The following is a 72,089-nucleotide window of genomic DNA, read 5'->3' on the forward strand; positions in this document are numbered from 1 at the left end:
TGGGGGAGCTCCAATGTTTAGGCACACAGGGGCTCTCCAAACGCGACATGGTGTCCGCTAACAATTGGAGCTAATTTTCCATTCAAAAAGTCAAATGGTGCGCCTTCCCTTCCGAGCCCTGCCGAGTGCCCAAACAGTGGTTTACCCCCACATGTGAGGTATCGACGTACTCGGGAGAAATTGCCCAACAAATTTTATGATCCATTTTATCCTACTGCCCATGTGAAAATGAAAAAATTGAGGCGAAAAGAATTTTTTTGTGAAAAAAAAGTACTTTTTCATTTTTACAGATCAATTTGTGAAGCACCTGAGGGTTTAAAGTGCTCACTAGGCATCTAAATAAGTTCCTTGGGGGGTCTAGTTTCCAAAATGGGGTCACTTGTGGGGGAGCGCCAATGTTTAGGCACACAGGAGCTATCCAAATGCGACATGGTGTCCGCTAACGATGGAAATAATTTTTCATTCAAAAAGTCAAATGGCGCTCCTTCCCTTCCGAGCCTTACCATGTGCCCAAACAGTGGTTTACCCCCACATGTGAGGTATTGGTGTACTCAGGAGAAATTGCCCAACACATTTTAGGATCCATTTTATCCTGTTGCCCATGTGAAAATGAAAAAATTGAGGCTAAAAGAATTTTTTTGTGAAAAAAAAGTACTTTTTCATTTTTACGGATCAATTTGTGAAGCACCTGGGGGTTTAAAGTGCTCACTATGCATCTAGATAAGTTCCTTAGGGCGTCTAGTTTCCAAAATGGGGTCACTTGTGGGGGAGCTCCAATTTTTAGGCACACGGGGGCTCTCCAAACGGGACATGGTGTCCGCTAAAGAGTGGAGCCAATTTTTGATTCAAAAAGTCAAATGGCGCTCCTTCCCTTCCAAGCCCTGCCGTGCGCCCAAACAGTGGTTTACCCCCACATATGAGGTATCAGCGTACTCAGGACAAATTGGACAACAACTTTCGTGGTTCAGTTTCTCCTTTTACCATTGGGAAAATAAAAAAAATTGTCGCTAAAAGATAATTTTTGTGACTAAAAAGTTAAATGTTCATTTTTTCCTTCCATGTTGCTTCTGCTGCTGTGAAGCACCTGAAGGGTTAATACACTTCTTGAATGTGGTTTTGAGTACCTTGAGGGGTGCAGTTTTTAGAATGGTGTCACTTTTGGGTATTTTCAGCCATATAGACCCCTCAAACTGACTTCAAATATGAGGTGGTCCCTAAAAAAAATGGTGCATAGGCAGCATCTACAGTGGGGCAAAAAAGTATTTAGTCAGTCAGCAATAGTGCAAGTTCCACCACTTAAAAAGATGAGAGGCGTCTGTAATTTACATCATAGGTAGACCTCAACTATGGGAGACAAACTGAGAAAAAAAAATCCAGAAAATCACATTGTCTGTTTTTTTAATAATTTATTTGCATATTATGGTGGAAAATAAGTATTTGGTCAGAAACAAACAATCAAGATTTCTGGCTCTCACAGACCTGTAACTTCTTCTTTAAGAGTCTCCTCTTTCCTCCACTCATTACCTGTAGTAATGGCACCTGTTTAAACTTGTTATCAATATAAAAAGACACCTATGCACACCCTCAAACAGTCTGACTCCAAACTCCACTATGGTGAAGACCAAAGAGCTGTCAAAGGACACCAGAAACAAAATTGTAGCCCTGCACCAGGCTGGGAAGACTGAATCTGCAATAGCCAACCAGCTTGGAGTGAAGAAATCAACAGTGGGAGCAATAATTAGAAAATGGAAGACATACAAGACCACTGATAATCTCCCTCGATCTGGGGCTCCACGCAAAATCCCACCCCGTGGGGTCAGAATGATCACAAGAACGGTGAGCAAAAATCCCAGAAGCACGCGGGGGGACCTAGTGAATGAACTGCAGAGAGCTGGGACCAATGTAACAAGGCCTACCATAAGTAACACACTACGCCACCATGGACTCAGATCCTGCAGTGCCAGACGTGTCCCACTGCTTAAGCCAGTACATGTCCGGGCCCATCTGAAGTTTGCTAGAGAGCGTTTGGATGATCCAGAGGAGTTTTGGGAGAATGTCCTATGGTCTGATGAAACCAAACTGGAACTGTTTGGTAGAAACACAACTTGTCGTGTTTGGAGGAAAAAGAATACTGAGTTGCATCCATCAAACACCATACCTACTGTAAAGCATGGTGGTGGAAACATCATGCTTTGGGGCTGTTTCTCTGCAAAGGGGCCAGGACGACTGATCCGGGTACATGAAAGAATGAATGGGGCCATGTATCGTGAGATTTTGAGTGCAAACCTCCTTCCATCAGCAAGGGCATTGAAGATGAAACGTGGCTGGGTCTTTCAACATGACAATGATCCAAAGCACACCGCCAGGGCAACGAAGGAGTGGCTTCGTAAGAAGCATTTCAAGGTCCTGGAGTGGCCTAGCCAGTCTCCAGATCTCAACCCTATAGAAAACCTTTGGAGGGAGTTGAAAGTCCGTGTTGCCAAGCGAAAAGCCAAAAACATCACTGCTCTAGAGGAGATCTGCATGGCGGAATGGGCCAACATACCAACAACAGTGTGTGGCAACCTTGTGAAGACTTACAGAAAACGTTTGACCTCTGTCATTGCCAACAAAGGATATATTACAAAGTATTGAGATGAAATTTTGTTTCTGACCAAATACTTATTTTCCACCATAATATGCAAATAAAATGTTAAAAAAACAGACAATGTGATTTTCTGGATTTTTTTTTCTCAGTTTGTCTCCCATAGTTGAGGTCTACCTATAATGTAAATTACAGACGCCTCTCATCTTTTTAAGTGGTGGAACTTGCACTATTGCTGACTGACTAAATACTTTTTTGCCCCACTGTATAGTAAAAAGTTGCTCACACTTGTCAAACACTATGTTTGACAAGTGTGACCAACCTGCCAGTCAGTTTTCCAAGCGATGCTACAGATCGCTTGGAAAACTTTAGCATTCTGCAAGCTAATTACGCTTGCAAAATGCTAAGAAAAACAGGACAAAAACGCAAAAAAAAAAAAATGCGGATTTCTCGCAGAAAATTTCCGGTTTTCTTCAGGAAATTTCTGCAAGAAATCCTGACGTGTGCACATACCCTAAGGGTACCCTCACACAGTGGCACTTTGGTCGCTAGGACAGCACGATCCGTGACGTTCCAGCGATATAATTACGATCTCGCTGTGTCTGACACGCTACTGCGATCAGGGACCCCGCTGAGAATCGTACGTCGTAGCAGATTGTTTGAAACTTTGTTTCGTCACTGGATCTCCCGCTGGCATCGCTGAATCGGCGTGTGTGATGCCGATTCAGCGATGTCTTCACTGGTAACCAGGGTAAACATCGGGTTACTAAGCGCAGGGCCGCAGTGTAAATGTAAAAAAAAACAAACACTACATACTTACATTCCTGGTGTCTGGTCATGTCCCTCGCCTTCAGCTTCCCCCACTGACTGTGAGCACCGGCCAGCCGTAAAGTACAGCGGTGACGTCACCGCTGTGCTTTCCGGCTGTCCGGCGCTCACTGTCAGTGCAGAGAATCACAGCACCGGGGGACAGACATGGAATGTAAGTATGTAGTGCTTTTTTTTTTTACGTTTACGCTGGTAACCAGGGTAAACATCAGGTTACTAAGCGCGGCCCTGCGCTTAGTAACCCGATGTTTACCCTGGTTACCAGGGGACTTCGGGATCGTTGGTCACTGGAGAGCTGTCTGTGTGACAGCTCTACAGCAACCAAACAGCGACGCTGCAGCGATCGACATCGTTGTCGCATCGCTGCAGCGTCATTTTAGTGTGACGGTACCGTAAGTCACAAATCAATTAAATTAGATCTCTGCCCTATATCATGCTGTTCTCAGGTAGGATAGAAAAAAACTGGTGACAGATTTCCCTTAGGCTACTTTCACACTAGCGTCGGAATCTCCCCGTCGCAATGCGTCGGGCAGAGATTCCGACGCTAGCGTTTGACGCACTGCACAACGGGTGTAGCGGATGCATCTCTCCGGCACATCCGCTGCCCCATTGTGAGGTGCGGGGAGGTGGGGGCGGAGTTCCGGCCGTGCATGCGCGGTCGGAAAAAGCGGTCCGTCAGGAGCAAAAAACGTTACATTTAACGTTTTTTGCTCCCGGCGGTCCGCCACAACACGGCGCAACCGTCGCATGACGGTTGCGATGTGTGGCAAAGCGTCGCAATGCGTCGCTAATGTTAATCTTTGGGGCAAAAACGCATCCTGCAAACAACATTGCGACGTCTGGCAAAAAACGCCAGTGTGAAAGTAGCCTTAAATGCCACAGCTGTAGCTGATCATTGCCTTCCTCTAGGCTGGGGTTACACATTGACTTTGGCCAGGACACCTGTGGTGCGACCAAGGTTCGCTCAGTGCCGCTGTTACATCACAATGTCATACAAGTGAAAGGGGTCGCATTGCGACTGTGATAAGCAAGTTGACAGACGTCTAACCTGTCACTGCCAAAGTGGTCGTGTAGCCCCAGCCTAAAGGATGCTTCTGATCCGTTACAGCTATGGCATTTAAAGGAAAGCTGTCACCAGGTTTTAGGTACTCTACCCCACACTATAATCATGCCATAAAGCACATGTCCACCGAAATTAACCCCGAGAGCATGCCAGTGAGTGTGCATTAAAAAGTAGTCTGCAGAGATATCTGATCTCAATTTACCAGATCACAGCAGTACAACTGTGTGATATTTATAGAGATACAGATAACTAAAAAATTGGCTTTATTTTCTATCAAGAACAAATATGTTAATCTTCAATAAGAAACAACTTTTTTTAAACTAATCTTTGCATAATAACCCGTAATCCATGTAGAGAGACTAGGGTCACATGTGGAATGCCCTGGACATTCGTCCTGTAGTAACCGTAGGGCTCATGAGGATGGGTGAAGCGCACGAGGGGGGCGAAGGTTTGTTCAGACATAATTCTCCTTGTACACGTGGTCAAGTATAAACCCGACGTCTCTTCCAGGAGTGATTAAATCAGCTTATAAGATCTCAGGGTAAGACATTCCTTTTCTTACACAGTTTAACACTAAAATTCATGTTTGTCATAAATTGTGACTCCAGGGGATCATACATGAATGAATAGAGGCTGTATTATTCTCACTCTCAATCTATATTTCCTCCAATCCATTCATTACAGCATAGCAATCATCAAAGTGGTAAAAGCTTAAACTACAAGTTCAATTAACAAGTAACAATGAAAAAGGCAGTACAAAATGCTGAACTATGACTCCTCAGAAAAAAAGGGTGCTACGAAGTACAAATTAATATTCCTCCTAAATCTCTATTTATTTAGTGCCATAATCTAACCTATTCTCTAATATACGTGTATTAATAAATCCCTGTCCTTCCCTTACTACACTGTCAAACTATTTTTCTTTTTTTCTTTTCCAATTTGATGACAACTTCTTTGAGTATCCCAGTGCATGCTGGGATACTCATATGAAGAGTCATCAGGTAGAAAAGACTGTGATCACTGTGGCAGCTCCTGGTCCTTGCGTGATGTACACTGTGCCATATGCACAATGACAGCTCGCTCTCTGTTGCTGGCTCATAGCTGCAGTAGCAAGTCGGCAACAGTACATTATCAGAATACCCAGCATGCAGAGACCAGTGCCACATCCACAGTACGCCGAATATTTTGACAATGATCTTCTGTGTTTCTGGTTTGTTACTGCTGATCTGGGCTGGAAACACAGAGTGTGCTGTCATTGTGCGCATCGTACAATGCACATCTCGCAGGGACTAGCACAGTCCCTAAAATGAGAGTCACTGATGATGCCTTGTTTCAGGCATGAGACAGTTAGATAGTTAGGGAAGGATAAGGAATTTTTAATTCAAGTATATTAGAAAATAGTTTAGATTATGGCAGTAAATAGATAGGGATTTAGGAGGAAACTTACTTTGAACTTCCGACCACCCCTTTAACTAAATAAGGGAGCATTTCAGTATAAAGATCTAACTAAAAAATGCATAAAAGAAATCAAGCTAGCAAAGTTATCTACAGAGAAACAAATAGCCAGTGATATTAAAATGAATCACAAAAAGTTTTATAAATACATCAATGCCAAAAAGAAAAAAAACAGATGGTATCTGCCAATTAAAAGACAATAATAGCAGGACAATTATAGAGGACAAAGAAAAGGCTGAGATTTTAAACAGGCACTTTCATGTATGTTCACCAATGACCTGTTTGTTCCAGTGATTTTTCAACAAGGCAAAAATCAAAGTTCACCACCTGAGATAAGAAGTTTAACACAAAAAGAAGTACGCCTGCGTCTGAGCAAATTAAACATTGACAAATCCCCCAGCCCAGATGACATTCATCCACGGGTACTAAGGGAATTGAGCTCAATAATTGACAGACCACTGTATCTCATATTCTTAAGGCCCTTTCACATTAAGCGACGCTGCAGCGATACCGACAACGATCCGGATCGCTGCAGCGTCGCTGTTTGGTCGCTGGAGAGCTGTCACACAGACAGCTCTCCAGCGACCAACGATCCCGAAGTCCCCAGGTAACCAGGGTAAACATCGGGTTACAAAGCGCAGGGCCGCGCTTAGTAACCCGATGTTTACCCTGGTTACCAGCGTAAAAGTAAAAAAAAACAAACACTACATACTTACCTAACGCTGTCTGTCCCCGGCGCTCTGCTTCTCTGCACTCCTCCTGTACTGACTGTGAGCACAGCGGCCGGAAAGCAGAGCGGTGACGTCACCGCTCTGCTTTCCGGCTGACCGACGCTCACAGCCAGTACAGGAGGAGTGCAGAGCAGAGCGCCGGGGACAGACAGCGTTAGGTAAGTATGTAGTGTTTGTTTTTTTTTACTTTTACGCTGGTAACCAGGGTAAACATCGGGTTACTAAGCGCGGCCCTGCGCTTAGTTACCCGATGTTTACCCTGGTTACCAGTGAAGACATCGCTGGATCGGTGTCACACACGCCGATCCAGCGATGTCCACGGGAGATCCAGCGACGAAATAAAGTTCTGGACTTTGTTCAGCGACCAACAATCTCCCAGCAGGGGCCTGATCGTTGGTCGCTGTCACACAGAACGATATCCTTAACGATATCGTTGCTACGTCACAAAAAGCAACGATATCATTAACGATATCGTTATGTGTGAAGGTACCTTTAAACTCTCTTGTAACAATGGTGGTGCCACAGGATTGGAGGATGACTCACGTTGTACTGATATTTAAGAATGGTAAGAAGGTGGATCCAGGCAACTACCGTCCTGGGATGTCTGAAAATAGGAAAAGCAGTTTGTTGTCTACTTGTGGACCCGTCATAGAAGTGAATAGAGAGAACGACGCATGCCTTGTTCTGGGTCTCAGGTGACACAAGGATCCATAGAACTTATTCAAATTTCTGCAATTTTAAAAACAAACATAATTGATGTACAGTAGATAGATGACATGACAAAATTGGTTGCTTCTATTCCCATTTTGTGTGAAATGTTTACATATCACTGTTTTGTTCGGCTGACCTTTCTTTTCAGTTTTTTCCATATTAGTGTGAGTCAACATCTGAGCTTTCTACCTGGCAAATGAGCAGGTGCATCTAAAAATCCCCAGGCAAACGCAGCAAGCCCTATAATAGTCCTGGTGTAATCTCTCTGGATACATGCTGTCTCTGCAGATCTCTAGGTAACTACTTACTCCCGAACTGCAGACGTTCATGTCTACCTTAATGTAGAATTGTTGCAAAAATTAAAGCTGCATTTTTTATGGAATTACATTCCGAACTTGTGAATCTTCACATAACGCATACCGGCGCCGTGCATGTGACCCCAAGTATGTGATTTACATATATGAAGTCACATGCCGACTAGATGGGTATGGCCTCGCTCAATGCAAGTGTAATGAGCTAGGCTGGCCAAGTCTAGTTGGAATGTGGCTGGAAGTATGCAAATTACATATTTCCAGTCACGTGACCGACTGCTCCTGGAGTGGGAGAATCCTGACAGAGCGCAGTGCACAAGCTGTGAAGATTCACAAGTCTGCAGTCATATAGAGCGATTGCAGGCTTGTAGCCTCAGGGCAAACAACTCCCTTTAAGGATGTGCAGCCTGTGCATTATTGTACCTGAACCTGTTTCAGGAAAAGAAAAACTTGCAGGGCCACTGGAAACAGCTGAGGGTTGGAGATGCCAGGTGTCGCACCCGCACCGATCAGATATTGATGGCCTATCCTAAAAATTGACATTCAATAAAAAAGTAGTAGAGAAATCTAAATCCAATCAATACTTGGTGAGAACACGCTTTGTCTCCAAGGTAGCATAAATGCTCCAAACATTTTGTAAAACTAAACACAGATCTTCCATGAACATAGGTTGTAAGCCTTCGCGGGCAGGGTCCTCTCTCCTCCTGTACCAGTTATGACTTGTATTGTTCAAGATTATTGTACTTGTTTTTATTATGTATACCCCTCCTGACATGTAAAGCGCCATGGAATAAATGGCGCTATAATAATAAATAATAATAATAGGTAAATCATTGTGTCTCTTCATGTAATCCCAGACCCTATGTTACACATGTAGCTTTTGGTGAATTTTCTGGGCAGGCATAGTCATGTCCCTCCCCAGCTACACAGATGATGGGGACTTTGAGTTGCACAAACTTTGTGACATGTGAAGAAGTTTTACCCCAGGATTCTGTCAAAAGCACTTTCAGGAATCAGGTGCCAGAAATCTAAATATACAAAAAATATTCACTATTTTCTAGCTGGAGTGAAAAATAACTGACCTAGTAAATAATATCGTGGGAATAAGCTTGTGGTGAGGTATGTGAAACGCAACAACAACACAAAGTATCAACCAGCAAAGGTTTGGAAGGATCCTCCTAAGCGTAGTTCAGGGTCTCCTACTGTTGAGACCCTTTCTGATCAGGTGAAATTAATTAGACTCACTCCTGAATAATCTGTGTATTTGTTGTCAATAGATTTGTTTCTTTATTAATGGTGTTTTGGCCACGAGATGGCAGCGGTTTGTGGATGCATACGACTGTCACCTGTATGTCAGTTGGCACGCAGGGATGAAAACCAGTTTGACCCGGCCCCAGCGACAGTTGGAAATTTGAAGTGCGACTGAAAGTGTCAGGTGGCCATCTTGAGCAGGGCCTGCAGGAATGAGGAGTGGATAAGGTTGTGCTTGAGAGGGATGTGGTGAAAATCCCTCGTGACAGCACCCGCCTGAGTAAAGACCAGCGGCAGATTGAGGCTGAACTGAACCGAACCTGTCCGGATGCGAGGGAATTCCTGCTGTAAAAAACTGTTAAAGAACAGAAAGGACCCGGGACCTGTGAAGTGAAATGAGCCGCATCAAGCACAAGCCTTCTCGGTATTGTTCAGAGGCTGGAAAAGCTCTGTATCCATCTGCGTGTCCTAATTGTGCCGTTCGGAGCAGACCCGGCGGTAAAAAATGCTAAAAGCCCACTGCGACGCTGCAGTAAGTAAGCATGCACACAACACAATATATTTTAGCGCCAAGAGACACAGAGCCTTTAGATACTTAGTTAGTTAGTTAGGTATACTGGCTCCACGGACCACGTTTTCCTTTCAGAATGAACAGCCAGAAATCCTTGATTTGTCACTACGTTTTCATGCTTTTCAGTAACTTAGGATGCTGCTAGGCTACATATAGGTGTTTTCCTCTCTGTTCTGCTGAAGAGGAGTCTCTCTGTGGGACAATATAAGGCGGAGCAGTGATTCAGCTCCAATAGACTTTGCTCACTGCACCCTCGCTGATCTACAGGTGCATCTCACAAAATTAGAATATTGTCAAAAAGTTAATTTATTTCAGTTCTTCAATACAAAAAGTGACACTCATATATTATATAGAGTCATTACAAACAGAGTGATCCATTTCAAGTGTTTATTTCTGTTAACGTTGATGATTATGGCTTACAGCCAGCATCGGACTTGAGCACCTTGGGCCCACCAGAGAAAATCATTCTTGGGGCCCACTATGTAGCTACATAGAAATACATTCAAGACCATCAATTGTGCGGTAAAACACGCTAATATCAGGGCATAATATAAGGTAGTACATGTCTTAATTATGTAGCAGGGGTTGGGGTAGCCCCCTCATTGAATATAAAGTAGCCTCCCATAGAATATAATGCAGCCCCCCATAGAATATAATGCAGATCCCTCATAGAATATTATGTAGCCTCCCTCATGGAATATAATGCAGCCCCCCTCATAGGGTATAATACAGCACCCCACAAAATATAATGCAACCCCCTCATAAGGTATAATGCAGCCCCCCCATAGAATATAATGTAGCTCCCTCATATCTCATAATGCAGCCCCTCCACAGAATATAATGTAGCCCCTCAGGGTATAATGCAACCACCCATAGAATATACTGTAGCCCCTTCATAAGGCATAATGCAGCTCCCATCATATAGTATGATGTAGCCGCCTGAGAGAATAATGCAGCCCCCACATATAATATAATGCAGCCCCTCCACAGAATATAATGTAGCCCCCTCAGTGTATAATGCCAACCCCTCATAAGGCAGCCCCCCATAGAATATACTGTAGCCCCTCATAGGGCATAATGCAGCTCCCCTCATATAGTATGATGTAGCCCCCCTCAGAGAATAATGCAGCCCCCACAGAATTATAATGTAGCCCCCTCTTAGGGTATAATGCAGCCCCCTGAAAGGGTATAATGCAGCCCTCCACCATCATCATTGCCTCCAGCACCATCATCATTGCCCCACCACCATCATCATTGCCCCAACCACCATCATCATTGCCTCCAGCACCATCATCATTGCCCCACCACCATCATCATGGCCTCCAGCACCATCATCATGGCCCCCACCACCATCATCGTCTCCAGCACCATCATCATTGCCTCCAGCACCATCATCATTGCCCCCAGCACCATCATCATTGCCTCCAGCACCATCATCATTGCCCCCACCACCATCATCATGGCCTCCAGCACCATCATCATTGCCCCACCACCATCATCATTGCCTCCAGCACCATCATCATTGCCCCACCACAATCATCATGGCCTCCAGCACCATCATCATTGCCCCCACCACCATCATGATTGCCTCCAGCACCATCATCATTGCCTCCCCCCCACACACACAGCTGCACACATGGAGGCAGAGATGCACACACAGATACACAGTCAGCCGCACACAGAGACACTCACACAGGCGCACACACGCAGGCACACTCGCACACACACACACACAGCACCCACTTACCTCTCCGCACGTTCCCAGCAGCCGCAGCACATCCCGGCAACTTTCTGTCTGAATCAGCCGCGCTGAATGATAATGTCATCCAGCCACGCTGATTCTGCTCTGGTCCCAAGCTGCAGGGATCGCAATCAAGGATCGCCGCCCTTTAGGTGCCCACCTCCGGGGCCCGCCATTCAGCAGCAGCGGCGGGCAGTGTGTTATGAAAGGTAATTCAGTACCACAATGGACATAGAGGTCAGCGCACATACAGTGACCTGGCAATAACCCAAAAAACAAGAACGAGCTCTGAGACGTGGGAACTCTGTTGACCGCAATCCCTAATCCTCTCCAACCACACTAAAGGCAGCCGTGGATTGCGCCTAACGCTCCCTATGCAACTCGGCACGGCCTGAGAAACAAGCTAGCCTGAAGATAGAAAATAAGCCTACCTTGCCTCAGAGAAATACCCCAAAGGAAAAGGCAGCCCCCACATATAATGACTGTGAGTTAAGATGAAAAGACAAACGTAGAGATGAAATAGATTTAGCAAAGTGAGGCCCAACTTTCTGAACAGAGCGAGGATAGGAAAGGTAACTTTGCGGTCAACACAAAACCCTACAAAAACCACGCAAAGGGGGCAAAAAGACCCTCCGTACCGAACTAACGGCACGGAGGTACACCCTCTGCGTCCCAGAGCTTCCAGCAAGCAGTAAAAAACAAATTGACAAGCTGGACAGAAAAAAACAGCAAACAAATAGCAAAGAGGAACTTAGCTATGCAGAGCAGCAGGCCACAGGAACGATCCAGGAGGAAACAGGTCCAATACTAGAACATTGACTGGAGGCCAGGATCAAAGCACTAGGTGGAGTTAAATAGAGCAGCACCTAACGACTTCACCACATCACCTGAGGAAGGAAACTCAGAAGCCGCAGTACCACTTTCCTCCACCAACGGAAGCTCACAGAGAGAATCAGCCGAAGTACCACTTGTGACCACAGGAGGGAGCTCTGCCACAGAATTCACAACAGTACCCCCCCTTGAGGAGGGGTCACCGAACCCTCACCAGAGCTCCCAGGACGACCAGGATGAGCCATATGAAAGGCACGAACAAGATCGGGAGCATGGACATCAGAGGCAAAGACCCAGGAATTATCTTCCTGAGCATAACCCTTCCACTTAACCAGATACTGGAGTTTCCGCCTTGAAACACGAGAATCCAAAATCTTCTCCACAATATACTCCAACTCCCCCTCCACCAAAACCGGGGCAGGAGGATCAACAGATGGAAACGATAGGTGCCACGTATCTCCGCAACAATGACCTATGGAATACGTTATGTATGGAAAAAGAATCTGGAAGGGTCAGACGAAAAGACACAGGATTAAGAACCTCAGAAATCCTATACGGACCAATAAAACGAGGTTTAAACTTAGGAGAGGAAACCTTCATAGGAATATGACGAGAAGATAACCAAACCAAGTCCCCAACCCAAAGTCGGGGACCCACACAGCGTCCGCGATTAGCGAAACGTTGAGCCTTCTCCTGGGACAAAGTCAAATTGTCCACTACATGAGTCCAAATCTGCTGCAACCTGTCCACCACAGTATCCACACCAGGACAGTCCGAAGACTCAACCTGCCCTGAAGAGAAACGAGGATGGAACACAGAGTTGCAGAAAAACGGTGAAACCAAGGTAGCCGAGCTGGCCCGATTATTAAGGGCGAACTCAGCCAAAGGCAAAAAGGACACCCAGTCATCCTGATCAGCAGAAACAAAGCATCTCAGATATGTTTCCAAGGTCTGATTGGTTCGTTCGGTCTGGCCATTAGTCTGAGGATGGAAAGCCGAGGAAAAAGACAAGTCAATGCCCATCCTACCACAAAAGGCTCGCCAAAACCTCGAAACAAACTGGGAACCTCTGTCAGAAACGATATTCTCTGGAATGCCATGTAAACGAACCACATGCTGGAAAAACAATGGCACCAAATCAGAGGAGGAAGGCAATTTAGACAAGGGTACCAAATGGACCATCTTAGAGAAGCGATCACAGACCACCCAAATGACTGACATCTTTTGAGAGACGGGAAGATCTGAAATAAAATCCATAGAGATATGTGTTCAAGGCCTCTTCGGGACCGGCAAGGGCAAAAGCAACCCACTGGCACGAGAACAGCAGGGCTTAGCCCGAGCACAAATCCCACAGGACTGCACAAAAGTACGCACATCCCGCGACAGAGATGGCCACCAAAAGGATCTAGCCACTAACTCTCTGGTACCAAAGATTCCAGGATGACCAGCCAACACCGAACAATGAACCTCAGAGATAACTCTATTCGTCCACCTATCAGGGACAAACAGTTTCTCCGCTGGGTAACGATCAGGTTTATTAGCCTGAAATTTTTGCAGCACCCGCCGCAAATCAGGGGAGATGGCAGACACAATTACTCCCTCTTTGAGGATACCCGCCGGCTCAGATACACCCGGAGAGTCGGGCACAAAACTCCTAGACAGAGCATCCGCCTTCACATTTTTAGAGCCCGGAAGGTACGAAATCACAAAGTCAAAATGGGCAAAAAACAACGACCAACGAGCTTGTCTAGGATTCAACCGCTTGGCGGACTCGAGATAAGTCAAGTTCTTATGATCAGTCAAGACCACCACGCGATGCTTAGCTCCTTCAAGCCAATGACGCCACTCCTCGAGTACCCACTTCATGGCCAGCAACTATCGATTGCCCACATCATAATTTCGCTCAACAGGCGAAAACTTCCTGGAAAAGAAGGCGCATGGTTTCATCACCGAGCAATCAGAACTTCTCTGCGACAAAACAGCCCCTGCTCCAATCTCAGAAGCATCAACCTCGACCTGGAACGGAAGCGAAACATCTGGTTGACACAACACAAGGGCAGAAGAAAAATGACGCTTCAACTCTTGAAAAGCTTCCACCGCAGCAGAAGACCAATTGACCAAATCAGCACCTTTCTTGGTCAAATCGGTCAATGGTTTAGCAATACTAGAAAAATTGCAGATGAAGCGACGATAAAAATTAGCAAAGCCCAGGAACTTTTGCAGACTTTTCAGAGATGTCGGCTGAGTCCAATTATGGATGGCTTGGACCTTAACAGGGTCCATCTCGATAGTAGAAGGGGAAAAGATGAATCCCAAAAATGAAACCTTCTGAACACCAAATAGACACTTTGATCCCTTCTCAAACAAAGAATTAGCACGCAGGACCTGAAACACCGTTCTGACCTGCTTCACATGAGACTCCCAATCATCCGAGAAGATCAAAATGTCATCTAAGTACACAATCAGGAATTTATCCAGGTACTCTCGGAAGATGTCATGCATAAAGGACTGAAACACTGATGGAGCATTGGCAAGTCCGAATGGCATTACTAGATACTCAAAATGGCCCTCGGGCGTATTAAATGCAGTTTTCCACTCATCGCCTCGCTTAATACGCACAAGATTATACGCAACACGAAGATCTATCTTGGTGAACCAACTAGCCCCCTTAATCCGAGCAAACAAATCAGATAACAATGGCAAGGGGTACTGAAATTTAACCGTGATCTTATTTAGAAGGCGGTAATCTATACAAGGTCTCAGTGATCCATCCTTCTTGGCTACAAAAAAGAACCCTGCTCCTAATGGCGACGATGACGGGCGAATATGCCCCTTCTCCAAAGACTCCTTCACATAACTCCGCATAGCGGCGTGCTCAGGCACAGATAAATTAAACAGTCGACTTTGTGTCTGTGTTCTTGCCGTTCAACTCTGGTCAAAGTCCTATCGCACTGCATAGGCTCAGGTTTAAGCTCAGGTAATACCGCCAAATGGTGCACAGATTTACGCTTGCGCAAGCGTCGACCGATCTGAATGGCCAAACACATAGATTCATTCAAACCAGCAGGCATAGGAAATCCCACCATGACATCCTTAAGGGCTTCAGAGAGACCTTTTCTGAAAATAGCTGCGAGCGCACCTTCATTCCACTGAGTGAGTACGGACCACTTTCTAAATTTCTGACAATATACCTCTACAAAGCCAGCAAATTCTTCTCTGCCTGATCCACAGAATTAGGCTCATCGTACAGCAATCCGAGCGCCAGGAAAAATGCATCGATATTACTTAATGCAGGATCTCCTGACGCAAGAGAAAATGCCCAGTCCTGAGGGTCGCCACGCAAAAAAGAAATAACGATCCTAACTTGTTGAACTGGGTCACCAGAGGAGCGAGGTTTCAAAGCCAGAAATAGTTTACAATTATTTTTGAAACTCAGAAATTTAGTTCTATCTCCAAAAAACAAATCAGGAATAGGAATTCTCGGTTCTAACATAGAATTCTTACCCACAAAGTCTTGAATACTTTGTACTCTTGCCGTGAGCTGATCCACACATGAAGACAGACCTTTAATGTCCATTGCTACACCTGTGTCCTGAACCACCCAAATGTCTAGGGGGAAAAAAAAGGCAAAACACAGTGCAAAGAAAAAAAAATTGTCTCAGAACTTCTTTTTTCCCTCTATTGGGAATCATTAGTACTTTGGGCCTCCAGTACTGTTATGAAAGGTAATTCAGTACCACAATGGACATAGAGGTCAGCGCACATACAGTGACCTGGCAATAACCCAAAAAACAAGAACGAGCTCTGAGACGTGGGAACTCTGTTGACCGCAATCCCTAATCCTCTCCAACCACACTAAAGGCAGCCGTGGATTGCGCCTAACGCTCCCTATGCAACTCGGCACGGCCTGAGAAACTAGCTAGCCTGAAGATAGAAAATAAGCCTACCTTGCCTCAGAGAAATACCCCAAAGGAAAAGGCAGCCCCCACATATAATGACTGTGAGTTAAGATGAAAAGACAAACGTAGAGATGAAATAGATTTAGCAAAGTGAGGCCCAACTTTCTGAACAGAGCGAGGATAGGAAAGGTAACTTTGCGGTCAACACAAAACCCTACAAAAACCACGCAAAGGGGGCAAAAAGACCCTCCGTACCGAACTAACGGCACGGAGGTACACCCTCTGCGTCCCAGAGCTTCCAGCAAGCAGTAAAAAACAAATTGACAAGCTGGACAGAAAAAAACAGCAAACAAATAGCAAAGAGGAACTTAGCTATGCAGAGCAGCAGGCCACAGGAACGATCCAGGAGGAAACAGGTCCAATACTAGAACATTGACTGGAGGCCAGGATCAAAGCACTAGGTGGAGTTAAATAGAGCAGCACCTAACGACTTCACCACATCACCTGAGGAAGGAAACTCAGAAGCCGCAGTACCACTTTCCTCCACCAACGGAAGCTCACAGAGAGAACCAGCCGAAGTACCACTTGTGACCACAGGAGGGAGCTCTGCCACAGAATTTTGTCCGTTACTTTGATCTGCTCTTTGTCATCTTATTCTGTCATGGCATTTGTGGATTCAGGCGCTGCTCTGAATTTGATGGACTTGGAGTATGCCAGGCGTGTGGGTTTTTCTTGGAGCCCTTGCAGTGTCCTATTCCATTGAGAGGAATTGATGCTACGCCTTTGGCCAAGAATAAGCCTCAGTACTGGACCCAGCTGACCATGTGCATGGCTTCTGCACATCAGGAGCATATTCGCTTTCTGGTGTTGCATAATCTGCATGATGTGGTCGTGTTGGGGTTGCCATGGCTACAGGTCCATAATCCAGTATTAGATTGGAAATCCATGTCTGTGTCCAGCTGGGGTTGTCAGGGGATACATGGTGATGTCCCATTCCTGTCTATTTCATCATCCACCCCTTCTGAGGTCCCAGAGTTCTTGTCTGATTACCGGGATGTATTTGATGAGCCCAAGTCCGATGCCCTACCTCCGCATAGGGATTGTGATTGTGCTATCAATTTGATTCCTGGTAGTAAATTTCCAAAAGGTCGACTGTTTAATTTATCTGTACCTGAGCACGCCGCTATACGGAGTTACGTGGAGTCCTTGGAGAAGGGGCATATTCGCCCGTCATCGTCGCCATTGGGAGCGGGGTTCCTTTTTGTGGCCAAGAAGGATGGTTCGCTGAGACCTTGTATAGATTACCGCCTTCTAAATAAGATCACAGTCAAATTTCAGTACCCCTTGCCGCTGTTATCTGATTTGTTTGCTCGGATTAAGGGGGCTAGTTGGTTCACCAAGATAGATCTTCGTGGTGCATATAATCTTGTGCGTATTAAGCGAGGCGATGAATGGAAAACTGCATTTAATACGCCCGAGGGCCATTTTGAATACCTAGTTATGCCTTTCGGACTTGCCAATGCTCCATTAGTGTTTCAGTCCTTTATGCATGACATCTTCTGAGAGTACCTGGATAAATTCCTGATTGTGTACTTGGATGATATTTTGGTCTTCTCGGATGATTGGGAGTCTCATGTGAAGCAGGTCAGAACGGTGTTCCAGGTCCTGCGTGATAATTCTTTGTTTGTGAAGGTATCAAAGTGTCTCTTTGGTGTTCAGAAGGTTTCATTTTTGGGGTTCATTTTTTCCCCTTCTACTATCGAGATGGATCCTGTTAAGGTCCAGGCCATCCATGCTTGGACTCAGCCGACATCTCTGAAGAGTCTGCAAAAGTTCCTGGGCTTTGCTAATTTTTATCGTCGCTTCATCTGCAATTTTTCTAGTATTGCTAAACCATTGACCGATTTGACAAAGAAGGGTGCTGATGTGGTCAATTGGTCTTCTGCTGCTGTGGAAGCTTTTCAAGAGTTGAAGCGTCGTTTTTCTTCTGCCCCTGTGTTATGTCAGCCAGATGTTTCGCTTCCGTTCCAGGTCGAGGTTGATGCTTCTGAAATTGGAGCGGGGGCTGTTTTGTCGCAGAGAAGTTCTGATTGCTCGGTGATGAAACCATGCGCCTTCTTTTCCAGGAAGTTTTCGCCTGCTGAGCGAAATTATGATGTTGGCAATCGAGAGTTGCTGGCCATGAAGTGGGCATTCGAGGAGTGGCGTCATTGGCTTGAAGGAGCTAAGCATCGCGTGGTGGTCTTGACTGATCATAAGAACTTGACTTATCTCGAGTCTGCCAAACGGTTGAATCCTAGACAGGCTCGCTGGTCGCTGTTTTTCTCCCGTTTTGACTTTGTGGTTTCGTACCTTCCGGGCTCTAAAAATGTGAAGGCGGATGCCCTGTCTAGGAGTTTTGTGCCCGACTCTCCGGGTTTATCTGAGCCGGCGGGTATTCTCAAAGAGGGAGTAATTGTGTCTGCCATCTCCCCTGATTTGCGGCGGGTGCTGCAAAAATTTCAGGCTAATAAACCTGATCGTTGCCCAGCGGAGAAACTGTTTGTCCCTGATAGGTGGACGAATAGAGTTATCTCTGAGGTTCATTGTTCGGTGTTGGCTGGTCATCCTGGAATCTTTGGTACCAGAGAGTTAGTGGCTAGATCCTTTTGGTGGCCATCTCTGTCACGGGATGTGCGTTCTTTTGTGCAGTCCTGTGGGATTTGTGCTCGGGCTAAGCCCTGCTGTTCTCGTGCCAGTGGGTTGCTTTTGCCCTTGCCGGTCCCGAAGAGGCCTTGGACACATATCTCTATGGATTTTATTTCAGATCTTCCCGTCTCTCAAAAAATGTCAGTCATTTGGGTGGTTTGTGATCGCTTCTCTAAGATGGTCCATTTGGTACCCTTGTCTAAATTACCTTCCTCCTCTGATTTGGTGCCATTGTTCTTCCAGCATGTGGTTCGTTTACATGGCATTCCGGAGAATATCGTTTCTGACAGAGGTTCCTAGTTTGTTTCGAGGTTTTGGCGAGCCTTTTGTGCTAGGATGGGTATTGACTTGTCTTTTTCCTCGGCTTTCCATCCTCAGACTAATGGCCAGACCGAACGAACCAATCAGACCTTGGAAACATATCTGAGATGCTTTGTTTCTGCTGATCAGGATGACTGGGTGTCCTTTTTGCCTTTGGCTGAGTTCGCCCTTAATAATCGGGCCAGCTCGGCTACCTTGGTTTCGCCGTTTTTCTGCAACTCTGGGTTCCATCCTCGTTTCTCTTCAGGGCAGGTTGAGTCTTCGGACTGTCCTGGTGTGGATACTGTGGTGGAAAGGTTGCAGCAGATCTGGACTCATGTAGTGGACAATTTGACCTTGTCCCAGGAGAAGGCTCAACGTTTTGCTAATCGCAGACGCTGTGTGGGTCCCCGACTTCGTGTTGGGGATTTGGTTTGGTTGTCATCTCGTCATATTCCTATGAAGGTTTCCTCTCCTAAATTTAAGCCTCGTTGCATTGGTCCATATAGGATTTCTGAGGTTCTTAATCCTGTGTCTTTTCGTTTGACCCTTCCAGATTCTTTTTCCATCCATAACGTATTCCATAGGTCATTGTTGCGGAGATACGTGGCACCTATGGTTCCATCTGTTGATCCTCCTGCCCCAGTTTTGGTGGAGGGGGAGTTGGAGTATATTGTGGAGAAGATTTTGGATTCTCGTGTTTCGAGACGGAAACTCCAGTATCTGGTTAAGTGGAAGGGTTATGCTCAGGAAGATAATTCCTGGGTCTTTGCCTCTGATGTCCATGCTCCCGATCTTGTTCGTGCCTTTCATATGGCTCATCCTGGTCGTCCTGGGGGCTCTGGTGAGGGTTCGGTGACCCCTCCTCAAGGGGGGGGTACTGTTGTGAATTCTGTGGCAGAGCTCCCTCCTGTGGTCACAAGTGGTACTTCGGCTGATTCTGTCTGTGAGCTTCCGTTGGTGGAGGAGAGTGGTACTGCGGCTTCTGAGTTTCCTTCCTCAGGTGATGTGGTGAAGTCGTTAGGTGCTGCTCTATTTAACTCCACCTGGTGCTCTGATCCTGGCTTCCAGTCAATGTTCTAGTATTGGACTTGCTTCCTCCTGGATCGTTCCTGTGGCCTGCTGCTCTGCATAGCTAAGTTTCGCTTGTGTTATTTTTGTTTGCTGTTTTTTCTGTCCTGCTTGCTTATTTGGTTTTTCTTGCTTGCTGGAAGCTCTGGGACGCAGAGGGTGTACCTCCGTGCCGTTAGTCAGTACGGAGGGTCTTTTTGCCCCCTTTGCGTGGTTGTTTGTAGGGTTTTGTGTTGACCGCAAAGTTACCTTTCCTATCCTCGCTCTGTTCAGAAAGTCGGGCCTCACTTTGCTTAATCTATTTCATCTCTACGTTTGTCTTTTCATCTTAACTCACAGTCATTATATGTGGGGGGCTGCCTTTTCCTTTGGGGTATTTCTCTGAGGCAAGGTAGGCTTATTTTCTATCTTCAGGCTAGCTAGTTTCTCAGGCTGTGCCGAGTTGCATAGGGAGCGTTAGGCGCATTCCACGGCTGCCTCTAGTGTGGTTGGAGAGGATTAGGAATTGCGGTCAGCAGAGTTCCCACGTCTCAGAGCTCTATGTTTTTGGGTTATTGTCAGATCACTGTATGTGCTCTGACTACTATGTCCATTGTGGTACTGAATTACCTAATCATAACAGCTCCTGTCCATCTGCTGCTCTCTGGCACCAGGGGCCCCATAGCAGCTGGGTGTGCCACTATTAGCGACACTCCACTGGCTGGGGGGGCCCTGGAGCAGTGGAATCCTCCATTTCTCTGCTGGGCCAGTCCGACCCTGCTTACAGCCAATGAAAACCCAAAAGTCACTATCTCAGTAAATTAGAATACTTTATAACTCCAGCTTGAAAAAATGATTTTAGCATCCGAAATGTTGGCGTACCAAAATGTATGTTCAGTAAATGCACTCAGTACTTGGGCTCCTTTTGCCTCTTACTGCATCAATGCTGCGTGGCATGGCGGCGATCAGCCTGTGTCACTGCTGAGGTGTTATGGAAGCCCAGGTTGCTTTGATAGCAGCCTTCAGCTCGTCTGCATTGTTGGGTCTGGTGTCTTCTCTTCCTCTTTACAATACCCCATAGATTCTCTATGGGGTTAAGGTCAGGCGAGTTTGCTGGCCAATCAAGCACAGTGATACTGTTGTTTGTAATCCAGGTATTGGTACTTTTGGCAGTGTGGACAGGTGCCAAGTCCTGCTGGAGAATGAAATTTCCATCTCCAAAAAGCTTGTCGGCAGAGGGAAGCATGAAGTGCTCTAAAATTTCCTGGTAGACGGCTGCGCTGACTTTGGTCTTGATAAAACACCGTGGACCTACACCAGCAAATATCATGGCTCTCAATCAATTTTTTTTTCCTAACTTCTGTTTTTTTTCACCCCTAAAATAATAATAATAAAAATTGGGCATGTCGGGTATCATTAGAGAACTCAAAATTAAGGTAGGGTATCGCCGTAACTGCATTGATGCGGAGAATCATATTACAAGGTCAATTTTAATGCAAAATTCCCCAGAAAAACAATGTCAGAATAGTTTTTTTTTTCAATTTCTCCCCACTTGGAATTTTTTTCCCATTTTGCAGTATAATGGGTGGTAAAATTAATGGCAGCTTTCAAAAGTACAACTCATCACACATAAAAACAAGCCTTTATATGGCTATGTGGACAGAAAAATAAAATAGTTATGGCTCTGGGAAGAAGGGGAGGAAAAAACGAAAACACAAAAAAGGAAATTGTTCTCAGCGTGAAGGAGTAAATTTCTTTGGTCAAAGTGTCACCAGGGTTTGGTCAGTGTCAGTTTTTACAATCAGACTTTTGTCTGAGATTCTTTCATGAGAAAAAGAAAAACGTTTCTTTTTAATCTTTTCTTATGTAGCAGTCCGTGAAAAACGTACAGAACTCAGATGACATACAGATGCTGCTCGATTTTTGTGAATGGCCCCAATCACTGTTGTAAGTATAATACAGCTTCTAGAACCAGCCCTCAAAAGAATTGTCATCAGGGGGTGGTGATAAAATGATTGGGTTACACTAGTGCTGCCCCCTGATGACCATTCGTTTGAGGGCAATGCTAGAAGTTATGGGGTGGCACTGATGTTACTCACTAGATTAGATAGATTGGGAGAAGTGTAGGCTATTTTATGTTAACGTTAATTACAAATGTGGTTAGAGTGTCAAAATATATATTTAAAAAAGACATTTTACATACCAGGCCATTGTATAATAAGACTATAGTGTACTCCCACCAACCTGACTTGATATTAATAAATTGGTTATATTGCATCACTTTGTGCTCCTACCAAAATCTAAGGATTTATTGTTGAAAAGATCTGACACTGATCATGGGATGTAAAGAATTGATATTTGGAAGGATCCAAATACCCTTATGTTATGTCACTTAATCAGTGATGCAATAAGGATAGCGTGCCACTTGGGGCATGAAGAACTGAAAGTATGTGTAACACTGCTCACATTCAGTGATGTTAACTATGGTACCTATGCAGATTTGTCACAGTAATTACAGCTATTGATAGACAGACATCTTCAGGATAGCGTAAAGGAATGTCTCAAAACTAGTCCCTAGCCTGAAGATAAACTGTTTTTCATGCTGTCAGGGGACAGCCATGGGACCCCACCACCACCCCACCACCGCTACCAATTTGTCATGAACCAGGACTTCACTGCCTCCAATCATCAGGAAAATCACACAATTGACTGATGATTGACGGACAAAGACCATGGATGCTTTCTTTATTAGGCTAGTTATTTTGCGCTTTCCAGTGAACCTATAGTATATATACACCTGATTCCAATGCATATGAATGTATATACTGTATGTATATATTGTCACCCTTAAGCCCTGCAATAACCCAAGAAAAACTAGCTGCCTCCACCAATTCTTTATACAGGCCGTTTGGACACCCGTGACTAGTATCAAATGACCTCACAAGGCTTCAGGGATGCAGTTTACAGAGCTAGAAGAACAAAGCTATTACCTTTTAAAAATGTAAAACAAAAAGTAGGCAGTGTTTACAAAGGTATACAAAAGATGCTACAAAAGGGGACAAAACAATACAGTATATACAATCTCATTGTCATGCTGTGACGGTCTTCAAACTGTCCCTGGAACTAGGATCCTAACTAAAGTACAGGCTGGAGCAGGCGCCCATCCACCATGCGGCGCTAAGTGGAGGCCGACATGACAGGTGTTGGGGAAAAGGGGGGTGGGAATGAGTCACTTTAGGGAGGTGGGTTTATTGTAATGAGGGGGGGTTTATAGGGCTAATGGGGGTGGAGCAGGGCACTTTCCCACTCAGAAGCACAGCGAATAGTCCCGCCCGCCCGCCCGCCCTGTTTTGTTATTTTCTTCATGAGTTTTTAGTTCATTTCGGGTCATAGTGGCTAGCGGTTGGGAGGGGTCCTTGAAGTTGGTGCTAAATTGCACTGGGGGTCCGTGGGTATATGGATTCCTCAGTTGGTCTTATGTGGTGGTTATTTGGTCTGGTGATTTTGAGGGGATTTGGCCCAGCGGTGGCTTGATCCTCAGGGGTTCAGTGGACGATGGCACCCTTCGGGGTGATTTGGTGCTCCCGAGCCAGGGGGTAACAGCTGGGAGTAAGTTACGGTTGGTTCGTCCACTGTTTGTTACGGTTTGTTTAATCACCAGATTTCAAGCTTCAAGGACCCACCCCCGATTTATTTATTTGTTTATTTATGTAATGTTAATTTTGTTTGTTTAATAAAGGCTGCTGTGGCCAAATTTATCCAACAATGGTTTTGGTGTCGTTTATGGGTTTAAAGGGGGGGGGGAATCTTCGGGTCCGGGGGGCTGGAAAAAGGTTAGGCACCCTACGAGGATTGACCATACCAATGTCATGCTGTAATAGAAATACAGATGGTCAGGTGGTTCCCCTGTGCCCCTGGAAGAAACTACGGGCGAGACACTCGGGGCTCAGGGGAACCACCTGACCACCTGTATTTCTATTCCGCAGCAGTGCCCACTGTTACAGCTACATTATTCAGGTAATTTGTTTTTATACTATTGTCAACATGGCATTTGAGATCTGTTTACCTGTATGCAGCCTGGGGCTTTCATCTAGGTACAGTATATTTATTAGAAGATGCCTTAGGGTACCGTCACACTGAAACGACGCTGCAGCGTTACGACAACGATCGCTGCAGCATCGCTGTGTGGTCGCTGGAGAGCTGTCACACAGACAGCTCTCCAGCGACCAACGATCCCGAAGTCCCTTGGTAACCAGGGTAAAAATCGGGTTACTAAGCGCAGGGCTGCGCTTAGTAACCCGATGTTTACCCTGGTTACCAGCGTAAACGTAAAAAAAACAAACATTACATACTTACATTCCGTGTCTGTCCTCCGGCGCTCTGCTTTCCTCTGCACTGTCAGCGCCGGTCAGCCGGAAAGCAGAGCGGTGACGTCACCGCTGTGCTTTCTGGCTGGCCGGCGCTGACACAGGATGCAGGAGGAGTGCAGAGAAGCAGAGCACCGGGGACAGACAGCTGAAGGTAAGTATGTAGTGTTTTGTTTTTTTTTTACGTTTACGCTGGTAAAAAGGGTAAACATCGGGTTACTAAGCGCGGCCCTGCGCTTAGTAACCCGATGTTTACCCTGGTTACCAGTGAAGACATCGCTGAATCGGCATCACACACGCCGATTCAGCGATGTCAGCAGGAGATCCAGCGACGAAATAAAGTTTCAGACGATCTGCTACGACGTACGATTCTCAGCGGGGTCCCTGATCGCAGTAGCGTGTCAGACACAGCGAGATCGTAACGATATCGCTGGAACGTCACGGATCGTGCCGTCCTAGCGATCAAAGTGCCACTGTGTGACGGTACCCTTAGGCACTTTATCACAGTATCAATTATACCTAAGCTTAAGCCATTTATTTGGATTATAAGTAGTGATGAGCGAATATACTCGCTACTCGAGATTTCTCGAGCATGCTCGGGTGTCCTGAGTATTTTTTAGTGCTTGGAGTTTTAGTTTTTCTTGCCGCAGCTGAATGATTTACATCTGTTAGCCAGCATAAGTACATGAGGGGGTTGCCTGGTTGATACGGAATCCCCACATGTACTTATGCTGGCTAAAAGATGTAAATCATTCAGCTGCGCTAGATGTATCAGCGGTACTGCACCATTCGCCATTGCTACTTAGCGCCTCAACGCGTTTCGCCTGTTTAGGCTCATCAGGAGGCCTGATACCAAGATATCTATCACTGTATATGACACATGATATCTTGGTATCAGGCCTCCTGATGAACCTAAACAGGCAAAACGCGTTGAGGTGCTAAGTAGCAATGGTGAATGGTGCAGTACCGCTGATACATCTAGAGATGAGTATTTATATATACCACATATTGTGACTTTGTATGTAGGGTGTCTGTGATATCAGGATCAGATTCACCTACTGGGGACGTGTATTACGGATATATGTACCAGGCTGAAGGAAAGAGTAATCCCCTATGACATTATATATATATGTGGTTTGTATAGGTGGTCTGGGTATGGCTGCTCCATGGTAGTCAGGTACTAACAATCATATCGGAGTAGCCCTGTCCACCGATAGAGCGGCATCATCCAACTTGTTGTCACCATTTCTCGCCATGTGTTCATACTTTGCTTTTATATTTAGTGGGGATCTAGTTCTTCCCTAGCACAGTTGGCTCCCTGTCTAGTGATAGAGGATCCTCAAGTTTGTGGGTAGAGGCTCTCACTAGCGGCTGTAGGGTGTATCAGGGCCTCTAGGGTCAGCCATCGTGGAGCGGGGGCGCCACAACGTTTCCCCTAGGGTGTCAACCTCCGCAGCCAGGAAGGGGCAATTATAGGTACTGGAGCTAGGGTCGTCTAGTATTCCCCATTAGGCTTATGGGTATGTTTTGTTTGAGCACTTGTCTTTTTGAGTTTTTGTCACTATAGTTTGCCTTGGTTTTAATAATAAAAAGTGTTTTTATAGTTAGGGCATTTATTTATGATTTTTTTTGTAGCTCCCCTACTTTACTTTACAATTGTTTTTGAGAAAACTACGATATTTGGAGACATGTCAAAAGTTTATAGAATAAATGAAAAATTTACATTTCACTAAAAAATATATCCATAAAGAGAAAAATCAGACAAACTGAACATTTTGCAGTGGTCTCTTAATTTTTACAAGAGCTGTATATATATACAGAGTGTCTGTAAAGTCATGGTGCACTTTTGACCAGTCACTGGAAAGCAACAAAAAACGATAGAAATGTGAAATCTGCTCCAAATAAAAGAAAAACTCTCCCAGTTTCATACCTTATCATATCGTTTTTCTTTACTTAGCTGCTTTTTTCTTGCCATAATACAAATTCTAACAGTCTATTCAGTAGGACTATCAGCTGTGTATTCACCAGACTTCTGCACAACACAACTGATGGTCCCAACACCAGTTATAAGGCAACAAATCCCACTTTTTAAACCTGACAGGGCACACCTGTGAAGTGGAAGCCATTCCCAATGACTACCTCTTTAAGCTCATCAAGAGAATGCCAAGAGTGTGCAAAGCAGTCATCAAAGCAAAAGGTGGCTACTTTGAAGAACCTAGAATATAAGACATATTTTCAGTTGTTTCACACTTTTTTGTTAAGTATATAATTCCACATGTGTTAATTCATAGTTTTGATGCCTTCAGTGTGAATGTACAGTTTTCATAGTCATGAAAATACAGAAAAATCTTTAAATGAGAAGGTGTGTCGAAACTTTTGGTCTGTACTGTATATATATATATATATCCACATGACATTATTCACATGATGTCAATAGTGTGTTCAGGGGCAAGAACGTGACAGTACAGTCCACCACCCTTACATACGTGCAATGTGTAAGAGAACTGTCATGACTCATTTTTGGAGTCATGGCAGCCCTGGTTCTGCTTTAATTTAAACATGGTTTTTACTTTTGGCCAGCAATGGTTAATGTCAGCTTCCTTGCTGGCCGTTGCTGTGTTGTTGGTCAGCTGATGTGGGTGTTGACCACTCCCACCATCCTTTAAAGGGAACCTGTCGCCCCCAAAATCGAAGGTCCGATGGGCGTCACGGTCCGGTCTTTCAGGATACATTGGGGGCTTATCTACAGCATTACATAATGCTGTAGATAAGCCCCTGATGCTGGTGGGCTTAGCTCACCCTCGATTTTGGGGGTGACAGGTTCCCTTTAAATAGTCACCTGATGCATCAGCTGACTGTTGGTGATAGAGTTTTTCTCTGGAGACCAGCTGTTAGGGCTAGCGGAACGCACCAAATAATTAGACAGATAGAGTATGGTGCGTTCGCAGCCCGGGGTCCACCGTGCAGAGATGGAACCTGCTGCCAAGTAATGACGGACTATATGGCAGTACAAAGTGAATACACACATGGGCTAATCTCACCCTGTGTGAAGGAAGCGAACCCTGTTACTTCACAGGGCCGTGGTACCGCACCAAGAGCGCAAGCAACGACTCTCAGAACTCAATCCCAAGACACAGGATTTGAGTACATAGACCTCATGCGCTCGACACCGCTACTGAGGTGTCAGAGTGACAGCAATAGAAGCACGAGAGTGCATGCAGTGCCGCACTGGCGAACGCCTCTAACCACCCAGGCTTGGGTCAGGAAAGTGCTGTGAAAGCACAAGGCGCCGCACTGGCGGTCACAGCAATAAGACGCTGTATTGTGTGTTTACGTGCTGATGGCTAAGTCGGGCGCTAGATAGCAAACATACACCTTCCGCGAACAGTCATCCAATAGGGAGGGTTATTTAAAGAGCGACTTTCACTCACAACACACACACATTTACAAATGTACACTAGCGCATGGCCGTGCGGTCATGCGCAGCTTATATAGTTGCAGCACGTTCAGGACCTTCCAATAAAGGACCAATGGGAAGCTGCTACCAAAGTTTTGCCCTTTCAGGACCTTCCTGGAGGACCAATGGGATGTGCTGCAGTACCTGAGCATGTGACCCTCGATCTCCAATGGGAGCTCTTGCCCTGGGCACGCTCAGAAAGAGAAAAGCAGGACATAGCCCCAAAAGCATCTGCTCGCCGCTGCCCAACACTGACTTCAATGGCAGAAGCAGGAAAAGCAGCAGTAACTCTTTGTACAGAGTGAGACTGAACAAGACGCTGGGACCGACGTCTCTGCTGAGCAGACTCCACTGCGGCTGGATAAGAATGGGAGACCGCAGCGGAGATGGCTCGTGATTCCCCTTGTGCAGAAGCGGGAACTCGACACCTAACATTACCGTCCCTCCTAGGACCCCCCCCCTCCTTGGGCCTCGCTACGCTCGAAGGCAGCAATGAGCTGTGGGGCCCAAATGTTTTCAGCAGGCTCCCAGGACCTGTCCTCTGGGCCATAACCCTTCCAATCCACCAGATAGAACTTTTTGCCACGTATCACCTTGCACCCCAAAATAGGGTTCACCTCGTAATCGTCCGTAGACGAACCCGATGTCCCGGCAGATGACTCGGAAAACCGGGACATGTATACGGGTTTCAAGAGGGACACATGAAAGGTGTCGGTGATACCCAAGCGTGGAGGAAGGGCCAGACGGTAGACCACAGGGTTAACCTGTTCAAGGACCTTGAAGGGACCCAAGTAGCGAGGTGCAAACTTAGTGGACTCTACATGCAGCCTGATGTTACGGGCGGAGAGCCACACTAAGTCACCAGGAGCAAAGGTCGGAGCGGGACGCCGATGAGCATCGGCGGAGGACCTCATTCTCTCCTTGGAGGCCCGAATGGCATCCTGAGTGCGGTCCCAAATGTCCCCTGCCTCCACAGCCCAGTCTGCCACCCTGGAGTCAGCAGAAGACACAGGCATGGGCACAGGGACACGCGGATGCTGGCCGTAATTTAGGAGGAATGGAGTCTGACCGGTGGAGTCGGCTACGGCGTTGTTAAGCGCAAACTCTGCCCACGGTAGCAAGGATGCCCAGTCATTCTGCCTGGCAGAAACAAAATGTCGTAAATATGTGACCAAGGTCTGGTTGGCCCTCTCTACCAACCCATTCGTCTCGGGATGATATGCCGAAGAGAGATTCAACTCAATACTGAGTAGATGACAAAGCTCTCTCCAGAATCGAGACGCAAACTGGGGACCCCGGTCACTAACAATTTTGTCTGGCATACCGTGTAGGCGAAAGATATGTTTGATGAACAAGACAGCCAACGCCCGTGCAGTAGGTAGCCGTGGAAGAGGCACCAAGTGCACCATTTTGGAAAAATGGTCGGTGATCACCCAGATAATGGTGCAGTTACGAGACTTGGGTAAGCCCACCACAAAGTCCATCCCAACCATCTCCCAGGGCCTGTCCGCCACCAGCAGAGGGTAAAGCAAACCAGCTGGCCGTTGCCGAGGGGACTTGTTCTTGGCGCAAGAGACACACGCCCGAACATATTCTGCGACATCACGAGCCATATGCGGCCACCAGTATGTCCTCGCCAGTAACTCAGATGTCCTTTTGGAACCAAAATGTCCACCCACCCTGGACGAGTGTGCCCAAGAGAGAACCTCCGGTCGCAAACTGGATGGTACAAAAGTCTTGCCCGGAGGCACAGACTCTAGCGAAACCGGGGCCACAGTTCTCAAGCTCTCGGTGGGGACAATAAGCCGAGGCTCCTCTTCCTCCTCCGCAGATGACACAACGGAGCGAGAGAGAGCGTCGGCCTGAATGTTCTTCTCCCCAGAAAGAAAATGGAGGGTGAAATGAAACCAGGAGAAGAATAAGGACCATCTGGCCTGGCGAGAATTCAACCGCTGGGCTGTCTGCAGGTACACCAAATTTTTATGGTCTGTGAAGACTTGGAAGGGAAAACGTGCTCCCTCCAAGAGATGTCTCCACTCCGAGAAAGCCAACTTCATGGCTAGCAACTCCCTGTCCCCGATGGAATAATTCCTCTCTGCTGGTGAGAAGGTCTTAGAAAAGAAGAAGCAAGGATGCTTCCGACATTGAGCATCCTTTTGGAAGAGGACTGCTCCAGCACCAACAGAAGAGGCATCCACCTCCATGATAAATGGCTTATCAACATCGGGGCGATGTAGGATGGGAGCGCTAGCGAAGTGTGACTTTATGGAGTTAAAGGCCTTGGAGACCTCCTCAGACCACAATTTGGGATTTGCCCCCTTTTTGGTGAGGGCAACCAAGGGAGCTACCAAAGTTGAGAAGTGCGGAATGAACTGGCGATAATAATTAATGAACCCCATAAAGCGCTGCACCGCTTTAAGAGAATGGGGTTCCTGCCAGTCCATCACAGCCTGTAGTTTGGCAGGATCCATAGCCAATCCCTGGGCAGAGATGATGTAGCCTAGGAAAGGTAAGGACTCCTGCTCGAACATACACTTCTCCAACTTGGCATAGAGGGAGTTTGCCCGTAGGAGGTCGAAGACTTTGCAAACATCTCTCCGGTGGGAGTCAATATCTGGAGAGTAGATGAGAATATCATCCAGATAGACTACGAAAGCATATCCCGGAAGATGTCGTTCACAAAGTCTTGGAAAACGGCTGGGGCATTACAGAGCCCGAAGGGCATCACCAGATATTCATAGTGCCCATCCCTGGTGTTAAAAGCCGTCTTCCATTCGTCCCCCTCACGGATGCGAACCAGGTTGTAAGCACCCCGCAGATCTAATTTAGTAAATACCCTTGCTCCCCGAAGCCTATCGAAGAGCTCAGATATCAAGGGCAAAGGATACTTATTCTTAACGGTGATGGCGTTAAGACCCCTGTAGTCTATGCATGGACGCAATTCCCCATTCTTCTTCTGCACGAAGAAGAACCCTGCCCCAGCAGGTGACACTGACTTCCTAATGAATCCTCTTGCGAGATTTTCCTGGATGTACTGTGACATTGCCTCCGTCTCCGGGAGAGATAACGGATAGACTCGACCCCGGGGAGGCTCAGCACCAGGCAAGAGATCAATAGGACAGTCATAGGGGCGATGGGGCGGAAGGATCTCCGCCGCCTTTTTGGAGAACACGTCTGCATAAGACCAATACTGCTTGGGGAGAGAGGATAGATCTGCGGGTACCTCTGTAGTAGCAACCTGAACGCACTGCCTCTGACACCTACCCCCACAAGATTCGCCCCATCCCAGAATTCTGCCTGAGGACCACTCGATATGAGGAGAGTGGTACCGTAGCCAAGGTATTCCCAACAGGACCTCATCAATTCCCTCAGGAATGACGAGCAGAGATATAATCTCCTGATGAGATGGCGACATGGACAGAGTAAAAGGGATGGTCTGGTGTGTTATCTGTGAGGGCAGTGTCGACCCATTCACCACTCGTACCGTTACTGGTTGAGCTAGCATAACCAGGGGTATTGCGTGACGTTGGGCGAAGGCAGAAGACATAAAATTGCCCTCCGCCCCAGAATCCACGCAGAGGTCTACCGAGTGGGAGAATGAGCCTATAATAATTGTCCCCTTAAAGGACAATTTAGAGGCAAACGTCGCCGTGTCTAGTGTACCTCCACCTACTACCACTAGACGCTGACGTTTCCTCGACCGCTTGAGGACATCTGGTGGCTAGATGTCCTGACTGCTGGCAAACATGACAGACCTTGAGTGCACAAGCGGTCCGGGACTTAGATCCCGCTTGTGACACTTCCATGGCCTCATGTGACTCAGGAACCAGGACCGGAGATTCCAGAGGTTTGGCGAAGGTAGGAGCCAGCCGAAACCTCTGCCTACACTGGGCTCGCTCTAACCTCCGCTCGTTAAAACGGAGGTCAATTTGAGTGGAGACAGTTATTAACTCCTCCAGTGTGGCAGGAATCTCCCTAGTGGCCAGAGCGTCCTTAACGTGATCAGCCAGGCCCCTCCAAAATATGGGGATAAGGGCTTTATCCGACCAGTCCAGCTCAGAAGCTAAAGTGTGGAATTGGACGGCAAAATGACTGACCAAGGACTCACCCTGAGTTAATGCCAGCAGTTGGAGCGCAGTATCATGGGTGACTTGAGGTCCTAAAAAGACCTGTTTCAGAGTGCTCAGGAACAGCGGAGCACTCTGCACCACATGATCGCCACGCTCCCACAGCGGCGTAGCCCATTCCAACGCCCTGTCCGACAAGAGAGACACTATAAATCCCACCATAGCCCGCTCTGTGGGAAAACGTGCAGCCAGGAGCTCGAGGTGAATAGAGCACTGACTCACGAATCCCCTACAAAATTTGCTATCACCAGAAAATTTTTCTGGCAGCGGGAGGCGAGATAATGTCGGAACAGGGGTGGCAATGGACAAGGTTGCTGCAGCCACGCTAGCAGCCTGTACAGCAACTGCGGTAACATCCACAGCTGAGGTTGAGCTCTCGAGAGCCGCCAACCTACGCTCCAGCTGCTGGATATACCGCAAGGATTGCTGTTTGTCCGTCATTACTAGCCAGACCCTGGCGCTAGTGTAATGTTAGGGCTAGCGGAACGCACCAAATAATAAGACAGATAGAGTATGGTGCGTTCGCAGCCCGGGGTCCACCGTGCAGAGATGGAACCTGCTGCCAAGTAATGACGGACTATATGGCAGTACAAAGTGAATACACACATGGGCTAATCTCACCCTGTGTGAAGGAAGCGAACCCTGTTACGTCACAGGGCCGTGGTACCGCACCAAGAGCGCAAGCAACGACTCTCAGAACTCAATCCCAAGACACAGGATTTGAGTACATAGACCTCATGCGCTCGACACCGCTACTGAGGTGTCAGAGTGACAGCAATAGAAGCACGAGAGTGCATGCAGTGCCGCACTGGCGAACGCCACTAACCACCCAGGCTTGGGTCAGGAAAGCGCTGTGAAAGCACAAGGCGCCGCACTGGCGGTCACAGCAATAAGACGCTGTATTGTGTGTTTACGTGCTGATGGCTAAGTCGGGCGCTAGATAGCAAACATACACCTTCTGCGAACAGTCATCCAATAGGGAGGGTTATTTAAAGAGCGACTTTCACTCACAACACACACACATTTACAAATGTACACTAGCGCATGGCCGTGCGGTCATGCGCAGCTTATATAGTTGCAGCACGTTCAGGACCTTCCAATAAAGGACCAATGGGAAGCTGCTACCAAAGTTTTGCCCTTTCAGGACCTTCCTGGAGGACCAATGGGATGTGCTGCAGTACCTGAGCATGTGACCCTCGATCTCCAATGGGAGATCTTGCCCTGGGCATGCTCAGAAAGAGAAAAGCAGGACTTAGCCCCAAAAGCATCTGCTCGCCGCTGCCCAACACTGACTTCAATGGCAGAAGCAGGAAAAGCAGCAGTAACTCTTTGTACAGAGTGAGACTGAGCAAGACGCTGGGACCGACGTCTCTGCTGAGCAGACTCCACTGCGGCTGGATAAGAATGGGAGACCGCAGCGGAGATGGCTCGAGATTCCCCTTGTGCAGAAGCGGGAACTCGACACCTAACACCAGCCATGGAGTTGTGAGCTCTCTGGTGCCATATGTGCATCAGCTGCTTGAACTCCTGGTTCCGTATCATCTTCTATGTGAAGCATGCAGCAGAAGCTTGAGCTAAGATTTTTGTTGCACCTCTCCTTGTCTGTCTCGTGCTTGTCAATACACTACCCCCGTGTTTACACCATCTGCAGTGGTGAAGCTAGCATTCTTGCCTGCCAGTGCACTAGCCAGGGAATAGTGAGGTGACAGCTAGGGACAAGTCACGTGACGGCAGTGGAGGGAAGGACCCACATAGGGCATTAGAGGAGTTTAGGGATAGGCACAGGCTGTGTGCGGGAATCCCTCATTCCCTAATATTAGGGCCTTAATCCCCCTTTTTCCATCCTGTTGTTAATGTTGTGCCATCCACTGGACCGAACCCTGTTAAGTTGTAACAAGGACGTTCACACGGTGGCCATTTCACAGACATAGTCCAGGAAAAAAGTATCTGTGTAGGAACAGATATGAAGTTAATTAGTGTTCAAGGAGAGTGGGGAATACTGGTCAAAAACGCAATCAAGCTTAGATAAAAAAAAAATGGTAAAACAGAAGGGTAAAAGGAAAAAAGATTATAGAATGTGATAGGCCTATATGGATTTGGAAGTAATTTGATTGTCCAGTGTAACACATTCCAGAGAACTTTTGAATCAGGAGAAAAGCTTTGGAGATTGCTGTGGGAGGTTTGTAATATGGAGGATATTAGTTTGAAATATTTGGCAGAACATAGAGCGTGGGTCGAGTGATGGAGTTGTGAGGTGCTGCTGCTCTGTTATTGATGAGTTCAGACTGCAATGTGAACGGGCTACCCATGCAGTGACTGGCACCGGTAGAAGCACTGATGGACACACACCTGAAGCTGGCTGCTGCAATCAGGGTAGATTGAGGATGTGAGATTTCACTGAGTGGAATATGTCTGATTATTCAGACTTTGTATAAATAACTTATGTATAAGACACTACAGAAGTTATATGGAGAATCGTTCTAGTTGCACAACCAAAGTCTCACACACATGCTACACGTCACTGGTGAGGCGAGTAAGTAGTGTTACAAGCCCTATCATTTCTTATAGTATGCTGAAAAATCCAATCCCATGGGGTTGTTTCTGCAGCATGTATAGATTTCTGCAATCCTCATTCAGATGAACAGGACTGTAAATATACCATAATATTCCCATAAATAGCTATATATATCTTTTCATGCTACAGTATGGAGAATACTCTGGTCTGATTTATTAGAAAACATTTATCTTCAAGGCGGGGGGTAATTATTGTAGGTGTAAGGGTTGCAGTCACACTCATGATTCTTGGAGTCAAAAGTGCCCAAAAAATCATTTTTCCCATATGAAATGACCCATCCTATTAAAGTTGGTGCCTTTTGGAGAGTTTGCACTTCAACCCACAAGCTTTAAAGGGGTTATGCATGGTTGGGGTACAAGTATACAGTCACTTTAATGACTGCCGACTTGGTCATCCTCGCAGTGCATGCATTGTGAGGATTCTCCAGTGCCGACAGCAGGAGCAGGCAGTAATGTGACGGCTAGTATACGATTTGCAATTTTCCATCAACATTCTAACTAGACCTATCCGGTCTCTCTCTATGCACTTTCATTAAGCAAGACCATATACGTCTCGTTGGCATGTGAACACAAGTATCCAAATCGCACATTGCAGTTACATGACCACCTGCTCCCTTTGCCGGCACCGGAGAATCACCACAGTGTGCAGTGCGCGCGCTGTGAGGATTCACAAGTCTGCAGTCCAATAGAGTGACTGCAGACTTGTACTGTAAGGCCTGGTCAACTTCTGAAGTTACTACTTGTAAGTTCCAACAAAATCTTTTTTTCTGTGCAGACAAACTGTCTTGTGTGTATGAAGAAGGGAGTTACCTATGTTCTACGATGGTAAGGTAGTGCACAAATCTTGTAATTGAATGTGTCCTCCTGGATTGTGTTTCTATTGTGTACATGTGAGTATTGTGCCAAACAACCCAACACTATTCAATTATGTATGGAAAGGAAGGAAATCATTTGTGTTAGGGTGTATGCTGTAATTAGGAATCATTTATGAATGTTTTCCTTCAATAATACCTATATTCTCAGCATCAGTTTTATAAAAATGAATCATTTTGTCCATTTTCTTCTCTTTGGCTCTATTATGAAATACAGTATATTCTAGTTATATGCATGCAGTAAATTGAACGGCTATGGGAAGTTAAGCATATTCCGAAATGTGCAGAAAACAGGAAATTATTAACTATCTTTCAAATGTTTCTTAATAGTATTAAAATGAGTGAAGACTATTGGGGAAGACGTTTCTATTCCTTTTTCTCGTACATGATTCTTCGTATTTGAATTGGTAGATAAAAAGCACCCTGTAAACCCTGATCACATCAGTATTTTTTAATTCTATTTTTCTGTGCTTTTTCTTTCACCATTATGGAAACCACAGTAATGCCATCATGCAATAAATCTGTCTTCATTATGAATTCCATTGTTCTTTTCCTAGAATAGAGCAGAGAACCAGAAGTTAGAAACAGGTGTGAACAAAGTCTTAGAAGTGTGAAATATGAAACACCAATTGCAGATTTTGGACTACCCATTTATATTTTATTTATTTTGTGGTCCTTTAGAGGCAACCTGTCAGCGGCATTGCGCACAGTAACCTCTAAAGTGTCAGGTCAGCGCCGTTATACTGATTAAAATGATACCATGGTTGATAAAATCCGTTCTATGGCTGTTGTATAATCCTTATTTTCAGTTTACTTCTGGGCGGCCTGTGGGGGTCTTCATGTGGTGCTCTTATTAGGTATTCATAACGCAGCCTGCTGACAGGTCATTGATCCCTCACTGACCTGCCCTCTAATTTACATAATGAATATTATGTATATCTTATTATCCTGAAATTCATAAAAAATCTTTGGAAAATGGCACCGCCGACTCCTGCACAGTAGCCGCTATCGATGTTTGCCAATAGCTGTTGCTGCGCATGTGACGGCGGCGCCATCTTGGAGGAGGAAATGTTTTTTTTCTCTAGCAAGATGGCGCCGCCGGCAACTGCGCAATAGACAGTACCGATAATCTCTGTTAGGCTAGTTTCACATTTGCGTTTAAAAACGCAGCGTTTAAAACGCATCCGCAGGTGGTGAAAACGCGTACAAACACTGCGTTATTTAGACGCATGCGTTTTCGTATGCGGTAAAAAAATGCTACGTTTTTACGCATTTACATGCGTTTTTTCCTGCGTTTGCGTTTTTGAAACGCATGATGAGAAATTTCACAAGAGAAAAATCAAGATCCAGACACCACCAATGGGACTACAGAGGGCGTGTGACATGACTCTGTGGACCAAAATATGGAAAAATTGTAGCTCTCAAAATGTGGTAACGCAAAAAATATTTTTTGGAATAAAAAGCGTCTTTAGTGTGTGACAGCTGCCAATCATAAAAATCAACTAGAAAACCCACTATAAATAGAAATGGCTAGGGTTAGGGTTAGGGTTTGGATCCCTAGGGTTAGGGTTAGGGTTTGGATCCCTAGGGTTAGGGTTTGGATCCCTAGGGTTAGGGTTAGGGGTAGGGTTAGGGCTAGGGTTAGGGTTTGGATCCCTAGGGTTAGGGTTAGGGTTTGGATCCCTTTATCACCTTGATGGTGGGAGGTGGCTTATCAGTGTGTACACTTGTTTTTCTCTATTGAAACGCATGCGTTTAAAAATGCAACCAAACGCATGTGCTTAAAAACGCATGCGTTTACATAGACAGCAATACGTTTTTTGCGGCAAAAAAAGCCTCTAGAAATTACTACATGTTGCATTTCCGCAACAAAACGCAAGCATAGAAACGACGCATGCGTTGTCAAACGCGGCCAAACGCGTACAAAAAAAAGCATGCGTTTTTAATGCTAAATATAGGGGGAAAAAAAACATGCGTTTATATGCGATAAAACGCAGCGGTAAAAATCGCAAATGTGACTGTGGAATTGATGGAGCTATATAAGCAAACAAAAAAATAATGCTCTCTCTTTCTATCTACTGTTAACACTATGAGAGAGCATTATTTTTTATTGTTTTCTTTTATCTCTAACTTACATTGGCTCTTTACCTCCTATACCCCCTACCCCTCGTCCTGGCCCTGCACATGCATAGAAATATATCCTTACTAATGCCAGCTCCAGAGATTACCGCACACAAGCCATTGTAATGAAGGAGGTTTCTGTAATTGCTGCTTGTCTTTAGAATGTTCTCCAGTCGTTCATTACTTAGGATTCTGCGTTGATCCGGCATTGACACATTGACATTGTGATGACTTTAGAGTTTGATTTCTATGCTTTAATGAGAGCTACTTAAGCTTTGCATTCCCGTAGCGATTAGCGCGCCAGACAGAGATGCTCGCAGTGGGAAAGGAATGTAAGGCCAGAGACGGCTGGGAAAGGAAACACAGACCCCCTTTACCATCACAGATGTAGCAGTAAGGAAAATGGGGAGCACATCATTATACTAATTCATGAAAAGGCTGGAGCGCTGATCAAAGCCGCGGCACTGACAGCCCAGTGTGCTCCTCTATTGTAGTCATCTCGGTGCCAGGACAAGTTAGAATTAGATTTGGCTTTAAAGACCATTTAAAAATGCTTCTGACCTGTGTACTGACCACAAAATACACTGAACTGAACCTATTGATGATGGGTTTATGAAATGATTATAAGAGCGACAGGAAGAATCCTACATCGCATTAGTTTCTTTTCTTGCAGATGCTTTTCACTCTTATATATTGAAAAGATTAAAGGGTTTGTCCAGCTAAAATAATTTAGAAATAATCTTTAAAGATTATTCGCAAGATAGTAAATTATCTCTTAAGGTACCTTCACACATAACGATATTGTTAACGATATCGTTGCTATTTGTGACGTAGCAACGATATCGTTAATGAAATCGTTATGTGTGACAGCGACCAACGATCAGGCCCCTGCTGGGAGATCGTTGGTCGCTGAATTAAAGGCCCCTTCACATTTAGCGACGCTGCAGCGATACCGACAACGATCCGGATCGCTGCAGCGTCGCTGTTTGGTCGCTGGAGAGCTGTCACACAGACCGCTCTCCAGCGACCAACGATGCCGGTAACCAGGGTAAACATCGGGTTACTAAGCGCAGGACCGCGCTTAGTAACCCGATGTTTACCCTGGTTACCATGCTAAAAGTAAAAAAAAAACAAACAGTACATACTTACCTACAGCCGTCTGTCCTCCAGCGCTGCGCTCTGCTTCTCTGCTCTCCTCCTGTACTGTCTGGGAGCCGGAAAGCAGAGCGGTGACGTCACCGCTCTGCTTTCCGGCTCACAGCCAGTACAGGAGGAGAGCAGAGCGCAGCGCTGGAGGACAGACAGCGGTAGGCAAGTATGTACTGTTTGTTTTTTTTTACTTTTAGGATGGTAACCAGGGTAAACATCGGGTTACTAAGCGCGGCCCTGCGCTTAGTTACCCGATGTTTACCCTGGTTACCAGTGAAGACATCGCTGGATCGGTGTCACACACGCCGATCCAGCGATGTCTCCAGGGAGTCCAGCGACGAAATAAAGTTCTGGACTTTATTCAGCGACCAACGATCTCCCAGCAGGGGCCTGATCGTTGGTCGCTGTCACACAGAACGATTTCATTAACGATATCGTTGCTACGTCACAAATAGCAACGATATCGTTAACAATATCGTTATGTGTGAAGGTACCTAAAGTCCAGAACTTTATTTCGTCGCTGGACTCCCTGGAGACATCGCTGGATCGGCGTGTGTGACACCGATCCAGCGATGTCTTCACTGGTAACCAGGGTAAACATCGGGTAACTAAGCGCAGGGCCGCGCTTAGTAACCCGATGTTTACCCTGGTTACCATCCTAAAAGTAAAAAAAAACAAACAGTACATACTTGCCTACCGCTGTCTGTCCTCCAGCGCTGTGCTCTGCACTCCTCCTGTACTGGCTGTGAGCCGGAAAGCAGAGCGGTGACGTCACCGCTCTGCTTTCCGGCTCCCAGACAGTACAGGAGGAGAGCAGAGAAGCAGAGCGCAGCGCTGGAGGACAGACGGCTGTAGGTAAGTATGTACTGTTTGTTTTTTTTTTACTTTTAGCATGGTAACCAGGGTAAACATCGGGTTACTAAGCGCGGTCCTGCGCTTAGTAACCCGATGTTTACCCTGGTTACCGGCATCGTTGGTCGCTGGAGAGCGGTCTGTGTGACAGCTCTCCAGCGACCAAACAGCGACGCTGCAGCGATCCGGATCGTTGTCGGTATCGCTGCAGCGTCGCTAAATGTGAAGGGGCCTTTAACCATAGCATTCATACAATAGGGGATGACTTACTGATCGCTGGAGTTCAACCGCTGGGGCATCCAACGATCCCAATGAAGGAACTCTGCAGAATCCCATCTTCAGTGGAGTAGAGATGTGTATGTTTGACCTTCACTGCAATTGTTGTCTATGGTATTGCCAAACTACAGCACTCTGCTATTTCTGGCCGTCCCATAGACAATGAGTGGAGTTGATGTAGACAATGTGCTCCACCACTCCATATAGGAAGTGCCTGAAAAGCTTCACATGCCCAGACACAGAGCCCCATACTTGGAGTCGGACCCCTAGTGATCAATAAGATATTCTCTATCCTATGGAAAGTGGATACTTTACTATCCTGGGAATAACTCTTTAAATAGTAGGTCAATAGCTGAGCCAGTCCCCTTGTCGTTCATGGCTGATGCATAAACAGAAAAGTGAGATGGCTTAACTACTGAAATAAGCCGTCAACCAGTCCCCATCACAGACAGCTCTGGTGATGTGCCAAGACTGGAAACGCTGTCCTGCTTCAAGCATAGAAGAGGGAGTGACCCTGCCCAGACCCAGAAGTGACTACCAGAATATTGGGGCCACTAACGTCACTGTACTATTTTAGTACGGTCACATTCAACTGTCAATATTACTTTAAGGGAGCACACAAGGACAAATAGTCCATATCCCTTTTCGCACATCCTTTATTTTGTGGACCGCAAAAAAATGTGGAAACATTCCAAGTTTGGATTGATTCGTGGATAAAACTCACAAATGTCAATGAATGGGTCTGACGTGAACAAACAGTTCATAGACACCATTAGTGTTACATCGGTGTGCCGTCCAATCCAAACACAGACGTGTGAATTTGGCGTAAATTCTATGTCTCTTTATTAATCTCATTTATGTATTTCTTTATGTTCTTTTTGGCTGCCTGGACAACCTCTATACAATCTGTTATACCATGAAGTAAATCGGCAGTTTTTCGGTATACCACAATCTGTTGTTTGGTTATACGATTTGCAGCAAAGTGTAGGTATTTTATGGCGGGAATATGTGGGCTTTTTAAGGGAATATTTGGATAGTATTTATATTACTACATGTTATTAAATGTGCTACTTGTATGATTTACCAATTTATAGTAGTATTACAGGGGTTTTTCTTATTTAGGCATTACTAGATAGCATACAAATGTCTACCCGAAGGTGATATCCACAAATATAAACTCAAGTTCTCTATTGGTGCTTGTGGGATACTTCTGGAAATCCTCTATGCCTAATGGGGTTGTTTAAAAAACCCATATCCAAGTACACTAGTTGTGGATTTCTAGTAGAGAGTTCTCAGTTCAAGCCTCTCATCTATTAGCTGAAGTGAAAAGCGGATTCTATAGCTGGCCATACATATGAGTGTGGGCAATGAGGAAAAAGCCATTGCCAGGAACCCCTGACAGAGGCTTATCTCCCCTGAAAACAAAATGATCAGGCGTTGAAATTCAAAATGCCACATCCCTCTCTCCCCTGACATGATCTGTTGGGGTAGAGTCAGTAACCCACCATACAGATAGTCGGTATGTTCTGCCTACATCATTGTATTCAGCCTTAATTTCATTAATGTGCATGGTGACCTTAAAGGGATTTTCTGGCCTTAGGCAACAAGTCTGCAATTGCTCTATGTCACTACAGACTTGTGAATCCTCATATTGCATGCCATTAATGGGCAGTCATGTGACCGCAAAAATTCAGTCGGCATACTTCCTGCCACATTTCAACAAGATGTGTCCAGGCTCTCTCAATGCAAAAGTACTCCGTGCCCATCTAGTTGGCATGTGACCTCAAGTACGCAAATCACATACTTGCTGTCTCGCGCCGTCTTTGTAGAATCCTCACATCACTCAAGGATTCACATAGCATGACTGCAGACTTGTATCTTTAGGCCTGAGAACACCTTTAAGATTTGGAGCAGCTTTCACCTTCATGTGATACACAGCCAACCCACTGATTTCAATGTGTACCATTAACCCTTTATTTTCAATGCAGGGTTGAAACTATGTACTCGATGCTCAAGCACAATCTGAGTTGTTTTTTATTTTGAATTTTACATAAAAAAACTAAGGCTTGATTCATAACATGTTATGTATCTTTGTAATAAAAATCCATACCAAGTGCCATATAGTGACATAAGCACTATAGAGCTGTAGGACAGAAATGACTAAAATGTTGTGGCTATCCTAATGACTCACATATAATATTGTGCCAGACACAAAACAATTTCTATAAATAAAAAAAAAAAAAAAAAAATATCACCCTGCATCATGGATCTATTCCGCTACAACAGGAGTAGGTAACCTTTTGTCTGCCAAGGGCCATTTGGATATTTATACCATCCTTCGGGAGCTGTACAAATGGTGCACTAACTCCACCCACAAAGTATGTCTTGACATCGGCACTGGTGTCAGGACATAATATTTTATTGCATGTGCCTCAGTGTTCAACAATTTCTTGTGCGTGCTCTCAGAGCAAGAAGAAATTAATGGTCTGGTGGCTCTCAAAATACAGCTGCCGACCCAAGCATGGCTGTTCCCGGGAACTTGCCCAGGGGCTGAATAAAAGGTCATCGAGGGCCATTTCCGCGAGCCCCAGGTTTCCCACCTCTGCCCTACAACGTTGTTAGAGCACTGTACAATGGCACAGAGTGGAAGCTGTAGGGATTCCAAATACTGACTTTCAGGATCGTTGTAGTTATAAAGGTGTTTACTTACCCAAAGGTTGGATGCTCAATCATATGCATGAACCCTTCCGGTAAATAAACACTACTCAACATCTAAAAGGATCCTATTGTTTTTAATAAGAATTTGTTTTGCATCTAAAGTGACTAAAATGGAGAGTTAGCTTTCATCGCATGCAAACCTCGCATGCAAAAAGCTGCGGTCATTGATTTTAATAAAATGCTGGGAGAAGGATCTGGTTGGGATGTTCTCATCTGGCCAGCCTGACTTTAAAGTGAGTCTGTCACCTCATATTTCATATATAAACTGCGGCCACTGCCATCAGGGGCTTATCTACAGCATTCTGTAATGCTGTAGATAAGCCCCTGATTTAACAAGTTAAGGTACCTTCACACTGAACAATTTAACAACGATCCGTGACGTTGCAGTGTCCTGGATAGCGATATCATTGTGTTTGACACGCAGCAGCGATCTGGATCCTGCTGTGACATCGTTGGTCGGAGCAGAAAGGCCAGAACTTTATTTCGTCGCTGGATCTCCCGCAGACATCGCTGAATTGGCGTGTGTGACGCCGATTCTGCGATGTCTTCACTGGTAATCAGGGTAAACATCAGGTTACTAAGCGCAGGGCCGCGCTTAGTAACCCGATGTTTACCCTGGTTACCAGTGTAAATGTAAAAAAAAAAAAACACTACATACTTACATTCCGGTGTCTGTTCCCCGGCGCTCTGCTTAACTGCACTGTCAGCGCCGGCCGGCCGTAAAGCACAGCGGTGACGGCACCGCTTTGCTTTACGGCCAGCCGGCGCTCACAGTCAGTGCAGGAAAGCAGAGCGCCGGGGGACAGACACCGGAATGTAAGTATGTAGTGTTTGTTTTCTTTTACATTTACACTGGTAACCAGGGTAAACATCGGGTTACTAAGCGCGGCCCTGCGCTTAGTAACCCGATGTTTACCCTGGTTACCAGGGGACTTCGCATAGTTGGTCGCTGGAGAGCTGTCTATGTGACAGCTCTCCAGCGACCACACAGCGACGCTGCAGCGATCGGCATCGTTGCCTAGATCGCTGCAGCGTCGCTAAATGTGACGGTACCTTTAGATTATACTCACCCTGGGGCAGTCCCGGTTCAGTTCGGTACGATGGGCATCGCAGTCCGGGTTTCGGCGCCTCCCATCTTCATGTGATGATGTCACCTTCTGTTGAGGGCAGCGTAAAGTACTGCAGTGCGCAGGCGCCAGGCCTCTTTGACCTTTCCCGGTGCCTACGCACTGCAGTACTTTGCTCTGTCTCTGCCCTCAACAGGGCAGATAAAGTACGCCTGCACAGGAGCCGCGGCATGAAGCAAAGAAGAGGACGTCATCATATGAAGATGGGAGGCGCCGGACCAGGACTGCGAAGCCCATCGGACCAGACTGCCCCTGTGTGAGTATAATTTAACTTGTTTCTCTTATCTTTCAGGTTGCATCGGGGGGCTTATCTACAGCATTACAGAATGCTGTAGATAAGCCCCTGATAGCGGTGGCCGCAGTTTATATACGAAATATGAGGTGACAGATTCCCTTTAAAAACAAAGGTAATGGAGTTCACTGCCTGAAAGAAGTAAACTCTTAATGATACATGAGGCAGACAGCCATAATTACTCACGTATAAGAGTAACCCAGATTAAACCCCCTGAACCCACACATTTTGACTGAACCAAATACACATCACCCTAAAGTGCTATGGTAGTGTAGGATCCGCTCATTGGGAGTCTGGGTAGCACAACAAGTGTAGACTTTTAAATGTGGGTAATTTGAAGCCATCTTAATAAGGTCTTGGGAATTACACAGCAACTTTGACCCTGCAAACCATTTATATGACTGTGTGGCCCTTTAAAAGATAAGCCAGTCAATCCCTTTATGACCCCACAATGCTTCTCTAGCAGCGAGAAATTGTGATATTAAGTTCAGTCTGGAAGTGCATTGGGGTGTGACGATGCACTTACAGCTCCTCGGCCTCACACTCTATTCCCTACCGGGCAGCACACTCACTCCCTGGGCTGACTGACAGGTCAGTGGCTGTGTACCAGAGCAAACTACCTGTCAAGCAGCTAAGGGAGGATGCTGCTGGTCAGAGAATACAGTGCAGACTGAGAAGCTGTAAGCGCATCGTCACATCCCAATGTACTACTAGACAGAATTTCAAAACATAATTGTGTTAATGAGTACTACTTAAGCTTTGCATTCCTGTAGTGGCAACATTTTTTGTCTGTAGTATTGCTTTTTTGTCTGTAGTATTGCATTCACTAAAGGGAGTCTGACAACACAAAATGACATAGTAACATAGTAACATAGTTAGTAAGGCCGAAAAAAGACATTTGTCCATCCAGTTCAGCCTATATTCCATCATAATAAATCCCCAGATTTACGTCCTTCTACAGAACCTAATTGTATGATACAATATTGTTCTGCTCCAGGAAGACATCCAGGCCTCTCTTGAACCCCTCGACTGAGTTCGCCATCACCACCTCCTCAGGCAAGCAATTCCAGATTCTCACTGCCCTAACAGTAAAGAATCCTCTTCTATGTTGGTGGAAAAACCTTTTCTCCTCCAGACGCAAAGAATGCCCCCTTGTGCCCGTCACCTTCCTTGGTATAAACAAATCATCAGCGAGATATTTGTATTGTCCCCTTATATACTTATACATGGTTATTAGATCGCCCCTCAGTCGTCTTTTTTCTAGACTAAATAATCCTAATTTCGCTAATCTATCTAGGTATTGTAGTTCTCCCATCCCCTTTATTAATTTTGTTGCCCTCCTTTGTACTCTCTCTAGTTCCATTATATCCTTCCTGAGCACCGGTGCCCAAAACTGGACACAGTACTCCATGTGCGATCTAACTAGGGATTTGTACAGAGGCAGTATAATGCTCTCATCATGTGTATCCAGACCTCTTTTAATGCACCCCATGGTCCTGTTTGCCTTGGCTGTTCATGACTGTTCAAACCAAAGACAGGAATTGGTGCACTTTTGAGATGGTCAAGTAGTTCAATACACTTTCTACCTATGAGTTTTCTATCTATCTCCATCCACCTCTTTCTTAATTGACAGCATTGAAGGACAAATAGGTGGGAAAGTGCACTGAACTTTTTGGCCATGACAAGGGTGCACCGAGCCCCTCTGCTTGGTGTGAACAGTCATTTAGTGCTACCAGAAAGCAGCTTTGTTTTTGTGATTACGGACAGCCCCTTTAAGGCAGTTTTTACCACAGTGCTATTAAACCTGCTGGTAACGATAACATCAGTGAGTTAAATACTGATTTGGCTGCGTTCCACAGAAGAGACCAGCATTTATTTTTACAGATCAGTTTCTGACATTTTCTACTCTCTGACAAAGCAAAGCTGATTATTCAGCATACTGTACTACTACCAGTGTTACCGGGTGGAATCGCACTCGGCCTAGTCGCTCCATTCACAAACCAGCCGTGTCATCACCCACAAAACTCTCTCATTTGATGAAGCAGTCAGCAAATAGCCAAAAATGTAAAGATAATTCTGTGCTATTTCAAGACACAAAACACTTAAAATTGACATGACAAAATACGCCTTGGAACGGTTAGCGGACATGACAGTGAACGTGTGTCCTGTTGGCAAATTCTCTTGTGTTCTCCCACAAGTTAAACTTCCTTGAACACAAAGCGATTGAGGGCCAGTCCCGACAGTGGAGCGGCTTAACACCCCCCTCAGCTACACAGGGTTTGGCACCTTTACGCCCAGTAAATCTATTGTTCAGCTCATGGCCTGGAAGTAATGCTCATTAGGTTTGTGATTGTGGTATTTGTATTGTTTAAAAAGTGGGGGAAAGGTGATGTTGTCATTGAGATTTAATGTAGCTTACTGTTTTCAAAGAGCTTTTGATATTTGGAGAAGAATTATCAGAAAATAGACATTCCTCTCTATATTACCTTCCATAATACATTTTGTAAAGTAAAGTATTTAATTAGAATGGGAATGGATAAAAAAAGAAACATATTTCCAGAAATGATCTGTATCCCTCAACCTGAGCTGTTGGACTGATCGGTTTGGTTGCCTTAGGCACTTTATGTGGTCACAATGCCTACTGGAGAGTGAGACTAAAGGTACCGTTACACTAAACGACTTACCAACGATCACGACCAGCGATACGACCTGGCCGTGATCGTTGGTAAGTCGTTGTGTGGTCGCTGGGGAGCTGTCACACAGACAGCTCTCTCCAGCGACCAACGATCAGGGGAAAGACTTCGGCATCGTCGAAACTGTCTTCAACGATGCCGAAGTCCCCGGGTAACCAGGGTAAACATCGGGTTACTAAGTGCAGGGCCGCGCTTAGTAACCCGATATTTACCCTGGTTTCCATTGTAAAAGTTAAAAAAAAAAAACAGTACATACTCACATTCCGATGTCTGTCACGTCCCCCGGCGTCCACAGGGTTAAAACTGCTTTCGACAGGAGCGCTGCTAATGCCCCCGCTGCTGCCGAGAGCTTTCCCTGCACTGTGTCAGCGCCGGCCGTAAAGCAGCGGTTTTTAAAGGTAAAAAAATAACAGGAGTGTTTCTTTAACTTAAACTTAATAGGTCTGGTATGATTAAGCCACTCATGCTTTCCATACTGAGCGACATTTGTTGCCACTTATTCATACTGAGACGCCATGCTGCCCCTTCTCAATACTGAGCCCCCATGCTAATCCTTCTTCATACTGAGCCCCAATGCTACCCATTCTCCATATTGAGCCTTCAACGCTGCACCTTCACTTTACAGGGTCCCCAACATTGCTCATTCTCCATACTGAGCCCTCCCAAACTACCTCGTCTACATACTGAACTCCCCATATCATTAGTTCTTCCATAACGAGTCTGTAGAAAGATGGACCAGAATAGAAGTCTCTCTTGCATGTCCGGGCCGCAACTGTCAGGACTGTCACCATTGTTGCCGGGGGAAGCACTTTCTGACCGGGATAGACCTTTGCACCTGACTGCTGGGGGCGGGTGTGATATAAAGGGGACTGCGAGCGCGGAAACAGGGCTTTTGGCGGGAACCCAACGCGTGCAACAAGAGAAGGTTGACTCCCTCCCTACAGACTGACACCAACTGACAGGCTTGCTTTGCAGCGTTTCATCCCCCGCGCATACAGACTGTGCATTTCCAGAGACCAACCCCCATTAATCCCCGACTCTTACAGCACTAACCGTTTGGTGCATCTTACATCTGCTGACTGTTTTCGCAACCCTGATCCAGTCTACGCGGTTCACAGCTTTGAGACTGCGACCTTCACTCCGGGACTTTGTACTTCTTTGGCTGTGCAGCAGTCCTTCCCCCGTTCTGCACCTCGTTCCAGGATTACGAGACCACGTGCAAGAAGATCAGGATACTTCACCGCCGTACAGAGACAGCGCTTCATCGTTCTGCAGGACCAGCTCAGAGATGTCAGGCGCCACCTACGGCGCCATCGTGGGATTTTCCAGCCACCATCATCCAGGAGCCAGAGACTGATATGTTAACCCATTATTTTCACCAGCTGCAATTACTTTATTTACTGTTGAGACTTATTTTTATATAAAATCTGTAACCCTTGTTCTGCCTCCTGCTCGTCACTGCATCCCGCATTCCTGCTAGTACCTTACAAGTCCACCATGCAGCCCTCTCTCCATACTGAGCCCCCATGCTGCCCCCCTTTATTAATAGTGATTCCAAATATACTGCCCCCTTTTTCATACCGAACCCATATACTGTCCCTTCTCCATACTGAGCCCCCATACTCTCCCTTATTCATACTAAGCCCACCATGCTGCCCCTTGCATACTGAGTCCCCCCATGCTCTTCCTTCTCCAGGCTGAGCCTCCCATGTTGTCCCTTCTCCATATTGAGTCTCCTCATGCTGCCCCTTCTACATACTGAGCCCCCTACACTGCTCCTTTGAGGCGATGGCCGAGGGACCACCACTGTGCAGGAAGACTACTGTACACAAGATGAGGTGCAAACAACAAAGGATAGATTTATTGGGAGACAGGGAATGGAAGGGACAAGGAAGGTGCAAACAGGGGTTTACAATAGCAAAAGATAATGCGCATGAGTTATCTTGTCTATAAAATAGCACAGTGCTTCAACAATTACAAACTCAGAATCTGTCTCACAAGCAACTTTACACAATAAAACATATATCGATGCTACTCTGCATATAACCTCCCTGGCCTTTACTACGCAGGCCATACGGCTACCGTGCTCTAACTACTGAAGCCTGCACTAGGCCCTAACAGGTGCACCAAACAGGAACAAACTCACGGTGATGTTGGGGACACAGGTACAGTCCCAGGGGGCCCCCGAAGTCCAAAACGGTGGTGCGCACAGATTCCTGTCAGCTCTGCGAAGCGTGGTCTTCTCCTTGCTTCTGGATCCTAGGGATGCTCCTGGAATCTGTAAGTCCCCTTCTTAGTATCTTCGTGGCTTCACAAACTAGCACAGAACAGCCACCCTATGCTGTAACCGGGAAAGTCTATTTAACAAACACAGTTCATCTCAAGCTGTGTAATCTTCCTTGCAGCCAGAACAGCACAAAGTTCTCTCAGTTCTCTCTGAAACTTTCCCTCCACACGCTGCTTCAGCTCCACCCCTGCACACAGCACCGACCAGTTCAAAACAAACATAAGAGCAGAGGAGAAAAGCAGAACATACCATCACACAAGACAAGGGGATGCAGCCTCTTAAAGTGACAGCGTGTTTCTTATTGTCCATAACAGCACCACCCTCTTACATGCCTCCCTTCTTAATGATGGTTGTCCTCGACCATCACAGAATCAAGGTTGAAGCGTAATGAAAGAACGTGCAATGCGGAACAGCACCTATAGAGAAGGCAACAAAGGTGTAAAAACAGACAGAGCACACTGTTCTACATATCGGACCGGTGGAACCCCTGCATTAGACCTCTGGGATCTCCGAAGCTCTTGGCTGTCGGACAAGGCTTGACTATCTTCCAGAGGAACACTTGTTGCAGGGGACATTGTGTGCTCTTGTCTGGTCTTATCCTCGCATGGCGGTTCTGGTACATCCATGGGATTACCGTCTCTGGGCGGCTGAGGACCCCCTACTGTGTCAGGGACGGTCCACCACTCATCATCGATTTGGTCATCAGGCATGACAGATTCAGGAAGTGGAGTGGCGCCTTCACGCGACAATGGCATAGAACAGACCTCAGACAGGCAAGGCCGCAGCATATTTCTGTGAAGTACTCTAGGGGTGCATGCCCCATCTTCAATCTGTACCTTGTAGACAGGGTCGTTAGCATACACTCGCTCGATAACCTTGTACGGCTGTACTTCCCATCTCTCACTTAGTTTTCCCTTAGGTTGTTTCTCTCTGACCAATACCCGGTCTCCAGGTTGGAGCGGTAACTCTTGAGTCGGTTTGCGGGCCGTATGTTCTTTTTCTTGCAGTTGCTGACCCGCCAACCGCCGTATCATTTGCAAAAATTGCCGATGCTCTTTCACCCATGAGGTGACAGTTCGCTCCATCAGCTCCTCTGGCTGTTCCAAATTCAGCTCAATGATCTCTCGTCCAGCTCTTCCAAACAACAGTAGATAGGGGTTATAACCCGTGGTGGAGTGGACCCGATTGTTGATGGTCCAGACCAATTCTGGCAGATAGTCTGGCCAACACACCTTCTTATCCTCCTCCAATGTTCCCAGCATCTGAAGCAAGGTTCTGTTGAAGTGTTCGCAAGCTCCATTGCCTTGAGGATGGTAAGGGGTGGTCTGGGACCGCTCGATGCCATACATGCGATACAATTCTTCCATCACCTTGCCTTGGAAACATGCGCCTTTGTCTGAGTGGATGCGCTTTGGGCACCCATACACCCAGATGAAGTCTTGACAGATGGCTCGCGCCGCCGATTCCGCAGTCTGGTCTCTAGTCGGAGTGACTACTGCGAACTTAGAGAAATGATCGGTCATCACCAAACAGTATTGCAGCCCCCGGGCCGAGTATCCCACGAGGAGATAGTCGATCATCAAGACTTCCAACGGTTCCTTAGTTTGTATGGTCTGGATGGGTGCCTTCTGTTCAGTACTCTTAATGAGGTCACATACTCGACACTGCCGGCAAACCTCTTCTACCACAAGCTCCAACCGGGGGCAATACACATACCGCAGCAACCATTGGTAGGTCTTTGTGGGGCCGAAGTGCGCTCCAAATTCGTGGGCTTCTTTAGCTATTTCTTGAGCCATTCTTCCTGGGATGACCACTTGCCACCTTACTTCTATATCTTTTGGCTGTTGCCTCTTACGATATAGTACTGACTCTCGCACTTCCAGTCTATCCCGCTGGTGCAACACACTCCTCATTTCAGAGTCCAGATTATCTCTCTCTTGTTTGCCAGGCTTCCGCTTTTGCGTTACCCACCATTTCATCTGTCTCAGCCCTTCGTTTTCATCCTGAACATGTCCCCATTCCTCATTGGTTCTCCCCAGGGACCGGGGTAATGCGCAGGCCTCCCTTCTTGACTGGGCTACAACCATTGGGGGCTTGAACTTATTGAAGTCTGGGGTTTCCTCCTCTTCGAGTTGCTCATCAAGATCCCCCACTGGAGTCTCCACAGGCACTCTTGACAGCCCCTCCGCATTTGCATTTTCGGTAGCAGAGCGATAACGGATGGTAAAGTCGAAGGCGAGCCATCCACCGTTGTTCTAAGGCCCCCAGTTTAGCATTCTCAAGGTGGGCCAGGGGATTACTGTCTGTTCAAACTTGAATTTTGGTTCCTGTCAGGAAGCCTGCAAACTTTTCTGTCATGGCCCACACCAGGGCCAGGAGCTCTAACCGGAAGGAGCTGTAATTGTGAGGGTTTCTTTCGCTGTCTCGCAGGGACCTGCTAGCATACCCGATAACTCTTTCATGTCCATCCTGTATCTGAGAAAGTACTGCACCGAGTCCATGAAGGCTACCAACGGTGTACAACAAGAACGGTTGATCGAAGTCTGCATAGGCCAAAATTGGGGCCGAAGTAAGGGCATTCTTTATAGCCTGGAAGGCCTCGTGTTGTCCCTGTGCCCAGGGGATGCGCTGGGTCTTTGGCACTCCAGCGGTCCCCCTCAGCAACTCATTGAGAGGACCTGCCACCTTTGCGAAGTCTTTAACAAATCGGCGGTAGTACCCCGCGAGTCCCAGGAAGGCCTGGAGTTCTCTCACTGTTTGAGGGACTGGCCACTTCTGGATAGCAGCCACTTTTTCTGGCGAGGGTAGAATTCCATCTTGTGACACTATGTGGCCTAGGTACTCGATCTCCCTCTTGAAGAGGTGGCATTTTTTTGGCTTCAACTTCAGGTTATGCGCCCGCAGTCTTCCGAGTACCTGTCCAAGCCGGGCAAGGTGGTCTTCGAATGAGGATGAAAACACAATGATGTCATCCAGATAGATCAGGGTAGCCTCGAAATTTAAATCTCCCAAACACTTTTCCATCAGCCGATGAAAGGTGCGTGGAGCATTGGCGAGCCCGAAGGGCATCCGGTTAAACTCGAACAGTCCCATAGGGAGGATGAAGGCGGTTTTCTCTCTGTCTTTCTCTGCCCCGGCAACTTGCCAGTATCCACTTGCTAGGTCCAGGGTGGAGAAGTACTTGGCTTTCCCCAACGCTGTCAAGGATTCCTCGATGCGGAGCAACGGATACGAGTCTCGAACAGTGCAGGCATTGAGTTTCCTGTAATCTACACAGAACCGGATGGTCCCATCCTGTTTCTTGACGAGCACCACCGGGGCTGCCCAAGGGCTCTGACTACTCTGCACCACTCCTGAATCCAGCATCTGCCTCAGTAATATTTTCACCTCTTGGTACATCTTGGGCGGGATCTGCCGGTATCGTTCTCGAATTGGACGAGCTTCCCCAGTCGGGATCTCATGCGTGATGGCTTCAGTACAGCCGAAATCTTTGGCGTGACGGGCGAATGCGGCCTGATTTTCTCACAGCATAGTTTCTATTGCCTGCACACGCTCAGGGCCCATAGCCTTCACATCCACTTCCATTTGCTCAAGGATGACCCGTCCACTCCACTCTGGGGATGGTGTCTCTTCGTCTCCCGCAGCAACTGCTAGGGTCCACCCCACACCTTCTTTCGGTGATAAAGACATCTCCTTCTGACTCACCACTTCACCCTTATGTAGGTACACCAGGGCCAGATCTGTCGCTCGTGGCAAGGTGACCTCCCTGGGGCTCACATTCAAAGCTCTTATGGGGACATGTCCTCGCTGGACCACAGCTATCGTACGAGCTATCATGACTTCTTGATCCACTCCTCCGTCTACCACAGGCTGAACAACCACTTCCAACCCATCAAGGTTGCGGTGAGTCCCCACTGGAAGGTATACTATAGTTTCTCGCTCGGGAGGTAGGATTACAGGTTCTTTACCAGGAGCCCGGATGACCCCTACCGTCTGATAAGATGGCACACTCTTCTGCGTCCCACAGACGCGGATCAGTCGTTGAAGGGCTTCTTGAGTAGGCTTATGTGGAGTAGCCTTCTTCCAATATCCAGGTCCCCGTTTGGTAAACATAATCTGATCGAGTTCACGTAGGATATTCATTCCCAGTACTACAGGCACATCTTCCTTGACAGGCTCAGGGACTAGCAAGATCCCTCTTCTTCCAACTTCTTGCCCACAGATTCGAATATTCATCCACACGACCCCTGTGACCGGAATCGGTTGTTGGTTGGCAGCAAACAAGCGAATCAATGCCTCTTTTTCTGGCTTGGCCAGGTTCTGGAAATGCTGCTTGAAGTACACTTCTGGCATCGTTGTCACTTGTGACCCGGTATCTACCAGGCAATCCACCAGAACTCCTTCAAATTCAGCACGTAGGATGGGGCTCCCAGCGATCAAGTGTTCGTTATGATATGGAGCGGCCTCTCTTCTCGCCTCCCCCACAGAGTGCCGCACTACTGCGGGGGTTGGTAGTTTAACGGCAGCTTCCACTGGCCTTGAGTATAGTTCCGACAGTCTCTGGCAAGGTGCCCCCGTCCTCCACACTCCCAGCATTGAATGCCTCCTCCTCACCGAGGGGTACTTCGAGCCTGTCCTCGTGTCGCCGATGCCTGACGGGAGGAGGCTTGTTCCCACTGATCCCTTGTCTATCGGGCTGAAGAATGGTTGCATGAGTATGGTGGGCAGGGCCGGCGTCAGCACCCGGCGCACTGGGGCAAATGCTGGGGCCCTGAATAAATGGGGGGCCCACTCGTGGCCGGGATACCAGGGAGCCCGGGCTGCTCCCCCAACAGCTTCGCCACTACTTGAGCTCAGCCGTCACTTAAATAAACATGGCCGCGCACAGTGCACTCTGCAGCGATGTCTCTGCTTCTGCTAGTAATGACGCGGCCGGGTGGACACACAAGCAAAGTTAAAGGCACAGTGTCTGCGTGACCGCATCATTAGTAACAGACACAGCTGCAGCGTGCACTGTGGGTGGCTATGTCTGTTTAAGTGACGGCCATCGATCAAGCAGCACTCCCTCCATATCCACATGCCAGAGGAGCCTGATGGGTGACAAGCCTGGGGGAGGTGAGTGAGGCTTGTGTGTTGTGTCTGTCTGTATGTCTGTGTATGCCTGTATGATGTGCATATCTGTGTATATCAGTGTGTTTGACTGTACATATTTATGTATTTTTGTGAATTTGTCTTCAAATATATGTATGTAAATATCTGCGTATTGTATGTGTATATCTGTGTATTGTATTTGTGTGCATGTCTGCGTATTGCATGTGTATGTCTGCGTATTGTGTGTGTGTGCATGTCTGCTTATTGTGTGTGTGTGCGCATGTCTGCGTATTGTGTGTGTGTGCATGTCTGCGTATTGTGTGTGTGTGTGCGCATGAGTGCTGTGTGTGTGTGCATGTCTGAGTACTGTATGTGTGTGCAGCATGTCTGTGTACTGTATGTGTATGTCTGCGTATTGTGTGTGTATGTCTGCGTATTGTGTGTGTGTGTGCGCGCATGTCTGCGTATTGTGTGTGTGCATGTCTGAGTGCTGCGTGTGTGTGTGCATGTCTGAGTACTGTATGTGTATGCAGCATGTCTGCGTACTGTATGTGTATGTCTGCGTATTATGTGTGTGTATGTCTGCGTATTGTGTGTGTATGTCTGCGTATTGTGTGTGTGTGTGTGCATGACTGCGTATTGTGTGTGTGTGCATGTCTGCGTATTTGTGTGTGTGTGTGCATGTCTGCGTATTTGTGTGTGTGCATGTCTGCGTATTGTGTATGTGTGTGAGTGCGCATGTCTGCGTACTGTAGATGTGTGTGTGTATGTCTGCGTATTGTGTGTGTGCATATCTGCCTATGTGAAGGATGAGGGGGAAGGCTAGGCCCTATGTAGTATATCTATATTTCTGCTCCGTATCTGTGCATCATGAATCGTGGTATGTGGGCCCACTGAGACTCTTTTGCCCGGGGCCCACGAAATCCTGGAGCCGGCCCTGATGGTGGGTCAGTCTCTTGTAGTACCCCCACTCTTCGCTCCATCTGGGTCAGTTTCTCTTGCATGTTAACAAGGGACCGCTGCAAGTCTTGCACTACCTAGACCAGCACCTCTTGATGGTTTGGGTCCTCTCTGGAATTGGCGCCCTGGACATGCATCACTCCAGACGCATAGCTTTCTTCTTTACTTCGGGCCACTATTTCCACCAGAACTTGACGAAACGTAAGGGCTGGATCTGCCCGGACCCGTTCTGACAGTGCTTGCCTGAAGGATGTGCTGTGTAGTCCCAGAATGAACTGCTCCCGGAGTATCCGGTCTTTAGAGCCCATGCCGCCAAATCCATCTGCCTCCTTTTTCTGCACCTCTTTGAACACTTCTTGCAGTGCTGTTGCATACTGAGAAATTCCTTCTTTTTCCCGCTGCAGCCTAGAGAAAAATTTGGCGCGAAGATGTCCCGCGCTAGCAGTCTCGCCGTAGATCTCTTCCAGGAACTTCACTAGCTCCTTCAGGGTACTGCGGGTGAGTTCTGGTTGTAGGCAGACGTTTCTGCGGGCTTCCCCCTCTAGGGCAGTTAAAGCAATGTCCGCTTCAAGGTCTGGGCTGATGTTATAAATCTTCAGGGTGCATTGCAGCCGGGACACCCAGTCGGACAGTGGCATATTCTTGCCGTCAAACTTTGGGAGCACACTAAATATGGTGCCCATAGGGAGTGTCCTTGCAGGGGTTCCACCAATGCCATCAGCATCCCCATTAATGTTAGCATTCCCGCCATTGCTGTCTGCTGCCTCCATCTTGGTGACAGTACCCTGCTCGCAGCGCCACTTGAAGCGATGGCCGGGGGACCACCACGGTGCAGGAAGACTACTGTACACAAGATGAGGTGCAAACAACAAAGGATAGATTTATTGGGAGACAGGAAATGGAAGGGACAAGGAAGGTGCAAACAGGGGTTTACAATAGCAAAAGATAATGCGCATGAGTTATCTTGTCTGTAAAATAGCACAGTGCTTCAACAATTACAAACTCAGAGTCTGTCTCACAAGCAACTTTACACAATAAAACATATATCGATGCTACTCTGCATATAACCTCCCTGGCCTTTACTACGCAGGCCATACGGCTACCGTGCTCTAACTACTGAAGCCTGCACTAGGCCCTAACAGGTGCACCAAACAGGAACAAACTCATGGTGATGTTGGGGACACAGGTACAGTCCCAGGGGGCCCCCGAAGTCCAAAACGGTGGTGCGCACGGATTCCTGTCAGCTCTGCGAAGCGTGGTCTTCTCCTTGCTTCTGGATCCTAGGGATGCTCCTGGAATCTGTAAGTCCCCTTCTCAGTATCTTCGTGGCTTCGCAAACTAGCACAGAACAGCCACCCTATGCTGTAACCGGGAAAGTCTATTTAACAAACGCAGTTCGTCTCAAACTGTGTAATCTTCCTTGCAGCCAGAGCAGCACAAAGTTCTCTCAGTTCTCTCTGAAACTTTCCCTCCACACGCTGCTTCAGCTCCACCCCTGCACACAGCACCGACCAGTTCAAAATAAACATAAGAGCAGGGGAGAAAAGCAGAACATACCATCACACCAGACAAGGGGATGCAGCCTCTTAAAGTGACAGCTTGTTTCTTATTGTCCATAACAGCACCACCCTCTAACACCTTCTCCATATTAAGTCCACTTAATTTGTCTTATCCATGCTGAGCCCACCATGCTGTCACTCCTCCTTATTGTCACTTATACTATACCTCACTCTGTAAGCGCCCCTACCACCCAGTTTACAGTAAAAGCCTCCCTAACACATAAAAACCACCCTGGCTTGTTTACTCCTGGTTCCAATGTCTTCTGTTTTTAGGCGGTGCTCTGCAGTGATGTCTGCAGCGTGATTAGGCTACCTGCACGTCAGGGCAGGAATCTCATTGGAACTCCTCTGACCCCCAAAAGTGATGGCATGTTTGGAGGTTCATTTGCTAATACAAAAGAATGCACTCCACCCTCCTCCATAAATACACCTTTGTTATGGAGCCTGGAGGAGGGGAGATTTTTTTTTTTTTTTTAATTATAGGGATACTTTTGTTGCTTCCTCTTACAGCCCATCTTAGGCACCAGAACTCAAACCAATGTCGAGTGCAATATATGACCATACTGCTGATTACTTCTTGTGTCTGTGCGACGCCCCAGGGTCCTGGTCGTTGCAGTAATGTCATTCTCCTCTTACGTTTGGAGGTAAAGAAGGATAACTGCATCCAGGTACCACAAACATGCAACACATTTCACACTCCAGGCCACCAGGGGGAGCTCTTGCTCCTATTTATAAGGTCACTCCCCACACTTAGGTAAAACTGGTCGCCTGTAGGGAAAGTTAATCAGTTGCTGGCTGAGCTCCACTCCGTCCCTGGCAGGTGTGGGATCCTGTCAGAGAGCAAAGGAGAAGGACATAGAGCTGTGCATGCCCTCAGAGCTGCAGCTCTTAGAAAGGGACAGCAAAGGCAGAACTGTATTGCAGCGAGCGTGCAAAGAAGTCATAGCAAAGGAGTGGATATCAGAAGGGGACCAGCCTTACACAGGCTGCCTCCTACTGAGGCGCAGAATCCCGGTAGCCGGAACACCGAGGGAGTAACGACCTTTATGCCTTGCTCCAGAGACCGGTAAGATAGCTAATTTCACATTACCTGTCCGCCCTACACCCAGGAGGCACGGTGGCACCCTTCAGAGGCTGGGACATGATAGAGTCCCTATAAATCGCCTCAAGCCACCAGTCATACGGGTTTGTCCTATCCTATCTGGTGGACAGAGAGAGAGACATAACATCTACAACAGTTGTGAGGACCTTATGAGAAGCTTAGCAGTAAGGGACTACAACAGTGCAGCGCAAGAGAAGGCTACTGATTTCCACCTGGACAAGGGGACTCTGGACTTGCCTCCAAACCGGCCGGACTCTGCCTGCCCTGTGATCTGGTGTCCTGGACTTTGGATGCTGAACTCTTCAGTAAAGGCAAAGAGACTGCAACCTTGTGTCCTCATTGTTCTCTGCGCCTCTCATCATCCACCATCTACACACCGGGAAGCCCTGGGGATACACTTCACCTGTGGGAAGGTATACCACCTAGCTGCCATAACATCACCCCAGCGGACCCCTTAAAGCAGCATCGGTCACCCTGACCGAATACCACAGGTGGCGTCATGAACACAAACTCTATCCCTTTAAAGACCTTTCCCTTTTACTCGGACATCCCAGGGCCACGAACCGGGTCAGCCACCATGACATCCCCCCTGAGAACCGAAGGACCCAGTACCGGGTACCCCACGGCCCCATGGGGGCGATCCATTTGCATTAAGACCACAACCAACAATTTGCTTTCTAAACTGAGCATAGATCACTATAGAACACTTATTACATGCAACATATGGAATGGACTCCATAAGTACACTCTTTCACATCAGTGATTTTTTTCACAGACAATTTCTCATCAGCAAGCTAGTCCATTTTTCAGCCATTTTGGTCACTGTGTCTGGCTGTTGTTCAATGATGATACATCTGTTACTACTGACAATAATAAAACTTTTATAGTGCAGTGGTGATACTGTTGCCAATACTGGCAATTCTGGGATATGGTTTGGTAATGATATTTAATGTGGCTGCGCCCATTGGGGGGAAAACTGGGTTGCATTTCATTGTCAGCAGTCTGAGGCAGTATTATTAGTCTGAAAGATGGGTTACTGTCCAAGAGTGATATTTTCTGAGACTCCTGTTATCTTTTTCCTCATATTTCCATGTCTGTCTTTTCGGTTATTTTTTTTTTTTTGCTTTATTCATAATATGGCCATGTGTATAATATGGCCTTTTCTTTCAGAACAAGATGGTTTTTTTTTCTGTAAAGTGGCAGCTGGACAAGTCCTGGAATTGAGGTATGTGTCACCGAGGCACCAAGCCTCAGTGATGTAGGACCCAGAGAAGCAGATTCCGACATGTATAACTCGGCGAGGTGTTTTTAATGGGCCCAGGACTTGGATTGGGCTATTTAAGGAAGATGGTGCTGTGTCACTATGGTCTGTGTGTTAAAGGAGGAAAAGCCCTGCGTTATACTGAGCAGTCTGTTGGAAGAATCTGACCAGAAGTTACTGTGCTTTAAACGAGTGGGCCTGTGTCTGTGGTACTGAGGAATGTTTGTTTTATTTTTCACATTTGTGCCAAGGAGTGGCTGTTTCTTTTCTGTGATGATTTATGGATGTTAATAAATCTACCATTGTTTTGCACCAAGCTACTTCTTGCCTGTACCTACCCCAATTGCTGCCATAGTGAGGAATCCCTACAATCTCTTTTGATATTTTTTTCCGCTACATGTGATTTGTAGTGGAGTAGAATTTATCACTTGTGTGGGTCTATAGAAATTACTGTGCCATGAAGAATAGAGCAACAACCCAATTGCCCCTCCGTTCACATTTTTTTTTACAGTAGTCTTGACTAAAATGGCAACAGGGCAAGTTATCACCGATCCACAGGATAAGTGATAACCTTCTGATTGCAAGTAGCCTTAAGGTACCGTCACACTAAGCGACGCTGCAGCGATACCGACAACGATCCGGATCGCTGCAGCGTGTCGCTGTTTGGTCGCTGGAGAGCTGTCACACAGACAGCTCTCCAGCGACCAACGATGCCGGTAACCAGGGTAAACATCGGGTTACTAAGCGCAGGGCCGCGCTTAGTAACCCGATGTTTACCCTGGTTACCATCGTTAAAGTAAAAAAAACAAACACTACACACTTACCTACCGCTGTCTGTCCCCGGCGCTCAGCTTCTCTGCACTCCTCCTGCTCTGGCTGTGAGCGTCGGTCAGCCGGAAAGCAGAGCGGTGACGTCACCGCTCTGCTTTCCGGCCGCTGTGCTCACAGTCAGTGCAGGAGGAGTGCAGAGAAGCTGAGGGCCGGGGACAGACAGCGGTAGGTAAGTATGTAGTGGTTGTTTTTTTTTACTTTAACGATGGTAACCAGGGTAAACATCGGGTTACTAAGCGCGGCCCTGCGCTTAGTAACCCGATGTTTACCCTGGTTACCAGCGAAGACATCGCTGAATCGGCGTCACACACGCCGATTCAGCGATGTCAGCGGGAGATCCAGCGACGAAACAAAGTTCTGGACTTTCTTCCCCGACCAGCGACATCACAGCAGGGGCCTGATCGCTGCTGCCTGTCACACTGGACGATATCGCTAGCCAGGACGCTGCAACGTCACGGATCGCTAGCGATATCGTCTAGTGTGACGGTACCTTTAGACTCCCCGTCATCCCACAAAACAAGGTGTGAAATTCCTGTTTGGAATTAAGCAGTGGCCTGACATATTCACCACAACAGCATGATTGATTGAGTACATTGCTTGACTATCTCTAGCAGTCCCACAGGCAATAAGTATAAGGGTACCGTTACACTATACGATTTACCAACGATCACGACCAGCGATACGACCTGGCCGTGATCGTTGGTAAGTCGTTGTGTGGTCGCTGGAGAGCTGTCACACAGACAGCTCTCCAGCGACCAACGATGCCGAGGTCCCCAGGTAACCAGGGTAAACATCGGGTTACTAAGCGCAGGGCCGCGCTTAGTAACCCGATGTTTACCCTGGTTACCAGCGTAAAAAAAAAAAACACTACATACTTACATTCCGGTGTCTGTCCCTTGCCGTCTGCTTCCCGCACTGACTGACTGCCGGCCGTAAAGTCAGTCAGTGCGGGAAGCAGACGGCAAGGGACCTGACGGACACCGGAATGTAAGTATGTACGGTTTGTTTTTTTTTACATTTACGATGGTAACCAGGATAAACATCGGGTTACTAAGCGCGGCCCTGCGCATAGTAACGCGATGTTTACCCTGGTTACAAGCAAACGCATCGCTGGAGTGGTGTCACACACACCGATCCAGCGATGTCAGCGGGAGATGCAGCGACGAAAGAAAGTTCCAAACGATCTGCTACGACGTACGATTCTCAGCAGGGTCCCTGATCACTGCTGCGTGTCAGACACAGCGATATCGTATGGATATCGCTGGAACGTCACGGATCGTACCGTCGTAGCGACAAAAGTGCCACTGTGAGACGGTACCCTTTCAATGGAGTGATGACACACATGCAGCGCCTCAGATTCCTGGTCGTTGCAGTAATGTCGCTCTTCCACCAGGGCGGAGTGATGTTACGTCTGATGGCACCAAAGGAGTTCACCTTGCCAGGTATCACAGCCACACACACACTTCACACTCCAGTCCACCAGGGGGAGCTAAGGGTTCTATCCACTAGGCCACTCCTCACACAGGGTAATACTGGTGGGTTGGTTAGGAAGTTAGTCAATGCTATGGGCATTGTCCGTATACCTGCATTTAGTTATAGCTCGGGGGTTTTTCTATTATGACAGTCCCTGGTGGTACACGTATGGCGGGCTGATCTGGTAGACCTGTTTGGTCTGTACCTGTGTGTGTGCTGCGGCCATTTGTGCTGTGTATCCATTCCCCTGTTAGCACTACTATTCTGTTTCATGTTTTTACATTATATCTAATAAAATCTTTTTTATGGGACTTGTTTGGCTGATTGTTTGTTCTTCTTGGGTTTGGTTTATAGTTATCAGCTGGTCCCTAATACATATGTCCGTATGCATATTTAGTATCGTTTTCATATGTACATTTATTATATGATTCTGTTGGAGATAGAATATGCGTGCCTCAATAATATTTCTAAGTTCAGGAGAGGAGAAGAGAGGGGAGGAGAGTTCCTGGATGGGGACCGACGAGGAAAGGTCTCCCAGTTGAGCTGGCTGGGGTGATCCCTGGTCAGATCCAGACTGAAGTCTGAGGAGGAAGGAAAGAAGGACACGGAGCTGCGCCTGCAACCCATGCGGCAGCATCCTAAGAAAGGACAAGAAAGGAATTGTGCTGTAGTGAGTGAGAAAAGAAGTCATAGCAACAGGAGTGAAACATCAGTGGGAGACCAGCTAGCAGCAGGCTGCCTCCATCTGAAGTGCAGATACGGTGGCCGGAACACCGAGGGACTAATAGACTCTACGCTTTACTTCAGAGACCGGCAGGGCAGCCAATTCCAAGTTGGCTGTCCGACTTAAAAACCTAAGCAGACACGGTGGCAATTGTGGTGGAGTGGCGTCTCTAGGATCCCTATAAAATAGCCTCAGGCCATCACCATCATACGGGTTTGTCCTATCCATCTGGGGGACAGAGAGAGAGGAGTAACGACAGTGAGGACCTTATGGTAGCTTATGCAAGTAGGGACCTACTACGTTACTGTGCACAAGGGGAAGGCTACTGATTTCCACCTGGATAAGGGGACTCTGGAGTTGCCATCAGACCGGCCAGACCCTGCCTACCCTGTCATCCGGCACTCTGGACTGTGGATGCTGAAGCCTTCAGTAAAGGTAAAGAGACTGCACCCATTGTGTCCTCGTTACTCGCCGTGCCTTACATCATCCACCATCATCATCTACACTTCTGGGAAGCCCTGGGGAAATACTTCACCTGTGGGAAGGTATACCATCTAGCTGCCATAACATCACCCCAGCGGACCCCTAAGCAGCGTTGGTCACTCTGACCAAATACCACAGGTGGCGTCACAAACACTACCGTTATCCACGAACTCTGCCTTTTATTGGGCGCCCCTCATAGGGCCACGGTCCGGGTCGGGCCACCGTGACATCCCCGCTGAGAGAACTGAAGGACCCGGTACCGAGTACCCCATTGCCCTTACGTTGGGGTGATCCAACTTTTTGGCGTCACGAACAGGATGGACTTAAGCCTGAAAAATCGGGTCATGTGCACCTAAGAACTGTGAATTGCCTAAGGACTGTGTGTTGCTGGTTGCCGCCAAGATTCCCGCCAAAACCGCCGCCATTGCAGCACCATGTGGCGTGCTGGAGGAGTGGGGCGTGTCATCGTGGGCGTAGCATGGAAGAACGGCGCGAAAGTAAAGCCAGCCCTTCACAGATACTACTATGTCCGGGAAATATGCCCTTCAACAAAAAAGGCCCGCCTCCTGGTCTGGGATGGTGGAGGACGAAGAAGGAACCGCCCTCCGGAGGAGATGGAGCAAGAATTGCTGGACGCCATTCGGCAGAACCAGGTTGGCATCATGGTGAGCGGAGGCAGTCTGGAAGAGGGGGAGAACACCCGTCGCTGCTCCAGCCAATGGGAGCCGAGTGGAACCCTGCCAGGACACGCAAACCAGGAGGTTCTGGGAGCGGAAGTCAACGAGCTGTGTCGGCAGCTCCGAAATCTTTGCCAACGTGCAACCGCCAGCCCTGAGAAGCAACCATGCAGTCAACCGTCCGAACCCCAGCCTGCGGCAGAGGAGATCGGCACCGGAGACGCCACGGAGGCAGGTAACGACACCGACCCTGCCCCGGTAGCTGAGGGATCCCTGCTAGTGGACGTAGATTCACCCCCACCACCACCACCCGGCTGGGTGTGTAGTCGCTTAAAGTGGGAGAGGCCATAGGAGCCCATGAAGACCTCAGACGTTCCGCTGCAGCCCATCAGGCAGAAAGTGGACATCCAGGGAGAGTGGGTGATCTTTAAGTGGACCCGTGCCATCACCAACCTGATCGGGTTCCATGGGGAGGACGAGCCAGAAGGGGAGAGTATTGCAGTAATCGCCCATGAAGAATGCCGCCGTCAGCTGCATCAGCAGGTGGAGGAGTGGGCTAGGAAGAAGGAGCTCCGACGTCAGGCTGACTGTGAGAGGGACCTGCAGGCCAAAGCAAAGGCTAGGCAGATGGCCGAGGAGGACTGGGGCCCACAGCATTATCGGACTATCGTAACCTTCCGCCTGCAGGGAGGTTGGGGCTTTATAAAGGAGCCCGGCCTCGCCCTCGAAGTGTTCGTCAATCGGCGCGATGTGGAAGCGCACCTCATCGAAGGACACCCAGGCCGGGATCTGTACCCGGGTGATCGTGTCAGGTACACGCGGCATTGGGGTGACAAGGGGTGGTATGCCCTGCACGTCCGCAAGTACAAACCCGATACCCCATTGCCCTTACGTGGGGGCGATCCACACATGCATAGCAGCCCCTTTTGTCAAACAAAGCATTTTAGAGACGTGTTCACACTAATCCTGTGGATACAGTTTTCTTACTCAGTTGGGAATAACCTTTAAATAAGAGAATTGTGAGCATCACTACATCTTAGGTTTCTTAAGAACATATTGTCTTGACAATTATGACAAGACAATAAGATGCTGGTTCTATTAAGAGAGAAACACATCCTTTATATCTACAATTCCCCACAATTTTGAAAAAAAAAATTGATTTGTGTCAAATCAATTCTATTGCCCTGAAAAAATGTCCATAACACACTGAGGTCCTCCTAGGACTATAGCCAACCCTTTTCAAGCTCTTTAATGTTAACACAGTCTTCTAATGTCAAAGTGACCTCACTATACATGGCTATGGTTAAATGAAGGGTAACTGACAGTAACCAACAATCTGTCTCTCATGCTCTAATCTTCTTCACCTCTGTGCTGTCACACACTAACTGTACACTTTCATCAGTGTTTTATGACTTTCCCTATCTTTGTTGCTAAGCTGTGAGATGTGACGTCTTATTACTATCCAGATTTACTGCAATATGGCTGCTGCATTTCCTGCTTCTGATTGTATACAGTTTATGATAGTTGCTTCTCATTAGCTGTGCTATAACAAGTGATGTGATAGCTGCAAGGCATTATGGGAAAGCCTGCCTGGCTATGCTCAAGGTCATGTGAGCCTTGTCTGGCTGATGCAATCTTCAGCGATGTGTAAAAAAGTGGTGGCAATGTCAGCTTCTGAGAGTAACCATTCTACATGAATTTGATTCAACCATTCCTCTCTAGTTCTAGTTCTTTTTTATTAAAAAATGAAGTTTTCTATAAATTATTCTCTGCACTCTGTTTGTACATTTAGCCTTTTCTCCAGTTTGGTTCTTTCCCAGTATAACGTTTTGACACTTATTTTGTCTTAGAATAGAAAAGCAGATGTTGGGAAATGAGGCAATATGACTTGACTATGCTCCACAAAGTTCACTAGTCACATCATTCTGATATCTTATGCTGAAATAACAAGTTTCAGACTTTTAATTCCTGTGGTTTTAAGTATGAGGAAATCTATCCTCTGATCCATTTACCTTTTACATACTGACTAAGAAACAAACCAGATATTAGCTCAATATACAATAGTATTGCCAAATTTATCACTGATTAAGTCACTGGTAAATTCGACAAATGTCAGAAACACATTTTTTTATTAACTTCCATGATAACTACTTGCTTTATGCCTCGTGCACCCTGTGTTGGTAAATGCTTTGTGAGTTTTGCCTGATTAATGTTATTTGCATTTCATTGTCAGCACACAACTGGTGCACCTGAATGAAGAATATTGTTACACACCTATCCCAGATCAGGGCTCTGCCCGCCTCGTCCTGGTCCTCTCAATCGTAGGCCCGACGTGCTCCCATGTGATTGTTTGCCTAGGCTTACATATGGCCGATCAAAACACAAGCCTGTGTCTTGACATTAAGACTCTTAGTGTTCTGTCTGCCTGCGTCCTCCAGTTCTTCCAGTGCCTGCTCCATATTCATGCCTGATTTTCAGTGTCCGGTCTGTCTGCCTGCTTCCAGCAGTGCTTCCAGGACCCGCTCCATATCCATGCCTGCTTTTCAGGGTCCGGTCTGTCTGCCTGTGTCCGGCAGTGCTCCCAGGACCTGCTCCATATCCATGCCTGCTTTTCAGGGTGCAGTCTGTCTGTCTGCGGTCCTCAGTGCTTCCATGACCTGCTTCATATCCAGTGGCGTATCTAGGGGGGCGCAGTCAGGCCGCCTAATATGGCTCCCAACATGTGCGGAGGTGGTCCCTGCAGGGTGGCTGCGGCGGGCAGGGACAAATCCCTGCAGCTCCGCTGCCTACAAGAAAAAATAGCAGCGGAGCTGAAGCGATCTGTCTTCCTGCCCGCGCTTCCTCTCACACAGATGCGCCGCTGGATGACGTCATCATTCAGCAGCCGGCTGTGTCAGAGGAAGGCGATGGAGATGCTGCGGCAGAGCGCAAGGAGAGGTGAGAGGGGTGTGTATGTGCGTGTGTGTGGCGCACTAGAGGGGAATGTGCAGAGAAGTAAATGGTGTGTGTGTGTAGGGGGAGGAGGGGACAATGATGGGGCTGACGGGAAGAGGGCAAAGATGGGGATGGTGGGGGAGGAGAGGGCAATAATGGGGCTGACGGGGAGAGGACAATAATGGGGATGGTCGGGGAGGAGAGGGCAATGATGGGGCTGATGAGGAGGGCAATGATGGGGATGCTGGGGGAAGAGAGGGCAATGATGGGGCTGATGGGAAGAGGGCAATGATGGGGATGGTGGGGGAGGACAGGGCAATGATGAGGCTGACGGGGAGAGGCCAACGATGGGGATGGTGGGGGAGGAGAGGGCAATGATGGGGCTGCCAGGGGGAGAGCAATGATGGGGATGGTGGTGGAGGAGGAAATGGTGGAAGTGGTGGAATGGGCAAGGATGGGGATGGTGGAGGAGGAGGAAATGATGGAAGTGGTGGAATGGGCAAGGATGGGGATGGTGGGGAGGAGGAATTGATGGAAGTGGTGGAATGGGCAAGGATGGGGATGCTGGGGGAGGAGGAAATGATGGAAGTGGTGGAATGGGCAAGGATGGGGATACTGGGGGAGGAGGAAATGATGGATGTGGTAGAAAGGGCAATGATAGGATTGGGGGAGGAAATGCTGGAGCTGGTGAAATGGGCAATGATGGGCGTGACGGAGAAGGCAATGATGGAGGTGGTGAAGAGAGCAATGATGGGGTGGGGTAGAGGACAATAATATCTGTGTGGACAATTTGAGTGGGGATAGGGGGATTTATTATGTGTGGGGTGAGATTTGAGGACAAAATGAAGAGCAAAAGGGGAGATGGGGGCATATATGAGGAAACAGTACAGGGGAATGGGGGCATATATGAGGAAACAATATTGGGGAATTGGGGGCATGTATGAGGAAACAGTATTGGGGAATGAGGGCATGTATGAGGAAACAGTATTGGGGAATGGGGGGCATGTATGAGGAAACAGTATGGGGGAATTGGGGAGATGTATGAGAAAACAGTACGGGGAATGGGGGGCATGTATGAGGAAACAGTATGGGGGAATGGGGGCATGTATGGGGGAATTGGGGGCATGTTGGAGGAAACAGTATGGGGGAATTGGGGGCATGTTTGAGGAAACAGTATGGGGGAATGGGGGCATGTATGAGGAAACAGTATGGGGGAATTGGGGACATGTTTGAGGTAACAGTATGGGGGAATTGGGGGCATGTATGAGGAAACAGTATGGGGGAATTGGGGGCATGTATGAGGAAACAGTATGGGGGAATTGGGGGCATGTATGAGGAAACAGTACGGGGGAATGGAGGCATGTATGAGGAAACAGTATGGGGGAAAGGGGGCACGTATGAGGAAACAGTATAGGGTAATTGGGGGCATGTTTGAGGAAACAGTATGAGGGATTGGGGGGCATGTATGAGGAAACAATATGGGAGAATGAGGGCACAGTATGAGGAGCGATGTGAAAAATCTATGTGGACAGAGTACGGGGAGCGAGGGTGATGGGATGTGTGCAGAAACAGTATGGGGAGTTAGGTGAGCAGGTAGAATAGAAAGTTAGGGGGTAAATATATGAGGAGACATTATGGTGAACAGGGGGATGTGAGAGGAGACAGTATGGGGGGACAAAAGTGAGTGGGCACAGAATAGAAACTGAATAGTGGGGGTATAGCATGGAGGGACAGTGTGAGGGCACAGGCAGGAGGGGACCGCATACCAGGAAGGGGGAGTGTGATGATAGAGTACAGTATAAATACTGGGCCCTATAGGGGGGACACAGTATGAGAGGACAGTGTGAAGAGGGGGCCGGTATGGAAAGGAGAGATAAGTGTGAAGAGCATTTACCATAAGAGGGACAGTGTGGGGGTCATATTTTGTGCAGACAATATAGTGGTGGGCAATTTTTTATTCAGGAGCATTTTAATGACACTCGTATCATTAAAGGTATCATGTGGAAATTTTCTGCAAAAGAGCAGAGAAGATGGAAGTCTGCAGAGACGGCTGTGAATGAGAAAGCGCATCATAGGATCTAGACAAGATGAAGAAAAGAAAGAGAATGACTCCAGAGACGGCGTCGTCTATAAGGTACCTCGATGTAAATGTTATGTGTGATGCTAACTAACTCTCATGTTTTTATTTATGTTAGTGGAGCGCCCCCGGACACAGGGCCACGCGTTTCGGTACCGGGCCTCTCTGGTTCGGTTCTGAGGCAGTCACAGTGGCTAGACCCGGTCCGCGACCCTGCTAAGGGGCGTCCAATGAAAGTAGTGGAACAGTCTGTCAGGGGTTCGTGACGCCACCTGTGGTGTTTGGTCAGGATGACCGACGCTGCTGTGGGGTCCGCTGGGGTGATGGATGGCAGCTAGATGGTATAACTTCCCACAGGTGAAGTATGTCCCCAGGGCTTCCCAGTAAGGTGGATGGTGATGGTGTGAGGTGCAGGCAATAACGAGGACACAAGGTTGCAGTCTCTTTACCTTTTTACTGAAGGCTTCAATATACTCAGTCCAGAGCACGTTCAACCGGGCTATCAGAGACCGGCCGGTCCGATGGGCACATCCAGAGTTTCCCTCGCAGATGGATATCGTTGCCTACCAATATCGCCTGTGTATTGTAGTCCTACTCTGCTGAGCATTCGGAATAGTCCTCACAACTGCTGCTCTTGTTCGTTCTCTACAGCTTTCTTCTCTCTCTCGTTCTTTGGTTCCAGATGTTGCTAGTTTCCAACGTCCCCCAGATATGTTATGGCTAGGACGCCATCCGTTTGACGGGAAGGCTTGGAGGTCTTCCGGGACCCTAGAGACGCCCCTCTCCCAATGTTGCCCCCTATGTCTTCGTAGGTGTAGAAGGTAGACAGCCAACCTATGATTAACTGTCCAGCGGAATTTGAAGTAAGGCCTGAAGTCAGTTACTCCTACGGTAATCCGGCCACCGACTACGCGCCTCAGTAAGATGTTGCCTTCCTCTCTCGGCATGACTCTTACTGGCTCTCCTTTGTGCTGATCTCGTTTACACTGTTCCACAATATTCTTCCCTTCTTGTCTCTCTCTTAGGATACCGCCGCAAGGTGTGCAGGCGCAGTTCCGTTACGTTCTGTTCTGTTCGCTAGGCACCTGCCAGGTTCCCACGCCTGACAGGGAACCCCTGTGTCTTCTCCCTGCAACACCCCCTGCCACGGGATGTTGCCTAGTTCCAACCCAGTCAGCTTCTGACTAACTTCCTCCCCAGCCCCTAGTTTTACCAGTGTGAGGAGTGGCCCAATAAATAAAGCCTTTTTCTCCCCGTAGTGGCCGGAGTGTGAAGTGTAATGTGTTCTGGTGATACCTGGTCAGGAGAACTCCTTAGTGCCATCAGACGTACCGCTGCTCCCCTTAGTGGCAGAGCGCTATACTGCAACGACCAGGTCTCTGGGGCGCTGCACTCCCCCCCCCCTCTCCCGGTTAAATCCAGTACTCCTGGAGTGGGAAGAAGAACAACAATATAATGCAGTGAAAGACATACAAAATTTTTGAATGCTAAGAACAAGTGAATAGAAAAGGTGCTTCCCTTTATGGGAGCTGAGGATGTTTAAACGTTGCAAACAATAACAAGATTAAATAGTTTTAAATAACATTTAGATTATAAATAACCTTTAGTACCCAGCCGGGTATTCTACTTAAGTGCAAATTTTGAACAAATAACTAACTCTTCCTTTAAGGGCGTATTCGCTGAACCCACTAAAGGCCTACCATAAAATACTATTACAACCTTTCAACTTTCTTTCCGTTCCAACCTCACCAATGCAGGACCGCCTAGCTCCTTGGCTGAGCCTACTGCCATTGTGCCGACCATCTTTCTACATTTCTCAGGAGGACTCTCTCTCTAACCCCTACGGGTTGAGGGTAGCAGCAGGAACACAGTGAACTATGTACATATCGGGTTTTCGAGGTTTAGCGCTGTAATAGGTGACACGACTTCAGCCGGTGGTGACCACATCCCGGCCGGGGAAGGTCTGGCCCTGTGTCTCAGTCCAGCACCATCGTCGTCGGATCAGCAGCGGTCTGGGTACGAGCGGTGATGCCGGTGACAGACTTCGCAAGCAGGACGCCACGCGCCAAGGTGGCAGTGCTGGGTCCTGTGGGGTCAGGGGTCAGTGGAGTCCCGCCACCAGTTTCAGTCGTGATCGTAGATGGTGCGACCACTAGCGCACAGCGTTTGACTCTCTTGGCATACCACCCTCGCTCACTCCAGTGGCGGGTGTAGGTTACATGGTCCCCTCTGTACAAGTTTCGGAGTGGATGTATACTGCGGGACTGAGGTTCCACGTTGCAACTAGTCACATAGACCTTGGTCAGCAGCCCTGGCTCTAATATGAAGCCACAACCCCTCCCCCGGTGGAAGGCCAGCACAATCCCCTGTTTTATCAAACTCTCAGGGCAGCAATTGACGAGGGGCACTCGTTCCTCGGGTCGGACAGTCTGTTCCATTCGCTCCCGATCTTCCCATTGTGAGATCAGGCTTCGCCTATACTGATCCCAGGTGAGCCTGATGACGTAGGAGCCCTCCTGTCGGGACCCGTCTGGCTGAAACCGGGGAGCATTCCACTCAAAGACCACTCCCCTGGGGCTGTTGTCGATCGGTATACCCAGAGGTGTCGGTAGTGGGGGCAGGATCCCCTTCATGGCATAAAGGGCCGCCACCACGATCCCAAAAGCGGGACACCAGTCATCACTGGGCTGGGGAGCGGTCACCGGAGCCGGAACGGTCGGTGGGGCAGGGGCGCTGTTGGTACCTGCGTCTGATGTGGTTCCACCAATGTCGGTCGGCTCTGCTGATGAGGACGCTGGAGTCCGCTGCGGCCCTGACCACGGCTCCCCCTAGGCGGCCTTCCAGCACAGCTCCGACTTCCATTTCCTCGCCGTCGCCGACCCCTCGTCTAGAGTCGGATGGTCCGGGGCCTCCTCAGGCAACTCCAGGGGATCCGTGTTCCCCTGTGACGGCAAGCCCTGGGCCGGCTCCGCTGGGCTGCGGTGCTCCGGGGCCACTTCGTCGTCGCTCAGGTACCCGCTGGCCATCAGCTCCGCTCCTGGGTCTGCAGCACACGCACGAGGCTCCATCATCCTCTGGGGTTTGAGCTCCTCCATTCCTGAGCTCGTCCTCCTGCAGCCGTAGTCGGAGTGGGCGGGTTCTGCTGTTCGCGCCGTTTTCTCGATCTCCTCCCATGACACGCCCTCCTTCTTCTCCTGCGCTCCTCGTGGCGCGGCAATGGCGGCGGTTTTGGCGGGAATCATGCGTCAATAGCAATGCACAGTCCTTGCAGTAAATCACAATTCCAACACGTCTCAATCACAGTTCCAAGGCACACATGACCCAATTCTTCAGGCTTAAGTACGATCCTGTTCGTGACGCCAAGTTGGAGCGCCCCCAGACACAGGGCCACGCGTTTCGGTACCGGGCCTCTCTGGTTCGGTTCTGAGGCAGTCACGGTGGCTAGACCCGGTCCGCGACCCTGCTAAGGGGCGTCCAATGAAAGTAGTGGAACAGTCTGTCAGGGGTTCGTGACGCCACCTGTGGTGTTCGGTCAGGATGACAGACGCTGCTGTGGGGTCCGCTGGGGTGATGGAATGGCAGCTGGATGGTATAACTTCCCACAGGTGAAGTATGTCCCCAGGGCTTCCCAGTAAGGTGGATGGTGATGGTGTGAGGTGCAGGCAATAATGAGGACACAAGGTTGCAGTCTCTTTACCTTTTTACTGAAGGCTTCAATATACTCAGTCCAGAGCACGTTCAACCGGGCTATCAGAGACTGGCCGGTCCGATGGGCACATCCAGAGTTTCCCTCGCAGATGGAAATCGTTGCCTACCAATAGCGCCTGTGTGTTGTAGTCCTACTCTGCTGAGCATTCGGAATAGTCCTCACAACTGCTGCTCTCGTTCGTTCGTTCTCTACAGCTTTCTTTCTCTCTCTCGTTCTTTGGTTCCAGATGTTGCTAGTTTCTAACGTCCCCCAGATATGTTATGGCTAGGATGCCACCCGTTT

This window comes from Ranitomeya imitator, chromosome 6 (assembly GCF_032444005.1).
Source record: "Ranitomeya imitator isolate aRanImi1 chromosome 6, aRanImi1.pri, whole genome shotgun sequence".
Taxonomy (NCBI): Eukaryota; Metazoa; Chordata; class Amphibia; order Anura; family Dendrobatidae; genus Ranitomeya; species Ranitomeya imitator.